We start from the raw sequence: 72,089 nt of genomic DNA, 5'->3' as shown, positions 1-72,089 counted from the left end.
ATCTTCAAGGTGCATTGAGTGCGAATTATTCGAAATCATGGCTGTTAACAAGTTTGCCCGTGTAAAGTTTTTATATTATACCCCATTATTAAATTATTATATTTGCAATTGTTTTTTACGTTTTGATATCCAGGTTGCATATTGAGGAGTCATTTGATGCCTAATTGCCTTATATCAGTACATTGTCACAGCTTTCAACTATAAAAGCATCATGACAATAATTAACACAGTTAATGAGGTGAGTAGTCGAGTAATTACTAATTTAGTTTAAGTAATACTCCATGTGGGATTCTCTTTAGATAAAGTTTTGAATTTGAATGTTGTCAATAAAAAAAACGTCCATTTAAAGAATTTTATCATTTCGATAAATGTTCATAATGATAGAATAGTCTTTTATAAAAAAATGTTTGTGGTTCTAGATTTAAAAAAAAAAATTAAACCTTCTTACATGATAAGGAGATGGTAGTTAAAAGTTTATAGTTTTTTAACACGTCCTCATCAGCAGTTTATGTTGCAACTTTTTCAATTTTATTTAACAGATAAAAAGACGATAAAGAGTTATAGATGTGACAACTGTTGCAGTGTTTTTATTTTATAAATCATATACATTTTTTATATAAAGATATAATGATGGAAAACAAGGGTTGTGATTCTTTATTCTTTAAGGTAAATTAGAAGGGAAAGTGCTCTCATGATTGTGGGGCAATTATTGTTCCAAAATTACGCAGTATGGTAACAGATTTTTGCTCCAAAATCATTTTATTGCCAGTCTTAATATACTATTAATTATAGTTGTTAATGTTGTTGTTTGTTGTTGATTCAAAGAATATCTAAAACTTTAGACCCAGGACAGTCGTCTGGATGGTGTTTAAAGGATTTCACATGTCCTTGACAATAATAATCGAGGTCACAAAATTAATGCACAGGGTACAAAACGAAAGATTTGCTCTAAAGGTAACAAAATGGGTTGTCTAATCGAGCCGGTTTGGATCGTTAAAGTATAGAGTTTATTTTAAGCTTTAATTAATTTTGAGTTCAAGTAAAATGTGAGTTGACTGAGAAGTGTAGGAAACTAACAATATAGTTACCAATATATTTCAATCTTTAATTTTTTTTAAATCAATAAAAAAGAAGAAAATGGTAGACCATTCAGAATAGCTCACAAAACGCACAAGTTAAAGTTTGAACATCAAATTAGAAGATCAAATAAAATAAAATCAAGTCTTTTTGGCCTTGCTCGAGGCCCGAATCGAGTAGCTGATTTTATCACCTTTAATTTGTACTACGGTAAATCTGTTTGATATGATATCATGCCCATGAACCCATGCCTGAACCTGCTTGTTTAAAACTCTAAACATTATTAACACTGATACTCTAGTAGTAGAGATACATTCTCTGATCCATAGTTTCTATTTTAACCCAAAATTTATTTGATCTGTCATGTAAAGTAGATATTGACATTATTAAATGATGTGCTTCTCAAAGTCAACATCAAAGCATACCGACTTTTTTTTTTTTATCTTTCGCCTTGCATCATTCACAACCTCATTGCCTTAAGTATCCCATCTTTTACAACAAATGTCCTGTAAGAATTGTCCATCCTTTATGAATACATTCTAGTTTTTAGAGATTATTGCAAATATGACCTTTTGTAACTTATTTGTCAATATTTTTCAAATCACCTTATACATACACCCCTATCAAGGATATGAGGTGATTATTTAATTTGATCCTAACAAGCTTGTTGTTTAAGTTAAATTCATCCAAGAAATGAATAAAATCATTTTTGTTTATTGTATCCCATAAATCTTTGAAAAAGGTAAAATTAATAATCCCTTTAATCTATTTTATAAGAAACAATCCAGAAGTTTAGAGCTCTTGTAGTCCCAAATTACTCATTTTACCTCTGCATTAGAAAATGTTGTCAAACTCATGATTTTCAACTATACTAATATTAGGAATTTGCATATAAGCAAGTAGCTTGTTTCATTCCCTTTACAAAAAATAATGATGGAAATGCTGCTTAATTTTCGTTTTCAATAGATCCACTCCTCTTCCACTTTAATTTGTATCATCAAAATTTAAATATAATATCTCATTTCTTCTCCTCGATCATCAGATAGCTATAAAAGTACAATTATATCAAATATCAAATAATTAATTAATTCAAAACTAGGAAAGTATATTGGTTCTAAAGTATCAAAACAGATTTATTTTATTTTTTAAAAAGAAGTGTGTATAGCTTGCAATTTTAATTGGAAAATGTGGTCCACCATGTATTGTACGCTAACGCACTCCCATAACAATAGTTTTAGTTTATATCACCTTCCAGAAAAAGAATAGAGTGCATCGTGTTCTAGATTATGCGGAAAATCTGATCCTTACATAGTGTGTGTGACTTGCAGTAACACATGAACGTGCATTGCCGGAATTGATTGTTTGTGATTTGTGAAGTTGATTGTAGAAGACGAATGATATGAGGACCCACGGCTATTGCAAGCCAAACGTGTCCTTTTTGTCATGTATGCATGACTACTGGTACTTAGTATTTCTTTCGTCCCAAGATGACTTCAATTTTAGATTTTTTTTACAAAAAATTGACTAATATTTTTTGTTTTCAATGAGATATTCAAATATTTATTTTAATTTTATCCCATGATAAATATTATTGTCGTCGAAGACTTAATAATACATTTACAAAAGTAAGAAGGAGAATAAAAATATTTTAGTTATATTGTCCTCTAATCTGAAAAAATCTTAACCACATAAGTTATTTTGAGATTGAGTCTGCATTATTCATAGGTCTTGCACATAGCCCTTTCATATTTATTGACTATAGGTTATGGTCCTTCCCAACACTGGTCTGCATTTGGATAGCACAAGTAGCAATTTGCAAGTAAGGACCATGGCTTATAAGAGATTTTTGGCCCTTATATGGCTTTGGATTGGATTTCCCTCACCAAACATCAAAAGCTAGCTAGGTGAATATCTGTTTTGTTTGCATCTCCTAACACTAAAAAATAAATAAAATATTTGTACTCAAAAAATGAAATAAAATATTCTCATGCATTGTGTTTGTCTTTGATATGACTCATAATTTGTCTCTTTACTTCTCATCGAGTCGTGATTCGTAGACTAGGAAACTGTACACATAAATACAACTCTTGTATTATAGCAAGGAAAAATTAATACATAATTAAAGTTGCCGGCCGGAATTCATAGGCATGATTAAAAGTAGGAAAATTCTAGTTCAAGATTTTGCAAGAAACTTAAACGGAGATAAATAATTTGAATTTCTTTTTATCAATTATTCAAACATAATTCATTAAATTTGATTGAGTTCATTTATATTACTAAATAAAAAATATTTAATTTAATTTTAAACGTATTCATAATAGCTAGTGTAATAATTTTTTATTTAAAAAATTCACATAAATTATATCTCGAGAACTCACTATAGAATAAGTCTCATGGTTCAAAAAATATATATAAATATACTTATAAATTATCTACCAATAAATATTTTATATTAACAAAGAAATTTGAACTCACATTTTTGTGTGATGAGTCATATCCTTACTAATTAGATAACCTTTGAGGCTTAAACTAATTTACATATTTGACATAAAAAAATTATGAAGAATTTTTTTAAGTATGTAGTATATGACAAGAAAAATATAGATAAAAAATAGTATAAATTGTAATTTTATTTATACAATTATAACCATTAATCCAACTCAGGTCTAAAAATTCTTCTTCTGGTTGCAGTAAAACCAATTAGTCCTTCAGTCATCAGGGTTAAAATATCTCATGCGTTAGTGTGACAGCCAAAGATCTGTTTCTCGAAAGTTGATAGCCATGTTACAAGGGAACTCCAAACCTATCATCGTGATCGGTGCAAGAAAAAAGCAAGTAAAGCTTGAGGTTTTGAGCTATTTACATTTGTTATTAGTTTCTAAGTAAAAAATGTCACATATTAACTAAAAGGTTTTATATATCATTCTTTTTCTTAAAATAAAAAATATATCTCTCAATTTTTATTTTAGGTCTCACTTTGTGTTAGAGGGATCATGCCTATGTCTTTTTTCTTAATAAGTTAACGAAAAAAATAATCAAAATTTTAAATATGGTGCATGTATTAACGAAACATAACTGGTCCAAACTGAATGATACCCAAAAACCAGATTAAAATCTGCTGAAGAAGACTGGCATACAACCCATTAGACCAGATACATGAAATGCAAAGGCATGCTTTTTTATTTTTTGGGTCCATACAGTGACAGGCATATTTTTTATTTTTTTTTCATTCTCCAAATATGGGTGTGCTTAAAAATGATTTTTTTTCTGCTTTCTGGAGTCCAACTTGCCAAATCCAAATAGCTCTTTATTGTCGTTTTTCTTGTTATTGTCAAATATACCATGCGATCCAAAATTTAGAATCAGAAAGGGGCCCCGTATGTGTGACATGAAAGTAATAAAACGAGATTATTTAAGTGATTAATTAGTTTGTCATAGAATAAGTCATAAAACATTAACTTAAATTTCTATAGGAAGGATTTTACGAATAGAAGTAGGCTTCCTTGTTACCCGTTAGAATTTTTTGGGAGATGTTTGGATAAATTTCTCCAAAGTATCATAAGAGAAGAAAATAAAAAAATAATAATCAAACAATCTTCTCTAAAAATTAAAATTAACTTATGTATAAATTAATTAATAGAAGCTTTCTCACATTAATTTATCTAAAACTAATTTTAAATTATGCATAAGTTAATTTTGATTTTTAGAGAAAATTATTTGTTTTTTTCTTTTATAAGTGTTTATAGAGAAGTTTATTTAAATATATCTTTTAATAATTTAAATATGAAATTAACCTTAATACTAAATTTCGAAACTGTTCCAAATTGATAAAACGCTCAATGTGTTAGAATGAGTTACTTCGATCCAAAGAGTTGTACCAACCTAAATTGTATTGATTAACTGAAGTTAATACTTAGATACAAGATTTTTCTAAAATGTATTAGTTAATAGAAGATAAAAAAAAATCAGCCTAAAGTTATTTTTTCACTACATGCACTAAGACAAGATAATATTGCTTGTGTGAGACATTAGGTCGTGTGTCACATAATTCAGCTCAACTTGTACTCTTATAAAATCACTATTAAAAGTAAATATTTAATATATCCTGTCATCGGTGAAATATTTATTAACTTAAGCATTTCTTTTGCAAATACTCACCTCTTACGAAAAGTGAGTTATGTTGAAGAGTTCCATTATGGTAAGAAAATCTCAAACTTGGGTCCACGTGAAATTACATTTCGCTCACTAATAATCAGAATTTGGTCAAAGTCAGCAGTCTCATCTTTGATACATCATTGACATTGTCATGGAAATAATTCTGAATACATTTCGGTCACTATATTTCTTCACAGTTGAGATCCATCCAACATTCAGACCCGATAGTCATACTGAATAGTGAATACTATTAAGAATATTCTAAGAATAATGCACCAAATCTATATTTTGAATCAGATCATGAGTCTGATAACAGTTAGTTATGATTCAGAGTCTCTTTCATCAAATTCCGAAACAGTGATGGAAAACAAAGAAAGTCAAGGAGAAAAATGATGTAGTTTGTGTCATTAGCCAATGGGGGCGTGCATCGATCATGCCTCCACAAAGTAGTGGTTCAGTATATATTATTTGCACCATAATTTATATACATTTCAATCAATTAACCTTCTTGCCCGAGAGATAAAACGTGGGGAGAGCAAATTAAGTGATGGAGTGTTTCGGTGGTTCAATTCCTGTTCTATATGCTCTCTCTCTTTGGATTTGCTTGATTCTGTCCATAACATAATTTATCTTATTATTCCTCCCTCGTTTTAAGAAGGATATTTATTTTGCTTTACATCTCTTGGGCCATTGCTGCTCTGTATAAATAGTTGATAATAAGCTTAATTTATTGTTAGACTAAAGTTGTGTTTAGGAAGGTATTTTAGTTAATTTTAATTTTTTTATTAATTGAAAAATTTGTTTGATTATTCAATAAATAATTTTTTTAATAACTTCTAATATTTTTTGAAATGTTACTTGAAGTAATATTTTTTTAAAATGTTAACTTCTAACTTATATTTTTTATTTTTACTCTCAATCAATTTATTCAATTTTATAACTACTCTTTTTAAATAAATAATAATTTTATTATTTTTATGTCATTTTACACATTTCAATTATTTCAACAATATACTAATAACTTAATAAACTAGTTTTTTTAACTTTCATTCTTTTTCAACTATCAGCTAACTTCTTATTTTTTAACTAATTTTTCAGTTAGTTTTATCGGACATCATTTAAGTGCTTTATGATTACAAAATTGAAATTATTAGACTAAGCTTTCATCATAGTAATAATTTGAATTTGATCGAATTAATAGCATTCAAATTTGTGATAGACTAACCCTTTTGGCAATGTGAGTTCTTGTGGATCACATTGGGAATGTCTGATCAGCGTGCAATCATCTATTGTTAGAGAGTGGCTCAAATTTGCTGACCATATATGATGGAGTGGATATATATGGTTCCAATTATTGTACTATATTCTAATACTGAATTCACGGTTAAATTGGACAATCCAATACGATCCAATTTCAACATCCTGCGTGCAACTTTATGAAAATATCATTAGGACACGGTTTTTTTTCTTCTCAAATTATAAGATTTTTTAAAAAAAATTATTTGTCTTATTTTATAAGATCATTTTTTAATTTCTAGATGCATCAATTTTTTTTTACATATTTTTACTTCATTATTTTCTTTCTAAATATTAATGAGAAACAATTAAATAGATAAAAAAATAAAAATGATACTTTTGAAATGACACTTCAATTAATTAACAGATTTAATGTAATAAACTAAATTAACTATTTTTTTCTAAAAATATGAATGAGTTAGAATGATGTTACCATTAAGCACTGAAGCACCAACTCACAGGCTAAATTTTTAAATGTATTTGTGAATGCTGAATGAAGTTGCGCACATTTCATCCTTTTTTAGCTAGCATAGTTCATATCTACAACATGGGCATGATGTCTTGGACTCATTAATACGAAAATGATGACGATGTAGATAATGACTTTTGTGGTGCAGCAGGAATTGGATAGCTTTTACGATCACCATACCTGGTTTCTGTAATATAATCTCCTAATAAGTGGATTGCGTATTTATCGTAGGTGTTAGTCTGTGTCTGTCGGTAATCTCCCTAATAAATGGATTGTGTAATATCTCAACTGTCTGTATATTTTTTCAACTACATAGTTAGAGAATAATATAAATTATACTTAACTATTATTTTTTCCTATGTATGACAAATTTCCGAACTTAATCCTTTTATAATTTGTTATTCAAATTCAAATTCTCAAAATTATTATAATAGAATCTTTTCATACCAAAAGTTATTGGTACAAGTAGTTCAATCCTTAACTAATGTTTGGATTTTATTCTTGACTTAAACATGAAGTAATAACTCAAGATATTACTTTATTTCAAAAGATAATGGATCTAATAAGAAAAAAATTACAACTCCTCGTTATCATATATATATATATATATATATATATATATATATATATATTCATCATTTTTCATTTCCATCATTATTTAACTGTTCTGCTCAGGCCATGAGCTAAAGCAATGCAACAATTGTATACAGACAAAAGGTTGAGTAATTAGAACTAGGACTCTCAAAGTAACTAGAACTAGGAAATGACAAAGTTTGTATTGGTTATGGTGCGGTGTAGTATCAGGAAAATTTGCTAAAATGATAGATAATGTGATGTTAATTAATTAATGATGTAGGGTGTTTGCTCACAAACTATCAACAATTTTTGGCTCAGTACTAACCCACTTGCATATCAATGTCACGATATTAATTATGTGAAAGCAATACAAAGAGTCCTACCCGTGATTTATTTTTGTTCTCTAATTTCAAGGATATTGGTTTGGGATAAGGCTTCTACGTAGTTGTACCCCATTGCTTCCATCAAACACCTGGCTGAAGCCAAGGCTCCTAAGCCTCTGATCTCATTTTTCGTAACAAGGAATCGTGTCCCTTTGAAATTGAAAAAGTGAGTCTCTAAATGTGATGCAATCCCCAAATGAGTAAGCAATTTGTTTTGCTTATGGCTTAGTATGTAAGAAAGAATATGACTGCATCATTTCTCACTACAGTGTTTCCGTTCAAGCAACGAACTACATGTGTTGTGTAGTGTTGTGACATGCAATTGTTATCCATCGTTTTCTTACATGAGTCCACATGTCCACTTTTAACAGTGTTTGTGTTTCACAGTTTCCTTGCTTGTCACATGATGTGTACTACATTAAACTTTACTAACCGATTCTATTTAATAAAACGTAGTAAAAAATATATTTGCATTTTAAGGACTGACTCTCAAGTTCATGCCATATTAAGCTAAATGAACATATTATTGCTAATTTGCATATAATGATTATAATTGAACCATATTCGGAGGTCTTTCTTAAAACTTGAATTTGATGGTTGTGGGGTCTGTTCTGCCAAAAGAAACCATAGTGATAGTGCTGCACGGATCAATCATGTGCCAACTTTATTAATAATTGAAATTCAGACTGATTAGTAATTATTACAAAATAATCACTATACTTATACCAAAGCAATCGATCACTGTATCAGTTACTAAAATCAGTCACTAACATCAGTTGTTAAACTGGCCACTAAAATTATTCGCTAAATCGGTCTAAAATTAATTGTTGAATTGATAGCTGAAAAATCGACCACATTGTCCACATATCATATGCTAAATATTAGCAAACTATTTTAAATCAGTCTCCAATTTAGTTACTAATTGATTTAATAACCAACTTTCTTACTTTATTAATCAAATTTTATATTTCTGAAGAATTTTTTTTAATAGTGACAAAAGGACCAACCATTTAGCTTAAGACAAGAAATTGCACAATTAAACGTCTGCCTTTGGTAGTATGAAAGGATTAAAAGGAAGTTAATTTATGGAGGTAATTCCTTATTTAGCTTCACGCAAAAGGTATGTCCTTGTACGTTAGGTCTGAGTCAAGCATTCCATCAGTTTTCCAGTATCTTTGCAAGAAACCAAAGTCTAAGTCATATTCCCTTAGTTTCATCATTTTCTTGGGAATTAATTTACGAACAAGAAAAGGTTGCTTTCCACCAAGTACTCCATTATTTACGAACAATAATGAGTTGTAGAGTACATTATTTCGGAGTTCTTGCTTAGGAGTACGCATTACTTAATAAGAAATACCTACCCCAGAAGGCCTAAGTAATGAACCATAATTGAAATTTAACCTCATTTGCTGTACATCCCCCAAATTAGCCAAAATAACTTCGATCCATATCTGAAACCAAAAAAAAACAAAATCTTCTACGAATTAACATAAACATGGTTCATTGTGCCACATCTATTTTACTTGAGAAATTCCACATATCAAATGATCAAGTTGAGAAATAAATTTATAATTTGAGCTCTTTGAATTACGACCCTTACTAATGATTTACTACATGTTTAGTTTGCGGATGAAAATGATACAATGTGCATTACAATATAAATCCAACAAATAAAAATAAAATGAATACAAAAATAATTTTACAACGGGATAACCAAACATACATTCAATATCCTGACATGATTGAGGGGCAGGGGAACACAAACGCGATTCCAACTTTTTGAAGGACAAAAAATTTATGTGGGAAAGCTCTTTTCCTTTTTTCTTTTGTGTGGACCTCACTCAATTCGCCACTCTGGCCAAAATTTTCTAATTTATTCTCCACATGACAAATGCTCCTACATAGGCCACATAGGGGACACGGTTCAATTAAGCTTGTGGTTGGTGATGTAACTTTAGAACCAAACAGGTATTAAGTACGTTCTTTAGTTTCCGGTCGAGTCATCTGAAGTCGTATTAAATATTAGCCAAGATGATTTTATGTAAACGCTTGCATGTTTGGTCTCACCTTAAAAAAATTATTTTAGTTCTAGAATTGATTTTAACAGTGTGTTTGCTTGTGTGTTTGACGATTTTGATTTAAGAAAACCATTGAGATGTGCGTTCTTAAATGGAAAGCAGATACGCACTCCTCATACAGACTAAGTTGAAATCATTTTTAGAAGATGAAAGAGATAATAATAAATTTTATGACTAACTTACTTTCAAAATAAAAACACCGACATGTAAATCGTATTACTTCATAATCAAATTAAAATTAATTTTTTAAAATCAATTTTTAATATTTTAGTAATGTGACAGGAATAAATATTCATGTCTTTTTATCTTAATTTATTATGTGATCTTTTTTAATTTTAAGAAAGACTTTTACAACGATAATAATAATAATATTTATGTCCGTGGTAATAACAACAATAATTATAATGATGCTGACAATAACAATTATCATGGGAATTAGTCAATGACAACTCTAGAGAAAAGTGACCATGAAATTTTATTATTAATAGTCACAATTAAAACATGTAAGTCATAAATTAAAAATACCAAAGTTATATTTATTTTTATTATAAAATTTAAGAAGATAAATTCTGCCTATTTTAAATTAAATATTGATCAAGTTTTATATGAAATAAATTTTTCGTTAAAAATAATCAAAGAGTCCTTTTAAGAGTTGTTGGTGTAAAATCTAATTAACCATAATGTCAATTAACACCAATTGATTCTCACTTAAGCTATAGACTCAAGGAATAAATTACGTTTCTTGGTTAAACTCGTGACACACTTTAAAGAACTTTCCTACCATGGTGATTATGATGTTTCTACAATAAATTAGTCCTAAATGAATTTGTGGTAAAGGAATGTGACAAAAACAGTTAATTACAAAAAAAAAAGATCAAAAAAAGGTATTTTGAATTAATCAAGGTTGTGGACATATTTTACCTCATCATAGCTCTTATTCAGTGACACATCCAAGACCCTAGGTTAGTTGGGGCAAAAAAAGCTTACTTGAAGCTAGTGTTATTGGAGAGTAGAATATAAGAGAGTAGTGAATTCAAATATAATAAACTATAAGGAGAAAACACAAAAATTAAAGACATTTAGATGTAACTTATCAAATTCAAGGAATGCATTTGCACATCCTAAATTATATATAGGTCCCACAATGCTAATATTTATAGGGATAAAAACAACCACATAAGAGAATATAAATAAATCAATTTCATTTTTGTATATTTGATAACAACTTGTTAAACGATTTAGTTAATATTAAAAACAAAAAATATGGAGACGAGAATGGGTGTTAGTGACACTATCTTTTTATTACTCTTTTAAGAGATTAAAATTTATTAAAAGTCACCTATTTTGATTGGTTTCACTTCTAAATCAAAGGGGAAAAATCATTAAATAAGAAGTGAAACATTTAAATTGATAATTTTTAATGAATTTTTTATATTTGTCTTTGTATATAACATAGAAACAATTTAATTAAAGAATCATAATTTTTTAACTAAAAAGTAAAAAAAATTAGAATATAATTCATTTAAAGAATTATTTCTTTAACTTTCATGGACTATATTTAATTACAAAAGTCAATTTAAAAATGCTTGCAAAAAGTATAATTTATAATTTAAATAATTATTATAATCTACGTTTAACATAAAAAATTTCATTCGTATATATGTAAATATAGTAACAAAATAAATATATATCATGCACTAAAATATTAATTTATACAATATATATATATATATATATATATATATATTAGCATACTATCTTTTATATATAATAATAATAATTTTGACACATAAATTTAAATTAAATTATTTTTTAAAATATTAAAAATTAAATAATTATTATTCAAATGTTTTTCAAAGTAAAATATTTGACTATTTTAAAAACCTTATATAATTTGTTTATAATTATAAAAAAATTAACTGCATAAATAAAATATCATTTTGTATAGTTTAGTTAAAAAATTATAATTTTCATAGCTTATAAAAAAATAACTTTGTAATAAAAAATAAAAAAATTATTTTTAGAAAGTTATAGGTAATTTTAATGAAACAGTGTTTTTTAAATGTAAGCATATCTTATATTTTGTGCACATCAAATATCAAATATTGAGTAAGATTAAAACTTATCTTATTCTTATTCTTATCCTATCATATCCTTATGTTGCTCATATATCCAATTTTATCTTGACCACCAAACAAGTCCTAATATTACTCAACAAATCAAATGGGCAAGATTCACAAGTTATCAATTTAAAAATTAAAAATCTTTGATCCAATCCATACATAAACAATTAGAACGAGTTAGGTTGAATTTGACCAAACACTTAGAAAATCTAACCAAAAGTATTTAGGTTGATTTGAGTAAATCAGATTTATGAGTCACTTGTACTTACAAACACCCCTATTGTCTACATTAGAAAAATAATTATGTCGTCATAATAGTAAGATAATACTATAATAAATATTTAAAATATCATAAACATATTTAAATATTGTTAAAAATGTTGATTAATAGTTATTGTATAAAAGCTATATATTTAAACATCAGTTGATTGAATAATGTATACAAGTGATTATAAATCTCTCAATCTCTTTGTTTTCAATTGATAAATCTTTTTTATAAGAAGATATATTATATGTATATTGAGAACATATTTTAATATTCAACAAAAAAAAACATTTTAATTTTAAAGAATATATATATATATATATATATATATATAATAATTTTACATTACCATTTAAATATAAAGTTTGTTGACTTTTCCCTCTCAAAAAATAGTTCCTTAACTTTTTTAAAAAAATTATACTAACCAATACTTTTTTTCGTCACTTTTCATTGATTTTAGGATTTAAAATTATTCCAAAACATCGTATCAGTTCCATTTTAATTTTTGATCTCTTTCATGGGCATGTGATGATGAATGCAGGGTCGACCTTTTCTGTCACTGTTTACTCATGGTACTGGCGGGGATTTGTGATGGAAATGAAAGCTAATAGGTTGAAGGAAGGATCATACTATAAATTCAGATAAACTCATCGGTTTATATTGTTCACGGGATGCAATGTAAAATCTCCACTAAACAACAGTGTGTGTGTGTATATATATAAGATAACTGCACTGCACACAAGGTATAATATAAGGAACAACACCAAATCGTGACTTATCAACTAACTCCACCTTCAACCTTTTGAGGACAACATTCATTCCCATACTTCGATGACCATTTTTGCAACTTCAATGCCCGTGTTGTCCATTGTTCATCCGTGAGTCACTCATTGTTTATAATGTGTTGTGTGTGGGGTGTGTTCTGTTCTCTCTTTCTCTCTCTTTTATGTTTGTCCCTATTTGCTGGCTATGACAAACATGTTTTTGTAGTACTAGTGCTTATTATTCATTCTAGCCTTTCTCTCTCTCTCCCCTGCTTGAATTCCGGATAGTGTTTACGGATTGAGATTACTTTCACTGTTTCCATATCCAAACCTTACCTTTCACGAGATGAGTTTCAGCGTGACTTTGTTGGCTGCACCTGCACTGCACTCCAACCTGCTTTGTTTTCTACTGCCTATATATACACACACACACACACATATTCTCACTCACATGTCTATGCTGTCTTAACTATTTCCCTTCTTTGTCTTCCTCTGACTCTCTCTCTCTCTCTCTATATTTATGTTCCCCCACTCTTCACTTTACTGAATTTCTAGTCTTCACTCTTCAGTAGTTCAGTTTCAGTCTCTCTTCATTTAAGAAATCCAATGTAACTTCCCTTTTTATTTGTTTTTTTTAATTCAATTTGTTCAACTCATTAATTATTAACTTCTGGGGTGTTTATTTCACCAAAAAAAAAAAAAAAAACTTCTGGGGTGTTTCCAAGTCCTATTGGTTTTAGACTCATAGCATGAATTGAGGTTGTCTGCTGGTAATGTTTAATGCTATTTGGCACCTGCTTTGCTTGGTCTATTGTTGTTTAATTTTGTTGGTTTGACTTTGAATTTCTCAGGAGAATGGAGGCGTTAGTGTTTGCGCTTGTGGCCATTCTGTTGTGTGGTTGTGATGCTGCTAAAGAATGCACAAACATTCCTACACAATCTCATACATTCAGGTATGAGCTATTGATGTCCACTAATGCAACGTGGAAAGCAGAGGTGATGGATCACTACCATTTGACGCCAACGGATGAAACGGCTTGGGCGGATTTGCTGCCGAGGAAGTTATTGTCAGAACAGAACCAACATGACTGGGGGGTGATGTATAGGAAGATTAAGAACATGGGTGTGTTCAAGTCAGGTGAAGGATTTCTCAAAGAAGTGCCTCTTCAGGATGTGAGGTTGCATAAGGATTCCATCCATGGTAGAGCACAGCAAACAAATTTGGAGTATCTGTTGATGTTGGATGTGGACAGCTTGATTTGGAGCTTCAGGAAGACAGCTGCTCTATCCACACCTGGGACTCCTTATGGAGGGTGGGAAGGTCCAGAAGTTGAGCTCAGAGGTCATTTTGTTGGTTAGTTTATTTTATTAATCATCTTACCTTCTTTTTTTGCCATATCTAAATTGTGTCCATAGTTTAATGGTATTTGTTTATACTCACCTCTTACTTGCTAATGAAATCTTATGAGGAGGAGGATCCGGATTCTCCGTATTCTCTTTTCTATGCATTCGAACATTCAACAACTCAACCATTGGATGAGGATCTTATGACTCATGTTTTATATTGGTAAATCAGGCTTAAAACACACATTAAAAATTTGAGCCATCTGATTTTCACCCAAAAGTTACGAATGCACTGATTGTGTGAAGTGCGTGAAAAAATTGACTACTGAATCAAATTCATAAGGATGAAGGGCCTAAAATGCAATTAAAGAGTAATAACTTTGTAATTGGTTGTTTTTTCTCAAAGATTCAAAAGGGTATAATTCTAGTCTCTTTTTCTTGTAAAGCTTTTCCACTTTATGCTTACTATTTTTATACTCAGCCGAGAGAAGATTGAACGATTTGTTTTAATAAAAATTGCAATGATATTTAGACAATATTTACTAGTTAACGTTTTGCTATCTACAAACAGCAACAAACATTTTCAAGCTTTATAAAGGTTGCCTTTCTATATGTAATGTTTACTCTAAAGGTTTGAGGTTTATTCCTAACTTTAAGAAATACCCCTCACACACTGATATGTTGGCACTTGACTCACAAATGCATGTTTGGTGGTCTTGTATCTTACCAAGCACACTACCCTTACCTGCAAATTTGAGACCCTGCAATTCACTTTTCAAAGTTAATTTATGATTGTTTGTTTTTGACACTGTGAAGGGCATTACTTGAGCGCATCAGCTCTAATGTGGGCCAGCACACAGAATGATACCCTGAAGCAGAAAATGTCATCTCTTGTTGCTGGTCTGTCTGCCTGTCAGGAGAAAATTGGAACCGGATATCTATCTGCATTTCCATCTGAGTTTTTTGATCGATTTGAAGCTGTTCAACCTGTTTGGGCTCCCTATTATACCATTCACAAGGTACAATCAAAAAGTGGATTTTTATTACGCAAGTGCTTTTGACCTTATGTTGTGGAATTTCAACTATTCACAGATCTTGGCTGGCCTCTTGGATCAACATACTTTTGCTGGAAACCCTCAAGCTCTAAAAATGGTAACATGGATGGTTGATTACTTCTACAACAGAGTGCAGAATGTAATAACAAAGTACACTGTAAATAGACACTATCAATCAATGAATGAAGAAACTGGAGGAATGAATGATGTCCTTTATAGATTATACAGCATAACGGTAAGTTAACTGGTTTGTTTTTCTGTATGATATTCTTGAATTGTAGACTTTTTTTTTATTTAAGCATAAGGGTTAACAGAAATGGATTACAATCCATAGGTGAGATATTTTACAAGAATTGGCTTACCAGTAATAGTTTTCATTATTATAGCACACTTCACTTTGGAATTAAAGTTGTCATGTTTTTCTATTCAGGGAGATTCTAAGCACCTAGTGTTGGCTCACCTTTTTGACAAGCCATGCTTTTTAGGGTTGCTTGCAGTGCAGGTAACGATAATAGTATTCTATATGATGATTGTTATTTTGTCCACATAGTACTATACAGTCTTGGCTGTAAGATTCTCTAGATGTTTCAGTTGTCTTTCAAATTAGTTTTAAAATCAGTTGTGTTGCAGTTGTAACTAATGTTTGTTGGCTTTCAGATAAGTACATCTGTAAAAGTGCATACAATATATACCCCGAAAGTTTCCATGTAAAATTTAATTCTTTCCTTCTTTCAATTTTAATTTTTTTGAGGGCAAGCCATAGTGAAACAGTAAGGTTGCTCCCTTGTAAATCATCAAGTTTTTTTTAATGAAAAACAGATCATCTAATGAGGAAAATATATCAATTTTCCTCTTTTTATGCACCAAAAAAAGAGTTTATTCTGCTTGAATGTTATTTATAATGTTGTGCTGACCTCCAAATGAAACAATCGGATATTTGAATGTCGAACTTTGGCCTTCTATTCTATTCTAGAAATCGTATCTAATTTTAAGTCAAGGCCCATGAGTTAATTTTAAAATTCTCTTTTCTCATGTAGGCTAATGACATAGCTGATTTACATGCTAATACACATATCCCAATTGTTGTTGGATCTCAAATGCGGTATGAAATCACAGGCGATCCACTTTATAAGGTGAATTGCTTCGCTCACATTGTAGATTACTGATATATATTTCATTAAGTTTGAATGGAATCGTATCTATATCTGTCATTCAAACTTCAAATTACATGTCCATTCATAATATTTGTTTGTTTGATCCCCTTTATTGGGTATGTTTTGTAGATTTGTGTTGGAAGTAATCATTAAGCCCAGCACAACTTAATATTTGTCATGCCTTTCAACTTTCTGAGACTTTTTCTTGTTTATTGGTCTTTTAGCAAATTGGCACATTCTTTATGGACCTCGTAAACTCTTCTCACAGCTACGCAACTGGAGGGACATCAGTCAGAGAGTTCTGGTATTAACATGTTGCATTTTTAGTTTTAGTCTTTTCACTTGCATTTGAAATTATCCGTTGAATAATTGTTTGCTACAAGGGCATCAAATAAAAATGTTCTGCCCCTTTATTAGTTGATAACCAATTCTAGATTTCTTTCTTAACTCTTTTACTTCAATTTTTTATTAGGAGTGATCCAAAGAGAATAGCAGACAACTTAAGAACGACAGAGAATGAAGAATCATGCACAACTTATAATATGTTGAAGGTACAACCAATCATTCATCATTTTATTAGCTCTTTAGGTAATAATGCTTAGGAAGTTAAAAATGTGTACATGAATTTTTTTTAATAGTTAGAAGAGAGAAAACTGATTATCACATGGTAATTCATCGCTCCATGTTCTTCATTTGTCTTAGCACACAAAAATAAAATGATTTCAGGTTTCGCGTCACCTGTTTAGATGGACCAAAGAAGTCTCTTATGCAGACTATTATGAGCGTGCCTTAACCAATGGTGTGCTCAGCATTCAAAGAGGAACAGATCCTGGAGTGATGATTTATATGCTTCCACTAGGTTTTGCGGTTTCAAAGGCTAGAACTGGACATAGTTGGGGAACACAGTTTGACTCTTTCTGGTGCTGCTATGGAACAGGTATACAATTGTTTTGTTTATATACTTCCGAAACTGCATTCTTTTTCAACTCCACCATACTTTTATCAATCATTTAATCTCAATTTCTTTTTCTGTTTATTAGGAATTGAATCATTCTCAAAGCTGGGGGATTCTATCTATTTTGAAGAGGAAGGCAAAGATCCTACACTTTACATCATTCAGTACATTTCAAGCTCATTTAATTGGAAATCAGGCAAAATTTTGCTCAATCAGACAGTTGTTCCAGCTTCTTCATCGGATCCTTACCTACGAGTCACATTTACATTTTCTCCTGTTGAGGTAACTGTGACATTGTTTTATGGGCAATGGCATTTCATTTAGCTAAATATTCATCTTAAATACCTTTTAGAGTAAGAATCATCATAATCTGGGAAAGATTTGGTCTATTTTTGTTCTAAACCCTTCTGCACTAATGACTTGGATTTGTTTTAAATTTTTAATTGCGAAACGAATCAGCTAAAGGATAATGGATAGGGTACAATATTTACTAATGAACCGTGATGAATCTGCGTGACTTACAATGCCAATTTTTAAACCTTATTTGAGAAGAAACCAACAGGATATGAAATATAAGATACTCTGCATTTTTCTTCTACATCCTAAGTTGTCAAATCTTTACTTCTGCAGAATACTTTGTCTACATTGAACTTTCGACTACCAAGTTGGACTCTTCTGGATGGTGCCAAGGGGATATTAAATGGTCAAACTTTATCTCTGCCAAATCCAGGTGGCAATCCAACTTTACTTTTTATTATCCAAGAGCTCTTCCATTTATCTGATTTTTTACACACATACTCACTAGTTGCTAGAATGCTTAACCACCAAAAAATGAATACACTCTTTTGCGGCAAATAATATATGTGTAATTTTTAACAAAAAACATTAACACTTTCAACATTGAAGTAATGTTTTATGTTGTGGCCTCTAGGAAATTATTTGTCAATCACAAGACAATGGAGTGCTAATGACAAGCTGACCCTTCAGCTGCCCCTTACCGTAAGGACAGAGGCCATAAAAGGTAGCTTCACAAGATAATCCTCAAGTGTTGATTACTATTTACTAGTATTCTTCGATCATTTCTAACAAAAAAATTGGTTACGTTACTGATACTTTTTTTGAACTAAATTCAGATGACAGGCCTGAATATGCATCTGTTCAAGCAATTCTTTATGGTCCTTACCTTCTTGCTGGTCATACAACCGGTGGTGATTGGAACCTTAAAGCTGGGGCTAACAATGCAGACTGGATTACTCCTATTCCTGCCAGTTACAATAGTCAGCTAGTTTCTTTTTTCCGAGACTTTGAAGGATCAACTTTTGTCTTGGCAAATTCAAACCAATCAGTTTCAATGCAAAAATTGCCTGAATTTGGCACTGATTTGGCTCTTCAGGCAACCTTTAGGATTGTCCTAGAAGAATCTTCCTCAAAGTTTTCAAAATTAGCAGATGCTAATGATAGATCAGTGATGTTAGAACCATTTGATCTTCCTGGAATGAATGTGATTCACCAAGGAGCAGGCAAACCTCTTCTCACTGTAGATTCTTCCCAAGGGGGGCCGTCTGCTGTTTTTCTTTTGGTACCAGGATTGGATGGACGAAATGAAACCGTATCTTTAGAATCCCAGAGCAACAAGGGATGTTATGTGTACAGTGGTATGAGCCCTAGTGCAGGAGTCAAGCTCAGTTGCAAATCTGATTCTGATGCTACTTTTAACCAAGCAGCAAGCTTTGTTGCTCTGCAAGGATTGAGCCAATACAATCCTATCAGTTTTGTGGCTAAAGGGGCAAACAGGAATTTTCTTTTGCAGCCATTACTCTCATTCAGAGACGAGCATTACACAGTTTATTTCAATATTCAAGATTGATATATATTTTCCCCTTTAAAATAAACAGTATAATATGCTTCGTCTTACAAAGAAGGTTCAAGTAATCGATATTCAAATGTAAAAGAATAGTTGATGAATATCTTCAAGTCTTTGGTGCTGTGTTATTATATGATACTCAGTGATAACCACAATTAGAAAATTGGAAGTCAGCTGCAGTAAGGTGACCTTTCTATTCATTTTATAGAAAAGAAAAGAACAGAGTGGGGAGAGAAGTGATGATATATGTCACTACTCAGTGTAGCTGTTTTCGTTAATTATATCAGCATTCAGTTGCTATGTAATAATAGTATGGTATGATCTGTGTTTTTTTTTTTTTTTTCTAAAACGAATATGAATGAGTTCTACTTCACACTTCCATTGATGGATCACTTCATTGAGATGGAAATCAAATAACAAAAATGGGGCAACTGGAGGAGCACAATCCACCAAATGCCTCAAATTATTGGCCTACCAACAAAAAATGAGGGGAGAAAAAATAACTTTACAATTATGTCAAACACAGAGTGCCATATCTTGCAATATATATAGGAACCAACATATAGCAATTGGCCATTATCCCAAACAGCCATAAACCTAAAGCATAAACGTGCAAGCATTTGGCTAAGCTCTGCTCTGGTGTATATATAGGCCAACTCCTAGAGAAGAATGCTGGCACAAATTATAAGGACAATCTGAAATTTGCACTCACATAATGATGCAATTAAACTTTGATTCAAGCTTATTTGGAAGGGGCTTCATGATGTATACTTTGTTAGGAAGCCCAACATTGCGTGTCAAAGACTCGTCAACATTTTCATCATTCTCAGTCTTGCTGCTGCCTTCTGGGGTTTCATAGCATGCTTGCCAGCAGTTCGGCTGCCAGAGTCCTTTGTATCGGAATTGTGTTTCGCCAGTATAGTCACCGTACCTTCCAATGGTTCTGAGTGTTTGTTTTCCATTGCTATTGTTGCAGCCTTTTGGAATCTTTAGAATGTGAATTTAATTCCAACTCAACCCCAAAAATTAATTCAATGGGTGAAAATTCCTCACTTATCTACTTTAACTTGCTTTATCTTTAGCATACTTAGAATTTTAGGTGCTTTTTTTTCATTACACCCTTCACATCCGGTACATTGAGTCTTATATAACTCAGAGCCTGATATGCAAGATCATGAGTGATACAGCTCAACGTTAGTGTTAAAATTTGGAACAGAAGCTCGAAAACAAAAGCTGCAAGACAATCACCGGAAGAATTTGGAATAGAATGTTCTGAAAGTCATCAATTGTAGAAGTGTTGATAGTTACCAAAGCATCCAGTCCATCAACATTAGTGTTAAAATAAGACAGCAAAAGAACATAGACAGCAATGAAACATAAACCATAAACACCATAAACAGAGGAGAAGACAATAAATTAAATTCTGAATTTTATATAAACAAAACAATAAATTAAAAAGTGACTTATAGCGTAAGATTATATTTCTTTTTATAATTTTTAATATAATTTTATCCAAATATGATATTTAAAATTTACTTGATACTTTTTTTTACCGTTTAAACATCTTTAGATGACTTTTAAAGCTTAAAAAGGTCAATTAAATAAAAAAATATTCTATTATAATTAAACAAATTTATTCAATTTTTGTTATCTCAAATCAAGCCTCAATTACTCAATTTTTTTTATTATTTCAAATATTTTTTTTAAAGTTTAATAACTTTAATTTAAGTATTCTAATTAATATATTATTATTTAAGAATCCATTGACAAATTATTAGTTATATTATTAATACTTAAATCAAATAAAAATATATTAAATTACATCATACTTATAATATATCTAAATTATTCTTTTAATTTTTATTTCTAATAAAATTGATCTTGGTGTTTATAGTATTTTCGTATATATATATATATATAATAACTTTAACATATTTAATTAATTAATTAAAATTAAGAATTTGCTATAAATATTTTGTTACATAGATGTTACTTTTTATAAAAATTAATAATCGACAAAATCATTATAGTTACTAGAAAAAGAACAATGAAATAAATAAATTTTTATTTCAAAAAAATAAAAAAAAGTACAAGACTTCATCAAAGTAGGGAGGATCCTACAATGATTCAAATAATAATTTTTTAAAACATGTGTATATAAAAATATATTTAAATATTTATTGACATGTCTACTAATATATATCTATTAAAATTTAAAATAAATAATTAATAATATATTAAAATTTCAAAATAATATAAAAAATTACTCTATCAAATTATAAAATGTTAATTTAATACATATGAAAACACACCAGAAACTAAGCTAGTTTATTAAATAATCTAGTTTTCATAACTGTCCGTAACAACTGAAAAGTATTTGTTGCATGAAATGGTAAATGTTATCATGAGATGTTTTTAATTATGTGCTTCTCATTAATTCCTTGATTAAACTTTTAAAATATGTATATATATATATATATAGAAAAAGTTTCTTTTATTTTAGTTTAAAAGTTTTTTATTTATGTTTTTTAAAATTTTAAATTTTAAATATAATTAATTAATTAAATACAAAGTTTGAAGTGTAATAAAGTTTTTTTAATAATTTCCTAGTCCTTATATTTTAAGAGAAAAATAATTATATACTTAAAAAAAATTTAAAAATTATTCAATCACAATTCATCATTTATCATATATAATAAATTTATTAATTTTTAAAATAATTTAAACCATGATAAATAACGACATAAATGGACGTCATTAAACTTTTTGAAGAGTTTAATAGTTTATAATTGTATTTTTCCATAAAAGTCTGAACTCTCGTCTTTCCTTCCCACCACTATTCATGCCGAGAGCAAAAATTGCAGATGAATATGGCTGCACTCCAATCTCTTTTGTTTTCTAGAGTCTATATATATCCCCCTCACATGAATGTGCTGTGTTAACTATTCCCCTCGTTTCGCAAATCCAAGGTAACTTCCAATTATGTTTTGTTTTTTTGGATTAAATTTGTTCAACTTGTTGATTATGAAGTTCCGGAGTTGGGTTCCAATTCTAGCTGGTTGTAGACTTTTAACGCTACTCGAACTGAGATTGTCTGTTAGTAATGTTTGACTTTGATGCTTCCTTGTTTGTACCTGCACTGCTTTGGTTTAAGGTTCATTAATATTGTTGGTTTGATGATCATGAATTTCTCAGGAGGAGAATGGAGGTTTTTTTGTGTTTGTGACCCTTGTGTTGTGCGGTTGTGCTGCTGGTAAGGAGTGCACAAACATTCCTACACGATCACACATGCTAAGGTACCAGCTTTTGACATCCAAGAATAAAAGGTTGGAGGAAGAGGCCATGTCTCACCTTCATTTGACGCCAACCGATTAATCTGTATGGGCAGATTTGCAGCCGAGGAAGTTCTTGACGGAACAACACCAACACGATTGGGCAGTTATGTATAAGAATATTAAGAACATGGGTGTGTTCAAGTCACCTGAAGGATTTCTCAAAGAAGTGCCTCTTCAAGGATGTGAGGTTGCATAAGGATTCCATCCTTGGTGGAGCACAGCAGACAAATTTGGAGTATATGTTGATTTGGAGCTTTAGGAAGACGGTTGGTCTATCCACTCCTGGGACTCCTTATGGAGGGTGGGAAGGTGTTGGAGTACAAGTGTGAGGTGAAATTTCACATCGAAGTGAAAAAGTTGAGCACCATATAAGGTGAGGAGAAGACCCATAAATTTTTCCCGTATATATTTCTCGTGGTCCCAGGTATAAATTTCTCCGGTATGAGGTTATTCTGTTGGTTAGTTTATTTCATTAATTGCACTTTTGGTTTACTTATTATCAATCTATTGTTATTTTGGGAATTTGATCCCACTATTTTAATTGTGCACAATTTAAATATTGGGGGATCAAATTACACTGCACAAGTATCTTTTCCATGCAATGGTTTTTCCTCTTTTTTGCTTGGAATTTTTATACTTGTAGCTGAGAGAAGATTGAACAATTTTTTTGAATAAAAATTGCAGTCATTTTTAGACAATATTTCGTAGTTGATGTTTTGCTATTTACAAATCAACAAAGGTTTTCAACCTTTGTAAAGCTTGTCTTTCTATACGTAAGGTTTTCTCTAAAGGACCCCTTGGACTCCATGTATTTACTTGGTTTGAGGTTTGTTCGTAACTTCTGAAATATCCCTCACACACTGATGATATGTTGACACCCTAATGCACGTTTGGTTCTCCCTGGGATTTTGGTGATCTTGCATCTAACAAACACACTACCCCTGCCTGCAACTTTTAGCCTCTGCTATTCACTTTTCAAAGTTCATTTATGATTGTTTGTTTTTGATGCTGTGAAGGGCATTACTTGAGCGCATCAGCTCTAATGTGGGCCATCACACAGAATGATACCCTACAACAGAAAATGTCTTCCCTTGTTGCTGCTTGAATGTTATTTGTGTTGTGTGCTGACCTCCAAATAAAACAATTAGATATTGTTAAAAATAGTCCCACATCGGGTAATTCATGAACAAGATAAGTGTTTATATAGCTGGGTAGACCACTTTCTTATCAACTGGTTTATAAGGGGACCTTTTGAATGCCTTTACCTGGTGGGTGCATTTATTGGCTTAATATTAGTGTAAGTAGTCAGTGGCATGCAAAATCAACCTATTCACTTGGTAATATAACTTTATGACGCATTCAGTCTTTCATAGTTTGGAGAGTATATTTGCACTATGAATGATAGAAACAAAATACATAAATTGGTATTGTCCTCCATCTCACATTTTTAATTTAGTAACTATATGGTTCATACTTAAATTTTATATCTCTATTTGCAATGTTTGTCCTAATAGTTTTTACTTTCGGTTTACATTTTAAATTTTTTCCTGTATTGCTTTATTGCATACTTTTGTATATATGCAGTATATCTCTCATTCAAACTTCAAATTTCGCGTCTATTCATAGCATTTGTTGGTTTGTTCCCCTTTATTGGGTATGGTTTGTATCATTGTATAGCCCAGTACAACATAACATTTATCATGCCTTTCAACTTTCTGAGACCTGTGCTTGTTTATTGGTTTTATGAAATTGAGACATTTTTTATGGACATTGTTAAGACTTGGCAAGTGCACCAAATCGTGACAAGTAGTAAAGCTCGGAAGTCCGAGTGTCGTGTCCGCAGGGATTTTATTGCACTTATTCAATACCTCTCAATTTGTAAGTGGGAGTAAAGTAGTAAAGTAGGAATGAAAGTAGGAATAGAAAAGAGTGCTATTACTAAAACAAATAAGTAAAAGGGAAAACAATTGATAGAAATGTCAAGACCAGACAAACCCAATTGGCCTACGATGCATGTAAGTATGATATTCATTATCAATGAAATGGTGTTAGTTCTACCCACATCTGTTGACTACTTGCCCCTGATGCCTCACGTTGGCAAGCCTATTTTAACTACCTATCTTCCAAATGCCTTTGTGAAGATTCAATGAAGATTCAATAATTAAAATGCATTAAGATTAAGTTCTAGATGTTGCTAAATGCATGGGCAGTGAGTTATCATTCTATGCCTAGCAATGCTAACCCAATGATTCTTTTCTTTAGATGTTCTATTAGGTGTTACCCTTTCCCAAGCGTATAACTCCTAAAACTGATGCATGCATTGAATCTTAAATATTATTGAGAATTACCCTCTCCCGAGCGAATAAAACCCAAAAAGAGATCTAAGAATGAATGCAAGAATAAAAGAAAAGAAATAGAACAGAAAAATCTGAAATAAATTCCTTTGCATGGATAACTCTTGAAGCTCATTGTACATCGTTGGCTTTTTAGGCCTGCCAGACCCTAGCTAGGGGTTTAGCCACTCATGGCCATTGAGGGCTTACAACTGGGGATGAAAGAAAGAATAAGCTAATAAAACAAAGAATACAGAGAGAAAAGAACTCAGGCTTGAGGAACTGAGAGTGATGCTCTGAGATGGGATGATATTTCCTTGGGACTGCCTCTCTATTTATAGTTGCTGAAGTGGGCTTATGGGCTTCGTAGTCGCGCTCAGCGCCACACCTCGCGCTTAGCGCGTTCAGATCGTGCGCTAGGCGCGCCATGCACGCTGGGCCTGTGCTTCTGTTGGATCGGGCGCTGGGCGCCTAGCTGGGCTTAGCGCGCGTAACGGTTTCCACCTTCGTGTTTAACGCCACGCCCAGCGCCTGCAGTTAGTTGCTCGCTTAGCGCCTGATGCGCGCTTAGCGCCTGATGCGTGCTTAGCGCCCCTATTGGATTGGGCCTGCTTCAGAATTTATTCTTCTTTTCTTCCTTTCTGTGCCACTTTTGCTAAATGCAACCTTATTTTTCGTATCTGCAACCAGAAATTCAATTAAATTAATTTTCTCACTTTTAATTACAAATAACTGCTAAATAATTAATTTTAAGCCAAAATTTGACTATTTAACTCCTATAAATTCACAATTATTTAGCAGTTATCAGACATCGTAAACTCTTCTCACAGCTATGCAACAGGAGGGACATCAGTGGGCGAGTTCTGGTATTAAAATGTCACATTTTTAGTTTAAATTTTTTCATATGCATTTGAAATCATCCATGGAATAAGTGTTTGCTACAAGGACATCAAGTAGAAATCTTCTATTCTTTTATTAGTTGATAACCAATATAGTCTTGCTTAACTCTTTTTCTTCAATTTTTGCATAGGAGTGATCTAAAGAGAATGGAAGATAACTTGAAAACGACAGAGAACGAAGAATCATCATTTTATTAGTTCATCATGTAATGCTAGGGAGTTAAAAATGTGTATATGAAAATTTTTCATAGTTATTTGAATTGTCAAAAGAGAGAACTTTTTTTCACATGGTAACTCATCACTGCATGTTCATGATTTATATCTGTATATGTGTTTGCGAGTATTTCCATTTTCTTAGCACACAAAAATAAAATGATTTCAGGTTTCGCGCCACCTGTTTAAATGGACCAAAGAAGTCTCTTATGCAGACTATTACTAGCATGCCTTGACCAATGGTGTGCTCGGCATTCAAAGAGGGACCGATCCTGGAGTGATGATTTATATGCTTCCACTAGGTCTTGGGGTTTCCAAGGCTAAAACTTACCATAGTTGGGGAACACCATTTAACTCTTTCTGGTGCTGCTATGGAACGGGTGTGCATTTGTTTTGTTTATATACTTTCCAAACTGCAACAAACTGCTCAATTTTCATTGTCAACTCAACTATACTATCATCATTCATTCATTCTCAATTTCTTTTTCTGTTTATAGGAATTGAATCTTTCTCAAAACTGGGAGATTCTGTCTATTTTGAAGACAAAGGCAAAGATCCTACACTTTATATCATTCAGTACATATCAAGCTCGTTTAATTGGAAATCTGGCAAAGTTTTGCACAATCAGACAGTTGATCCAGTTGTTTCATGGGATCCTTACCTACGAGTGACATTTATGTTTTCTCCAGTTTAGGTACCCCTGACATTGTTTTATGGGATTTGGCATCGCATTTAGCAAAATATTCATCTTATATATAACTTTTAGAGTAAGCATTCTCATAATCTGGGCAAGATTTAGTCTGCTTTTGTTCTAAATCCTCCTGCACTGATGATTATTTTTCAAAACATTAGGTCCTTTTCATAATTCTTTTAGCTTGTTGTTGAAATTAGTTTGGATTAATATATCATGGTCCTCTGAGATGTGGATAAGAAACTGTAGGTTCTAGGAATAGTCTAGTAATAGTACTTTCACACCTCACCTCCCTAAGCTTATGACAATTTAGTGACTTGGATTTATTTTAATTTTTAATTGCTAAACAAATCAGCTAAAGGATAATGGACAAGGTACAATAATTTCTAAGGAACTGTGATGAATTTGTGATTTCCAATGCCATTTTTAAAACCTTATTTGAGAAGAAACACCAACAGCATATGAAATGTAAGATCCTTTGCTTTTTTCTTCCACAATCTAAGTTTTGAAATCTTACTTCTGCAGAGCACTTTATCACTGACAACTCCAGATGTGAATCTCTCTTAACATGCATAAACTAGTTGCTATAATGCTACCACCAAAAAATAAATAAGATCTTTTGCAGCAAATATTTGTGTATGTTTTAACAGAAAAAAAAAAAAATAACACTTGAAACATTGAAGTAATACTTTATTTTGTGGACCTCTAGGAAATGTTTTTGCCAATCACACGACAATGGAGTGCTAGTGACAAGCTAACCCTTCAGCTGCCAATGCCAACTACTACCATGATAATCCATGTACCTGAAATGTGGAATGGTTGAAGAACAGTGGCCATGAAAGGTAGCTTCACAAGATAATCCATGTGTTGAGTACACAAGTATTCTTCTTCTAAAGCATATATTTCTAGCAAAGGAATTTGGTTATATTACTGATATGTTTTTGGACTAAATCCAGATGACAGGCCTGAATATGCATCTGTTCAAGCAATTCTTTATCTTCTTGTTGGTCATACTATTGGTGATGATTGAGACCATAAAGCTGGGGCTAGACATGCAGATTGGATTACTCCTATCCTTGCCAGTTACAATAGCAACTAGTTTCTTTTTTCCCAACAGTTTGAAAAATCAACTTTTGTTTTGGCAAATTTAAACCAATCACTAGCAATGCTAAAATTGCCTAAATCCGATTTGGCTCTTCAGGGAACCTTTAGGCTTGTGAGCTTGTCCTAAAAGAATCTTCCTCAAAATTTTCAACATTGGCAGATGCTAATGGTAGATCAGTGATGTTAGAACAATTTGATCTTTCTGGAGTGGATGTGATTCACCAAGAAGCAGACAAACCTCTTCACTTGTAGATTCTTCCCATGGTGAGCCATCTGTTTTTCTTGCGGAACGATATCTTTAGAATCTCAAAGCAAAAAGAGCTGTTATGTGTATGGTGGCATGAGCTTTAATGCAGGAGTCAAGCTCAGTTGCAAATCTGATTCTGATTTACTAGCTTATACATTTAACTTAAATAAACCCTTTAGAAAAATTTTGGAGGAACCCTCATCTTAAATTTCTAGAGCCTTCATTCAAATTCTAAGAAATTTTAATACCAGATCTTCCTACTTTCTAGTGAAGGACTCAGAGCAATTAGCCAGAAGAATTTCATTTTAAGCAACTGCAGTATCAGCCTCCATTTCCATTTCAAAATGCAAGACAAGTTCAGAGTCACTTTCCTCTTCACAAATCTCATCATCATCAGCTTCTGGCACATAGCCAGCCCACTTCATCTGTTCTGTGAGAAATTTCAGAACTAAATGGATGTCCTTCTTAAGAGGGTGCCTTTTATCTTTCACCATGAAAACATGCACACGACTTTGAATTTCAATCCAGCTGCAACCAGGTTGCTTAATTACTCCCCTTTGCCTCATCTGTTTCCGGACTCTCACCACATCTTTCCATCTACCAAGCTCAGCATACATATTTGAAAGAAGAACATAAGGACCAGAGTTCAAGGGATCAATCTCCATGAGCTTTTCTGCCACATACTTCCCTAATTCAATGTTTCCATGAACCTTACAAGCAGCAAGTAAAGATCCCCAGACAACATTATCCGGCTGCATTGGCATTGTCTGTATCAAATCATTTGCTTCATCAAGGCAACCAGCCCGACCCAGTAAATCAACCATGCATGTAAAATGGTCCTTCATTGGTGCTAAACCAAGCTCGGTCCTCATTGAGTGGAAGTAACGACGTCCTTCTTCAACAAGCCCCGCATGACTACATGCAGATAAAACTCCTATCATAGTAACATGATCTGGCTTTTGTCCTGATACCAACATTTTCCTGAAAATTTCAAGGGCATTTGTACCATAACCATTCTGTGCATACCCCACTATCATGGCATTCCATGAAACGACATCCCTTTCTACCATGTGCTCAAAAACCAGGCATCCATCTTCAACCATTCCACATTTCATGTACATGTCAATGAGAGAATTCCCCACAAAAATATCAGATTCTTCTCCAGACTGGAACCAAAATCCATGCTTCAAAATTTGAGTGTGAGCCTGTCTACCAAGCTTCAGATCAGCGAGATTTGCACATGCATTAAGTAGATTCCCAAAGGTGTAATGGGTTGGCCAGATAGATTCCCTCTTTAGGAGGAGGAAAAGTCTAACTGCCTCTTCATTCTCTCCATTCTGTGTGTAACCTGCAATAAGTGCATTCCAGGACACCACATTCTTCTCCATCATATTTGAAAACATCAACCTCGCTGCTTTCACACTGGCTGCCCTGGCATATCCACAAACCATGGAGGTTTCAGACACCACATTCCTAAGTGGCATCCTATCAAAAACCAATCGAGCTTCATTAACTCTTCTGCATTTTGCATACATATCAACCAATGCATTGCCTAACACAAGGTCATTCCGGTACTTATCCCGTTTCACAACACGAGCATGAATTTGCAAACCTTCCCTAATAGCAGACCAGCTTGCACAAGCACTGACCACACTGGCCAGAGTAATTTCATCAGGCTCAACCCCATTATCCATCATCATAACAAAAACCTCCAGAGCTTTTCCCGCAGGACCATTTTGCTCATAGCACGTAATCAAACTGTTCCAGGAAACTATATTCCTCACAGCCATGCCATCAAAAGCCCTTTGAGCACAAGCTACCACGCCACACTTGGAGTACATATCAACAAGAGCAGAACCCATGTAAACATCTAACAAGTAACGAGACTTCGATATCAAAGCATGGATTTGTATCCCCATATTCAAATCTGTCAACCCTGCACAAGCACTAAGAGCACTCCCAAACGAATACTCATTAAGCACAAAATCCTCACTATGCATGTCAACAAAGAACCTCAAAGCCTCCTCAAAGCGATCATGTTGCGCAAAACCCGACACTATAGCATTCCACGAGCATTGGTCGGGCTCAGGCATCGACTTAAAAACGTTGAAAGCCTCATCAAGCTTACCAAACTTTGTCAAAACGCTCAAAACAGCGTTATAACTGAAAGTGTTCCTCTGCGGCATACGATCAAACACCTTGCGTGCGTCCTCAAAATAACCGCATTTCCCATAAGCATCTACGAGCCTGTTCTGAATAAAGATTTCAGATGAAAACTGTGTCTTAATGATCCGAGCATGAATACGTCGCGCGTCAATTCCAGACTTCGACCGAACGCAAGAGTCCAATAACTTGGCGAAGGGTGAAGAATCGAGGAAACAAAGCTCGCCCACCAGTTTTTGAACGAACCCATGTCTACCCATTCCATAACCTTACACTAAGGCATATAGATTGGAGGCTTGTAGAGTATTTAAGGATATGCCGGTTAAGAACACTGTTTCTTGGACTGCTTTGAATATAACGTTTTTTTCTTGTGAGAAATGGGCGTTAATTGGGAGTTAAAATTTATTCAACATTATGAAATCACGAAATCCACTAAATTAAAAGCAAATTTGCTATCTTTTACCCTAAGAACAATGGTTAAGAAAATAATAAATAAATCAAAATTATTGGAAAGCATACTAAATATGTAATTGTAATATTGAACGTTACACTTCAATAAAATCTTCACTTTAAATTTTTAAACAATTGTCCTACTGATAATAGTTAACAACATTGAATTATGAGTGTGACCCACTCTTAGTATAGTTTAGTAAAAGGTTTTCAAGTGTAGTAGAATAGATTGAGAATAAATGAAGAGTTCATAGTTTTTAAGTGTGTACAAGGATGAACTATTTTATTTTTTATCATGAGTCAAAAATATATATTATAAGATTTAAGACAACTCGCTCAATTAATTGATCAAAGTGAAAAGTTGAATGATCATATAACTGATTCTACTTTAAATAACTTTAACTACGTACATAAATCAACATAATTTATCTCAGAATTTTACTTGCACTTTAAATAACTTGATTAACAAAATTAAAAGAGTACCTCGTGAGCTATAAGTAACTTTCAATCAACAATGTATAAATCTTTGTTTTCATACTTTACACATTTGGTGATTCTAGAATAATTAAAATTTATTTATGACATTATTTTTCTTTTTTTTTATCTATCACATCAATCTTTTTATATTACAATTTTCAAAGAAAGAGAAAGAGAGAATTATAGTTATATGTCAAACTAAATAAAACAATATCTCCAGTAGTTATTACACATTTTGTTAACTCAATTGTTAAATAATATGATATTATCATGATCATCATCATGTACATCATATGAGCATCTGATATGTTTATTTATTTATATATATTTTAAATAACATATCATACATCAAAATAAAATGAAGTAATATATCATTTTGATACACATATATATATTTAAAAAAAAAAAAAACAATTCAAAATCAAACATTGTCCCAAAAGCTAATGTTTAGAAGAAGAAGAAGAAAATGAATTGCTATTTTGAAGTACACATTTAGTTAATTTGACGACAAACAAAGTTGAATGACATGCAAAGCTAGCTGCTGAACGATGAAACCCAAGCCTCTGATATTGAACACACAAAGACACAACAACAAAGATAGTATTTCATATTTGACTCACGCATGCATGCGACCAGAGGCACGAGAGCATGGTTTTAGCGGTTGAAGGTGGTTGAAGGCCACGCCACGTGGCATGCGCCCACAGAGACAGTTATTATGACTCAAATCCAAGTAGCCAATGTAATTGACCAACGCCATAGACTTAGGAACCGAACCCCTCAAATTGTTATACGACAAATCAAGGCTTATGAAATACGAGTCCTCTCCGAACGAGTTCGGTATGCGCCCACTCAACGCGTTTCGACTCAGATCCACGTGGCTCATTCTCGACCCCAACACCGTCCACGGAATATTCCCCGTTAAGTTGTTGTACTTCAGGTTCAGCGAGTCCAGAACCGCCATTCGGCCCAACCAAGCCGGAATCGAACCGGACAACCGGTTCAGCGAGAGGTCCAGATCGGCCAGCCCGTAGATTTCTGAAATTGACCTTGGAATTCGGCCCGTTATGAGATTATGACTTAATAAGGCCCGGTTGAGTTTTTTGAGCCGCCCCAAGTCCATTGGAATTGGGCCTTGGATGGCGTTGTTGCGAAGGTCCAATTGCATGAGGTTGGAGAGGTGCACGAGGGAGTTCGGGATTTTTCCCGAGATGTGATTGTCTGCGAGGTTGAGCATGGTGAGTTGCGTGAGGCGCCCTATGTCGGAGGGGATTTGGCCGTGGATGAGGTTGCCGGAGAGGTCAAGGATTTGGAGGAGAGGGAGTTTTGTGATGCAGGGAGGGATGTTTCCCGAAATGCCCTTCCAGTCGGAGATTGTGATGCTGGAGAGCTGCGTGAGGTTGCATATGGAGGGGGAGATGTGGCCGGTCATCATGTCACCGCCACGGAGGGTGATATCCGCTACGCGGCGCGTGGTGGGGTCGCACGTGATGCCGTGCCAGCGGTAGCAGCAATTGGTGCCTCTCCATGAATGGAAAAACCCACGGTAGGGCTCTTTTAGGGCTTCTTTGAAGGACATTAGTGCTGCCCATTCGGAGGAAGGGCATGAGGTAACTGATAAGGGTGTTAGACCAACTAGGGTCATTACTACTAGTGCCATTGAGAAATTTACACTAGCACCACCCATTTTGTTGTTTGGTATACTAAGGTTATAATATTTGTTTGATTATTATAGTGAGTGTGCAAGTGTAACTATGCATGCATGTCACTTACTATATATAGGAACTAGCATTTGGTCGGTGTTGTATGTGTAGGGGAATTAAATAATTAATGCTTGTGATATAAGAGATGATTTTGGTGTTTTTCTTGGGGAAGCTAAGCTAGCTAGCGTTGCATGGTGCTATTAACAAGAAAGGTATTTTGGAAGTGTGGATTTTGAAAGTGATCGTGGTGGGGAAGGCTAACGTGTTTTCTCTGTGTGGTGAATGGACAAAGCTGTTAGTTAGAGTTAGATTAGGATAAGAAGTAATGAGATTGATCAAAAGGAAGGGAAATAGTACGGAAGTGTGTTGCTTATTACACTAAAAAGAAAGGAGAATTGCACTTTGACACTTTGAGTGTAGTATGTGTTCAGTATTTCTCGCAAAGTGTTTATCTTTTTAAAGTGATGGTATTTATATTGAGTTAACACTTAACGGATCGCCTAAAGAGTTAAGCTCAAAGTTTCTTGTGGGAGCTGTGCTTCTACTTCACATCAGGGATTGGAGAGATGACGGCATTCTAGAATACTAAGAGTTTTATTTATCTTTACAAATTAATTATGCAATTAATAAACAACCTTCACGTATAAAAGAAACTTGCAAATAATAAGACTTAGAGGTTTGACTAAGATTGTTAAAAAAAATTGAGTAAATAATCTACATATACTCTGAGAGCTTAATTTATATATTTTTGTAAAGTCAAATCCACGTCAGATTTTGTGATGATTTGGGAGGTTGGCCCGTCAAAATAGGTTGGAAAGAAAAAATGTGAGAGAGAAAAGTGTATAACAACATCATCCTTTACTCGTATTCAAAGTTCCTACCTAAGTGAAGATTAAAATTCAAAGTGGCCCGGTAGCCAAATAAGCAAGATGAGTAGCGTGTCTGGATGAGGGAATTTCAAATTATGAGGAATTTTAAATTTTAGGAATTGTAATTACTTCAATTAAATTTTTTTTTATTTTAAAATTTTGTATTTGAATAAAAAAAAATTATGAGAGTAAAAGAAAATGAGTCGTGAAGAGAATTTAGGTGAAAGAAAGGATAAAAGTTATAAAGGAAACGCAAGAATGTTTTGAAAAGTTCTTTTATAAAGAAGAGAATTTTAATTTTTCACCTTTTACAAAGAAATTAAAATTACACATTATTTAAAATTATGTTTTAAAATTTCAAAAATTTAAATTCTTCATAAAAAAATATCCAAATAATAAATTTTAGATTAAAGAAAATTAAATTCTCTGATAAATTACTTTACTCAATTAAAATTGTCTGTCTAAACGCATTCTAAAGGAAATTAGTAAAACTTTCCTATGACTTGCTTATAATGCTTTTCTTTTTTGGTGAGGGACTCTTTTTTTTTAAATCAGCAAAATATATATACATATTACTGTGGGACACAAAGGGTGCCCCAAACCCATATACATGTAAATCTATCATCACTGGTTATAGAATATTCACCCCTCATTGCAAACTTGAAGCACAAAAAGCCATGGAAACGCGAAGGAGCTTACCCACGTGAGAAGATCCCTCCATCAAACATTGTAACTCGAAACCCTCGTAAAATTCATCTCAAAACAAAATACTAGTTCTCTTGAGTTTTATAGCTAGTGCCTAACCAAATAGTTCTTGCAATTTTTCAGGGATCGATCTAACACGCCCCCTAATTAAACAAGTTGGGGGTTACTATGGGGACTTAGTATCAGTGGCAAACCTACATTGTAGCGAGATAGTGCAAACACACCCTCTCTCATTTAAAAAAAGAAAAACAAAAAATATAATTATTTTTTATAAAAAATTATAAGAACAATTTTATTTTTTTAATTTTATTTTATTCCGTACAATTCTATATATTTGAACCCATTGATTTTAATTGTTATAATTTGTTCCCCACTGACGACATAGGTTCCTAGGTTGGTAAAATTTCAGCTTTAGCTAAGGGTGCAGGATGGTTTGTTACCATTATTTTTCATGTGGAGACACATACTAGCTTCAATATTTCTTTCATCTGCCTTTTAATATTTTTATGTAGAAATTAACAAATGCAATAAAAATTTATTGATTCGAAAAAGGAGAGAGAGTACTCCGAAATTTCAAATTAAGTGAAATCTGCACGAGACAGGATCAACCTATCATTTTCCATAATTTCAATAGTCTAACAAAAAATTCAGAGGCTTTCACCTTGATCATGGTTAGTGGTTACGGGTTATATATGTTAGAAGATTTTATGCAAAAAGCTCATACTAGATCAGCAAATCGTGTATTATTGACTTCTTTCTAGACCTACGGATTTTGTTGGTTACATATTTTTATTTTATTTACATAAATAGAAGATAATAAGAGAAATTAATCTTTTTATTATTATTTAACATATCGATGAAATGTTTATTAAATGGAATTAATTATGCCATGTTTTTATTAGAATGAATCAAATTAAAGCCAATAAATGAAAAATATTTTTTCTTTATATTTTATCACTTATTAAATTTTTTTATCAGTTTCTCCTATTTAAATTACTATTCCGGTTTTATCGGACCCTTCATCTTAATTGAATGCAGCAGTGCAGCAACAGCAATTTCAGTCATCATGTTCTCACCGCTGCTTCACGTGTACCGTCAGTGTCTCCTATTCCTTTTCTCCACATATTCATTTCACCAACACGCATTCAAATTCAAAACCGGACATCCATAGTTGACAATTAATAACTCTACTATCCAAATCAAAATACTAATAATCGGTCATTTTTAAAAAAAAATTGTTGTTCCAGTAGTTGTAGTAATAATGGAAGAGGTAGGGTGTCAGACATCCTGATTTCAATTTCGAAGCAAGAGCTAGCTTGGTCAACCTTGAAGCAAACGCGTTTCGTGCATGCACACAGGATAAGAAAATAGTACTATATAAAATCTTGATCCACGTTACAGTCAGAAATCCATAGAGAAAAAAAAACGCAACTGAACCGGAAATGAAATCTGAAATCTTCTGTGTTAATAATTGAGGCTTGGTTGAATTCAAATTCAGGCACATCTTAACATGGCATGCACGTGCATGGATATGACAGGAAATTAATCCTTCTACTAGTATTATATTTTACAAATTAAACGAAATAAAGCAGACAAAAATATGAATTAATATGACCACACAAACACATTAATCGATGATTAGAAAAGAGTATCAGTTGTTGATATAGATCGAATATAGCACTAATTAGCAAGCTTTGAGTGGCTTCCCACAGAGGCAATCATTGTAATCAAACGACGACGCATCGGCATCACTGTAGCTGCTTGGAATTGGACCGCAGAGGTGGTTGTGGCTAAAGTCCAAAAACCCAACGTAGGAAGAGGAAGACATGGATTTGGGTATTGGGCCCCTGAGGTTATTATAGGATAAGTCCAGTAACGTGAAATAAGAGGTACCTCCAAACGAGTCAGGTATATTACCCTCCAAATAATTGTGGCTCAAGTTCAACTCGCTAATACCCGAGCCCAAAAGGCTCGCTGGTATACTTCCCGAAAGCCTGTTATTATCCAACTTCAACGTTGACAGAACCTTCATTCGGCCCAAGGCTTCAGGGATGGGCCCGAGCAAACGGTTATTAGAGAGGTCAAGATCCACGAGACGATATATATCACAGAATGAGCGCGGAATGGGCCCACTAATTTGGTTCCCGCTTAAAAGGACACGGCTCAGCATTTGAAGCCGGCCCAGGCTTTGTGGGATGGGCCCGGAGATCTGGTTGTTACGGAGGTCAAGATACATCAAACCGGTCACACTCGTCAGCGACGGCGGGATTTCGCCGGCGATGACGTTGTCGGCGGCGCTGAGCAGAGTCAGGTACCGGAGCCTTCCGATGTCGGCGGGGAGAGTGCCGGAGATTCGGTTTCCGGTGAGGTCGATGATGCGGAGGAAGGAGAGGGAGGTGATGCAGCGCGGGATCTCGCCGGAGATTCCCTGCCAGTCGGTGATGATGATGCTGGAGAGGTACGTGAGCTTGCAAATCTCCGGCGAGATGGAACCGGACATGTAGCCCGGACGGAAGGGCTTCTCGAAGGTGGTGTAGACGGGACCGGCGCGGAGGCTGATCTCGGCGACGCGGCGAGAGTTGCGGTCGCAGGAGACGCCGTACCAGTTGCGGCAGCAGTCGGTGCCGGTCCACGAGTTGAATATTCCGCCGTTGGACTCCCGGACAGCGGATTTGAAGGCCAGCAGCGCCGCCAGGTCCGACGGCGGACACGAACTAACGGCGGAGGAGAATGCGAACAGTAACAGCGCCGTTAGCGGCGCCGTGAGCCAAACTCTTGCCATTGTATTGTAGTTTGGAGGTTTTGAGAAGACGGAAAGAGAAAATTTGGAGATGCCGATTTGTGCATGCATGAGCATGAGAGTTAGGGACCTGACATGGGAATTTATAACTCAACTTGTTAAGTGTTTATTCAAAATTTCTGACCATTTTGCCCCTTAGGTATCAACGTTTGGTTGTAATTAAAAAAATATACTCGTAGAATGCTCATTAGCTAAATTTAATAATTGAGTCCTGCACTATTTGGCTTAGTCAACTTAATTTGTTTGCTTGGAAAAATAAAATATATGTTATGCATGACAGACGGGATGTGTTTCATAGAAAATGTATTTTTAAGTTTTCTACTTATCTTAAGATATGATTTATTTTACGTAAGTACTACCATGTTATAATTTATTTTTAAAATATAAATTTAGATATGATTGAACATTTTTATTTGTCTGCGGTATTACTAGTACTCTTTTACGTCAAATTAATGGTCACTTCTCAAGTTTTAGTTTGTTTTATATTATTATTCCTTTAAAAGACTAGAGAAAAATAATTTATGTTTTAATGTTGTTGTCATTATTTGTTGTATTTTTATTGAATGAATTAAGAGGAATCAAATAATTCAATAAATTTATTTTTTAGATATAATAATATTTAATAAAAAAATTAATCTATTTATAAAAATTTAAGCCATAACTATTTTAATACAGAGAATAATATATGTTTTTCATAAATTTTAGGGCTAATTCCCTTTAAAAAATTTAAGGGTTGATTAAGGAGTTAATTAGGAGCAAATTATATTCTTGCACGGGGTGATTCCACATGTATTTTAATAATTCACTCTCACTAGCTCTCTTTGTTTTAGAAAGTTTCTCTGTACATTTTGAGTAAGAAAATTTGGAAGAGTAATAAGAGGTTGTTCTTTTCACATTAGAAATCAGCAGACATTGGTACGAAACGAAAGAAAACACGATTCACGAACATATTAGTAATATTTTCTACGACTGTTTACGGTGAAAAACAGTTTTAAGTATAAAATCAATTGTTACTACAAACAGTTGCAGATTTTTAAGCTATAGTAATCTGGTAGAATATTGTTTTTGTTAACAAAACTAATGACGACTAGTAATTTCTCACATGAATCAACCAAAAAAATCGAAGGATAAAAGTTGGAGATAACCAAAAAATTAAGTTGATAAGATGGAATGAAATCAGTAAACAGAAAAAAAAAGAAAAAAATCAGTAAACTGCGCAAGATTGGCATTACAGTAATCAGTAGATAACAGAATTAGCAGTAACTGACAGTCAGTGACTATCTAACACCAACTAAATGAAAGACCAAAACTTTGAATTTGACTTACAAAAGTACACTAGCAAAATATTTTTTTTTTAATTTGTCAACTCACATAATAAATTCAAGATTCTACTAAGTTTATTAAAAAAAATTTACACATAAATTAATTCATAAAAAAATTAATGAATTCATAAATGTATAAGAATTAATGAATTAACTTAAGTGTTTTTTATAACAATTAAAAAAGTAGATTAAGATTTACAGGAGAGCTTCTCAAGTTTGAACTTAGCTTGATTAGATGGATTAAGGAATCCAGGATCATGCCGTTTCTTAATTAATGGTCAAAATGGAATAATACCTGACTTTTTAGGAATGGCACATAAAATTTAGTAAACACAGATCATACTATTTAAACCAATCTTTTGGTCAACATATTTGATTACCGAAAGACGTAGGAAACTTCCTAAATGCTTGCTAGCTAGCTTTGCGTTTTTGGGTATGGATCCGTCTTTAAAGGAAAATTAGTTTGTCTCCATGTTCCTGATAACAGTAATTTTTAAAGTCGGGTTGGGATAATTGGATCTTAAATATTAATATTTAATTTTTTGTTTTTAAAAAATCAATTTTTTTAGAATATTAATTTATTTTTCCTAAAGTTTATATAATGATTAAATACACTTAAAAAAGATTAATTTGTAAAATGACATTTTTATTTTAGATAAAAAAAAGATAATATAATATTAGTATATGAAAATATAAATAAAATTAAGATAGAGATAAAAATAACTTAAAAAAAATATGAGTGATTTAATTTAATAATTTAATAGTAAACTAAAAATTACTAATGTGTTTATATTTAATAAACATATAATAAATTAAACTATAAGTTATGAATTGGATTAGATTCAACAAAAAAGCCTATCTTGTCCATAATTAAATCTTAATTGAGTTATGTCAAATTCAATCCAATATAATTAGATCACCGATACATCTAAACTATGAACATCCCTAATCCAACCCCATATCAAAGGAACAATTAAGGGCTCTATGTTTCACATAAATTATAAAGCCGCATTTCATGGGGTATTACCACTCCGTTACGAAGAACTACCAATATTCTTTTAAAAATAATTGAACCATTTTGAAAATAAGAGACTTAATTAAATTTTATAAAAATAAAAAGATTAAATTAAGTCTAATAAATAAATTGCCGGACAAAAATCATTTAACATAAAATAAAGAGAATATTATTAATTGTTCTCATAATACTTCCTTTGGTTTCAAATATAAAAAGGGAAAATAAATTTTGCTCAGATTTTTTTTAATTAAGATTAGTATAATTAAATTTGATTAATTAACTTTATTAACTAGTGTGAAATATATTTTTCTTATATTTGGAATCGGAGGAAGTACAAATTAAGAAAATAAAAAAATAAAGAGATTATTTATCATAGTAAAAAAAATTTTAAAAAAATAGAAATATATAGTATTATTTTTTAAAATAATTAAGAATTTTAATAAATTATTTTGAATATTTTTATAAAACTCATCAGCAAAGTCGATAAAATTAAGTAAAACTAAATTGTAAATAACATCGTTTTCAAATAAATTCTTAATGGGCTCGACCCAACAATAAATGGCACCCACAAGCCCAATAAAACCGTTGTTGAAGGGCATGAATAGAAAGGTAGCCATCAACACTCTCAACTACACACTCTCACATGACTCCATGATATATATACAGACTCCCTCGTTGATGGTTTAACCAACCTAAGATTGTGAGCAAGTGGAAGAAAATTGATGAATATAATAGTTTAACGATTCATTTGATTCGCTATAAAAATATGATAGTACTGGATAATATTTCCACATTTGATTTTAAAAAAATATTAATAAACAACACAAATCAAACAAATAAAAATGACATATTTTTTAATTTCTGTTACTCAAAAAATCACGAAACAACTTTTTGTTTCATATATAAAGTATTAACAACACACATAATTTTTTTTTATTTTTATCTATTTAATAACAAAAAAATATAATAATTCATCAATACAATCATTTTAAAAAGAAAACACCGATTTTTAATTATAATTTCTCTCTTTTTTATTTCGATAAACACATCAAATTTAATATAAATTAAATTAAGATAATTAATATTAAATATTTTAATAAATTTTATATTATTTTATTTATGTTATTTATTATTCGTCAAATAATATACAGGTTAAAAAATTTTGATGTAACTTTATCTTTGTTATTTGTTGTTTTTTTTTTCTTCCTGTGGCAGGATTTATAATTAATATCATTGTGCTTGGCGTGGTAGAGATTCCATTGCTTTGGGAACATTCACATAATCGGATTAATTAAAATGAGATTATTGTAACGAAAATGGGACGAGAGACTTATTCAAGGCGATCATAAAGGTTGCAGTTAGGTAGGTTTGGCTTCATGAATGTAAATGCTGTGGGGTCGAGGGATATAGATGCAGAAATCTGACACCACAACGTGATAGCCAAATTAATTCTTACTAGTATTTTTTTTTTTGGTACACCAATTAATTATTTCTTATATACTATGATTCTTATACTAGTATTAAATGTATTGAATAATACTAATAATAATAATTTATATTGTATAACAAATATAATGTTTTTAGTTAAATTTGTATCTTTCTTAATTTAAAAATATTCATACTATTCACATAAAAATTATTAATTAATACTCTATTAGTTTTCTTATTTGTCATTTTGAATAACTTTTTTTAAAAAAGGATTAGTTATTCCTTTTAATTATCTCGTCATTTGTACATTGAAAAAAAAAACAGAAGAAAAATAGTATCATTAATATTAGAATAAAAAATAAGTAAGAAATATTGTTTTCCATAAACATTGGAATGAAAATATTATAATAAGAGGAGGCATTCTAATTATGTTGGCACCCAACCATCTATTGATCCTACCCCAAACCAATAAGTATTATTAAACTCAAAACAAAACAAAAATATAAGAAATATATAAAATATATTATGAATATAAATACTAATTATATTTGTATTTACATGTAATAAGTTTGTGTAATTGATGATAAATATATGTATATTAGCAAATATCTGTAGAATTTATTAATGTATACATACCATTTTTTAATATGAATACATTACAAAATATAATTAGATATTACATCAATTGTATAATTTGTTAACATATGAAAAATAGTGTGCGTACTTTAACAAATATTATATATATATATATATATATATATATATATATATATATATATATATATATATATATATATATATATATATATATATATATAAAAGAGTTGTTAACGTTAAAAAAATATTTTATTTATCAGAATTAATTAAAACTATAAGAGTTAGAGTTTATTCTAAAAACCTATATTAAAATTGTACAAATTTATTATTAAAATAAAAATTTTATTTTTAGTTTCCGTAAGTTTTTATTTTTTAAATTTTGATTTCCGTGAAATATTTTATTTATTTTACTTCCTATTTATATTTTTTATTTTTGTTCTTATAAACACAAATTTATAAGACTATAAATAAAAAAAATTAAAATTTTAAAGAGACTAAAATTAAAACAACATAAATTTGCAACAACTATAAAAGAACAAAAAAACTTAACCAAAATTTTAAAAATGTCATTTTATATAGATTAAAATTAGGGAAATGAACTTACCCAAACTAAAAATAAAAAAACACTAACTTTCCTGGAGAAAAAAAAAACATATTTTAGCGAAATTTTTTATTAAAGTTGTTAAATCTTATGACGCATGTTAGGGTGTACTCTACGGATCAGGATCTCCCGTTCTCCATCGATCAATAAATAAAGGACCCAATCATTATAATTACGGGATTTTTTTGTTTGGCATATAAATAAATGAATGTTCGGCATATAATTAATTAAGCTTACCTCCAAAATATACGACTAGATCCATAAAGAAAAAAAAGGGGTTATTACATATTTTTGGATAATAAATGCTACAATTTTTTTTTAAAAAAAAGTTTAATTTTCATATAAAAAATCCATATTCTCAATTAATTATACATTATTATAAATATAATTTTAAAACAATTATTATAAAACACAATAATCTTATCTTATATGATAATTTAAAATTAAATGTTAGTATAAAAAATTATTATAACTTCAATATATTTAAGTTAGATTCTAAACAAACCAGCATATAACATAATTAATAAGTAATTTTATCTCTTAAATATGTAGTCGTGAGTATAAGTTTAATCTTTGAATTGTATGTATGAAAAATTATCTCTAGAAAAAATTCAAACTCTTAAATGGATCTTAGATTATAATTAACTTTTAGTTAAAAAGAAATACCCTAATCAAAATTATTGGTTAAAGATTAATTTTTAACTCCCGGTCAAAACTAGTTAATCTAACATTTTCTTAAAAACTATAAGTTTTTTGAATAATTTTGAATTAATAATAAAACATTTTATTTAATAGTCAATATTTTTTATAACATGATATTATCTTTATAATAAAATTGTTAGTTTTAAAATGTATATTATAAAATATATCTTAATTCAAGTTCTTTACTTCTTTTATTTTATAATGTAACTATACACAATTTTAAAATTAACATTATATTAAAAACTTGGATCAGTTCCGTCTTGTCCCATATATTTCGGGTTGAATTTGGATTTAAAAAATTATTCAACTATAATTTCAGATTAGGTAAAGATATAAGATTGGTTGGTTGATTAAAAAAGAAAAAAAATCACAGACTTAATTTCCTTGTTAACAAAAACTAACAAAATTAATAATTAATATTTGTAAAAAAAAGAAAAAAGAGGTTAGGTATGGGCAAGGATAGAACTAACCCATGCTCACCCTTGGGTGAAATAAACCAAATATTCTAAATTTGTAATACGATCAAGCAATAATACTTGCGTACGACAAGTTAATCGACTCACTCCCTACGTCAATCAAGTACTTAACTTACCCAGTTGACAATCTCCAAAGATAATGGTCGCTTAATTATCAATTCCAGAAACCACATAACCCCCACTATCAATCATGTAGCTTCTACAAACATACTTTAATGTGAAAGACATTTTTGTACCATGCAACGGATTTTCTTCTTAATACAAAAGTGATAAGCTCATAATAAAAATCACCTAAAAACATCTTTATTGCAAGATCTTAATTTAAATTTTTTACTCTATTTTAGTTTGTCCCTTATATATTTTTGCATAGAAATTAAGAACACTTATTAATTTTCGCTCAAAAACAACTTGAGTTCTTAACTTATTTTTAGTAACCTCGTTTTATCTCTCTACCCACACAAAAACTCTTATTTTAACTTGAATATATATATTTTTTTAATGGATAAGCAACCTTGATTGTATTGCTCATAAACAATTACAAGAATTTAATAAAAAAAATCATTTACTCCCAAGATGTTTTCAAACTATTTAACTTTTACGAATCAACTTAGCAACTTTAATAGAGTTGCTCTACCATACTGTTTGCATCCTATAATCTATATAAATTAATACTCCATCAATTAAGCAGCTACATGTACATACTCCATGTTTCAATTCTGTTACTGTATTGAATGACTTGGACACTAATATCTCTGCAAGTACACCCTAACTCCGACGCACAAAGGAGATTGACGCAACAGAACTACCTGTAGCAGTTCGCTGTAACAGTTCTGTATAAAAGTCCGTTTAAATAGATCTAAAATTACAAACAGTTAACAAACAATAATTTTGACACTGAATACTTACCTTATACACTCAGAGACCTAAATTGCAATTCCAATTGCTACTCTGATAAAAACAAGTTCCATAAAGTATCCACCAACTATTAGAAACTACCCATTATTGTGACTAAAGCTTCTATCTAATATGGAAAAAAAGGAGAGGCATATTCCGAATAATTCCAGAAAGATAATTCCCAACCAAAGTCACCTTGACTTAAGTTGGACCGTTGGAAATTACAAGGATCGCTCTAAATTTTTAATTATATACAGCACCATAAGAAGTAAGTGATGAAAATAAAAGAAAAGGAAACAAAGAAGGCACTGCTAACAATTTTATTTTTTTTGAAGTTAACATAAATTATTTTTATTACATCTTTAAAGTTGCTTTTTAAATTTGTAAATCATCTCTTACAACTTCCTATTCTCATTGTGTTCTCTTTACTACTTTTATTTTAATCATAATTAAATATAATCAACCCTTTAAATAATTTGGATGACACAATAATGATACAACGACGTTGACACATGCATGTAACCAAGTACTCTTCCTTTAACCTTTACCCTAGCACACGATTAATAATTAAACATAACCGATATTAAAAGAAAAAAGTTAAGGAAACCCCTTTATGTTTTCCTTTTACCTGATGACGGTGGCACATGGATGTAGAGAGGAAATTAAACAATAGTTCACGTGGGCAAGACAATGGCACTTTGTTTAATTAAACAATGTCGAAACGATATATTTTATGTAATTGCCCTACACAAGTCTTTCAGTCTCACTCAAAAGAGATTTTGTCTTTTAGTTTAGCAACAGTGCAGTGCAACGTGCAAAAAGATATGGGGCATCATGCTGTGTTTAACTTACAGTACAAAAGGCACATTATGCACTGTAATAACCAATAAGCCGTTAGCAGTGTGTTAGTATAATATTTACGCGCGGTTTCCCCCAACTCCGGCACAATTTTATGGGATAGCACGTGCCTTGTCACCTTGTTTGTACGGGTGTTTATGGGTCAAATTGGATCCGATTTGGTGAAATTTATTATCCAATCTTGGCATAATTTTATAAAGTAGTATTTTTTGTGGACACAACTCAACCCAAATATAAATGGGTTGGATTGAATTCAATTAACTAGATCTAAATATTTTTCAAAAAAAAATTAAAATTAAAATTTTTTAAGATAATAATTTGTTTTTATCTAAAATTTTGTAAGTATATAAGAATTAAATACACTCAAAAGATCTCAAAATGATAAAAATATTTTTACTGATAAAATTAATGATTTTAATGGTAATACAATATTTTATTTTAGATGAAAATAAAATATGATATTAATATGTGAAAATATAAGCAAAATCAAAACAAAAATAAAAAACAATCATAAATAATTTAATTTAATAAATTATATGAGCTAAAAATTATTAATGTATTTATATTTAATAATTAATTTATATATAATAAAATAAATTATATGAAATGAGTTAGGTTGGATTTAACAAATTAGATCTCATTACTCAATTTATTCATGATCAAATTTTAATTAAGTTGAGTCGAATTTAATCTAAATAACAATTTAAAAATTCAATATGATATAATGAGGTCAAGTTGGGTCATAGATAATTGTGTCAAATTTTAAAATGATAAATTATTTCCTTAGTCTCTTATATTTAATTTTATCTTACAACTAAGATATTAAAATAAAAAATGATTAATGAAAGATGTAATATTTAGTACGTATATTGAACATTTAAATAATTTTATGGTACTTTTTATTTTTAATAAATATTTAAGACTCGCATTAGTATTTTTTTTTATATGCATGTATGTTTTATTCTTTAAATTGTTCTCTCGTTTTTACCATTAAGTATATAGAGAGTTTTTTCAGATGTACCCAAAAAGAGGGTTTTTTTTTTGTGTGTGTAACTTAAATAAGCATATATCAAACCATAATAGGATTGCTTTATTTCTTAAACCATATATGTTGTTCAAGAAAATTTAAATACAAAATTTATTATATAGAAACTTGTTATAATTAATTGTGAGGTTTATTAATTGTATTTAAAGCTATATTCTCAAGTCTCGTTACATGACTATTTAAAGGAAAAGCATGACAGGTGGGTTTGGATACTTAATAATATAAAAGTGGGTCTCACTCGAATGGAGCATTTATATTATTGAAGATGAAAACAGCACATATATTAATCATAATAATGGAGCTAACTGTATTTAAGTACAAATTATGTTTTTAACTTTTAACTTAGTTTTAAAGTTTGTTTTAATCAAGTCTTTTTATCATTTTTTGTTTATATAAATACTAAAATTCTTATTTTCTACTAAGAAATTTGGTGTTTTATGAGGGATATAGTGAATAATTCGTAAAGTATAACAGTTGTAAAAAGAATTATAGGATGTTTTGAGCTTATAATTTTGAAGAAGAAAAAATGAAGCCTTTTTTTCTATCTTTTATAGAAATAATTCAAAAAGTTATTTTTGTTTTTTTAAAAAATTTAGTATGATTTCCAGTTGACAGATTTTGGGTGATAGCAAGTTTATAATAATTTAATAAATTCATTTCGTAGGAATTTTAAAAAGAAAATAAGAGTTTGAATTCATTTTTTTAAATAAAAACTGATACAAACACTTGATTATGATAAAGAAATGCTATTAAAGATCAAAATTATATTTCAATCATGATAAAGAAATTAAACATCTAACTAAATTTAAATTATGTAATCGACTAAAAAATTTCTAAGAACATATCTAATGTTTGACTGACAGAGTGACAGGTGTATTGGAATAAGACTTAATTAGTATAAAATGAAATATAATTTTGTCAAAAAATAAAAATAAAATGAAATATAATATATGTGATCTATTCTATTTAATTTAAAGAAGGCTGTAAAAAAATTAAAGAATATAAAGCGAGCGTTTTAAGAAATGTTATTATATTTTTAGGAAAAAAAATTATATCGATTAGGGATATATTAATTTATATAGATTTAATAATATGTTTATTTACAATTTACCATTTTACAGTATTTTTAAAATTTATGAAAAATGAAAATAAAAAAATTTAACAATTAAATTACAAAAATAAATTTTCCTACATATTTATGGAATTTAGGGCCATACATTTAAAAGCTATTAGAGTGATTTTGTTAAAAATATATTTCTACTAATTTATAGTTATTGAATAATTTTTTTCAATAAAAGTATAAATCCTAAAAAGTAGTTTCGATATTCTTGTTAAAAATGGATATAGTGTTTTTTTAAATTAAATAAAAAATACATTAACTTTATCCGAACTCAATATTTGTACACACAAAAAAAATCTCATAGTGTGACGGGATTGTTAGTTGGGTCAACTTTCTCTATCTCCTAAAACTTTTTTTTAATTTAAAAAAAAATTATCATGTTAAAAAAAATGAAAAATACCACTTATTAGGGGTCCATGGAAATCATTTTTGAACGCATCTCCGCGCACGAAAGTCCGCGTGGAACCAATGGCTCCCCATGCACAACATAGAAATATTTCCCCTTTTTCTTCCACTTCCACCAACGCCAATATTCGAAGTACATGTAGTGGTTTTCTTCTTCTTTTTTATTTTTTTATTTTATTTTTAATGATTGACATTTTGTGTCAGTTTATGGACTTGAATCGGTTCTGGTGTGGTTAGTGACGAGAGGGAACAAAAAAAATAAATTAATACGTGGACTTCACATGGGAGATTTTCTTAATTAGTGTGTTAAAGAGGTAAACTATCAAATATCTATCAACTATCAGTTTTATTTTATTGGCAGAAATATTAATCAATTTTTTAAAGGTTTAAATATATTTTTAATCTTTTAAATTTGGGTAAAATAAATTTAGTCCTTTAAATTTAAAATTATTATTTTTTAATTCTTCAAACATAAAAAATACTTTTTTTAAATTCTTTTCCAGAACGCTAATAGCATGTGTCAAATAAGGAATAATTTTGGGCATTTTCTAACGATTCTAAACCTTCGTAATCATTTAAAACAAAAATGAAAAATAAAAGCATGAAAATTTGTGTCTTGGTATATTATTTTCTTATACTATACAAATGAAGGACCAATTTGATAATCTCACAGAACAAAAAAGGCTTTGGTTGGCAGTATGATATGCATCAAAGGAAGTGCACTTTATGTTGTTGTTTGTTGACAAACATGGTGATAGCAGCACCGACGGAGGTGGCGTCAGGGCACACCAGCAGAACTGCAAACGCATGGCGGCGCAGGTGAGGATGATAGGAAACCTATATTGGAGACGCTGAAATCGACAAAGGTGGTGTGGTTGTCGGAGACAAAGGAACACTCCACCGACCAATAGATCTACCACAAAGGTTTCAGGAAACACCATGGGATGCTACACCGCCAAGATTCATGACCCAAAGAAGAAATCCCCATTTTGCTCGACACCTTCGACATCATCATTGGACCTTCCTCCCTGTGCGTGGATTGGGAGCAGGGGTCAGAGATTCTAAATAGAAGATGAAGAGGTTTTTCAGGTTACAGTTACGGATTGATTTAAAGTTTTGAGATTTCTCACACTAACCAGAAAAATTCATCTTTTTATTTTTTTAATTTTGATTTAAATGATTCTGACAATTTTGAATTGTCAGAAATCACATTTCTAAATTTTAACTAAAAATATTTAAGATCCTGTTTGACATGTGTTAATAACATTTGGAAAAAGGATTATAAAGAATATTTTTTTAAAAAAAATTAAAGGATAGAAAAAATATTTTTAAATTTAAAAGACTAAAAAAATATGATTTAATTTTAAAAGAATTAAAATTATATTTAACTCATTTTTGAATTAGGTTTTTTTTTTCATTCAGCAAAACTTGAATCCAACACTTTGTGTAAGATAAACAAATCTAGTTCTATATTGACCAATCTATTAGTTTTTTTTTTACACGTAAAAAAACTCTATTTTCTATTTTCTTTTTAGTTGCATCTGTCTCAGAAGTGTAAATGACTCAACTGAAATCTTGCATTTTATACATTTCAGTGTCATTTCAAATGTTGGGAGAGCAATTTTTGGATTGCATTCTACTGGAAATTTCTCCCTTGGATTTTTTTCCCCTGTCCTCTGAAAGGTTGGGCATTGAACTGGTACTAGTATTAACGAAAACATAAAAGGGAAAAATACTCAAACATGTGACTTCATTTTCTTTCAGTTATATATATACAGTGCGGTATTAATTAATTAGCGTTAATGGCTATAGATATTATTTTCTTTTTAGGAGAAAATAATCAACTTTATTTAGTAGGCATATCCAAAGATAATAAGACCCTGTCAATGGGACTTAATTCAATTGATTGATAAAAATACACAAAATATTATAAATTTCTTAATAGTATCATCCATTGTTATAGATAAAAAAAAAATAGTAATACAGAATAGAAGAATCACACGACTCCACCCAATTACGTAAGTCGTGACGTCTAACATGTGTTACTTGTGAGTATACTTGTGGTTGGGTTAATGTTTGTAAAATTAATTATAAATTACATTAATTTGTAAAATTAATTTTAAATTCATGGAATTTATGTTTAGATATTTTTATTTTAAAAATATATCTAGTGTTATTTTAACCTAAAATCGAGTTTGAACTCATAATGGATATATCTACATGAAATATAAATATCAACATTTATTTAAAATCATATTAGTTAGTATTACAACATAATTTTGGATGTTTTAATCCAAACAGTCTGCAATGCATCTTCTGCCTATATAGCAAAATTGTAGGGGTGTTTATGAGGGTCTGAAACTTGCCAAAGAAAGAGGACTCTACCTCTGCTAAGCATCAAATTAAAGCTCAATCTCAAGGAAATGCCGTGGCTTGGAGCCTTATACAGGCTATTAGATGTCTTATTGCTGAGACTTGGGAAGTATAGCTTAACTTATGAAACAAATTAACATGTGTGCTGATGCTCTTGCTTGCTTAACTTATGAAGCTCAATTTTCTCATAAAAATTTATCATGTGCATGAAATGAAACAATTCATATTCACTCTTTTACTAGCACGTGGGGTATTTTTCATAGTTAATCTATTAATGATATTTTTTTTAGAATCCACAATAAACCAGAGCATTTTTTCTAACATAGAACAAAGAGTGAAAATGCCTCCTTATCACTACCATCCTAGTATTTCCTAAAGTTAAAATAAATAGTTTATAACGATCTGTCAAAAAATGAATTTGTTATAAATTTTGTAGTTTCTTTTAAAAAAATAAAAAAAAAAATATTCACATAACAATTCTATTTTGACGAATGTGATTAATAAAAACTTGTGCCCACAAATAATACTTAAAGGTGGTGGGAAGGCGTTGACAAAAAAAGCAAGACACATAATTAGAAAAAGATATGTTTTCTATAAATAGAAAAAGATGAAAAGTTGTATCAAAATTAACTTTGCCAGTTTATCAACAAAAGTAGATTTGAGTGATAATTTATGGTCCTTAATCAACTAATTTAACGTTCAAATTCTAAAACATCAAATAAATTATGTTAGCAGATGATGTATGCTTGCAGCTCCTAATGAAAATTAATCATGTTTTTTATGTAGATTATTTGATACCAATATTATAAATAAAAAACTTTACCAATTAATAATTTAATTTTTTAAAAGTAATATTGGAAAATATATATTTACAATTTATTAAATCCCTTAATTATTTAAATTAATGTGCTTCAGAGTGTTGGATCATAAACATAAACATGACCTTAAACTAAATATATAATTTAAGTTTTATCCTTAAAAATAATATATTTAGCCACATCTAACTTGTGCAAATTCTAGAGCAAAACTGCTGCACCTGACCCGAGTGTATGATACTGCTATCCAAACTCAAAAAAAAAATGTTGATTTCAACCTGAGGGATAAGGAAGAAATTATTATAATGTTTGAAGAATAAGTGATATTCATTAAAATTAAAATTATTTATATAAAGGTCAAAAGACGGAATTAAGAATTGAATTAGCATAATTTGTTTATTTATTACTAAAAAAAGGCAAAATAAACACCCATCCTTTTAGCACTGGAAAATGAAATGATAGTTTAATGATTTCATTTTTGTAGGGCAATTGAATTTGATGATGATGATGTGAATGAGAGAGAGAGAGAGAGAGGTGTTGTGCAGTGGTGGAAGAGTGAGGCAGGCAATGAAGTCATTTCACCTCGTATACTTGCCATTTTATCAGAACCTACCTTTACTTCTAAAAATATAGGATTAACTTGTGTTCTTTCTCCCTTCGGAAGCCCCCCTCTGCCACGTTCATCTCCCATTTGGTGGTTCCTTCCAAAAATTGAGGGCATTCTAGTAAAACTCTAACGCAACACACACACCAAATCTGAGAGCTGGATTTATGTCTCTGTTTACTTCTCATTGGCTGCACCTCTTCACAAACTAGATGGAATGTTATTTTATAATCCTTCTCCATCTTTTCTCTTGAGCCTTCCTTCCCTCACCAATCTTCTCCACCACTTCACACAACCTTAAATCCAACCCAAAACCAAAAGAAACACACACACTCAGAAACACCAAGAGAAGGTACTTGTTTTTTTTTCTTTTCTTTTCTTTTCTCTGTTCTGTTCTGTCACAACTTAGTACTTCACATCCTTTGCTTTGTTATCTTCTTCACATGTTGCTTTTGTTGCTTGTCTTGTCCTTTGAGCTGAGTGATGATTGATTCCCTTTCAGTAGCAGAAAGATGGGTTGCCGTTAGTTTCTATGACTTTCGATGTTATGTATGTGTGAGTGTGATAGAAAGTTAGAAACTACAACAACTCATGTTTTTCTTTTAAACCTTTTTATTTGGTATGTTTTTTTTCTTCTTCCTAGCTTGTTAATTTGATCTCTTCCTGATTCTGAGGCAACCCAATTCACAGTTGCAAGTTAAATTATTAATCATCTAGATTTGGGGTGTGCTTGTTTAGTCTTAGATCTCTGGAATTGATATGCTGAAGGCTTGGACAAAGAATTTTCTTTTTTTCAGGATTCCGAGAAGTTGGTGTGATCTGATGCTAGTGTTTCGAAGATAATCTGAGAAGAACAAAAAGAGAAAAAAGTTTGATTGTTTTCTTTTTCCAATGGAGTCAGATCTTCGGCAGCACCCTCCCATGTTTTTGGATCACCACCACCAGCAGCAGCAGATGAATTCTGGGTTGACACGGTACCGATCGGCGCCAAGTTCGTATTTTTCGAGCATCATTGACCGTGAGTTCTACGAACACGTTTTCAATCGACCCTCTAGCCCCGAAACAGAGCGAATGTTGACACGCTTTGTGGATAGTCTTGGTGGAGGTGATGCTGCTGATGCTGATGCAGAGGACTCACTTGCTAATACTCAGAATCCCCCAACAACTGTTGTTGCGGTTAAGGAAGAGGTTAATCATCAACCTCAGGATGTGACATCCATGAATAATGAACCACTTGTTCTCCAACAACAACAGCAGCAACAAAGTAATAATATGAATAATTATGGCTCTTCTGGTACTCAGAATTTTTACCAAAGCACTGGACGACCACCTTTGCCAAACCAGATGAAAACTGGTCGTGGAAGTAGTTCCAGTCTTATCAGACATGGTAGCTCACCTGCTGGATTGTTTTCAAACATGAACATTGATACTGGTATGTCTAATTTCTTTTCTTTTCCTTTTTTGGTATTTTTTTTTTTAATTTCACTTTTTCCCTCTTTCCATTAAAAAAATGTCACCTTTTTCATTTTCAGGGAGATTTTATTGTTTCCATCCCGATTTTCTTGTATTTTCTTCTTTTTAAACCCCTACGCGCACACGCAAAGGAAAAAAAAATCTTCTCGGAAAAATAACAACATTAATTCTTGCCTGTTCAGGTAGCATAAACATAAAATATCTTCAAATTTGTTAGTATTCTAGAGAAATTTTGCTGTTAGAGGAGCAACTGGTGGATAAAAAAGGACAAGAAAAAAAATATCAGGATTTGATTTTTCTAAATTGATGGATTTTCGTTATAGAGCACTCTAAGGAATTATAGCTATTAAAGAATCCATCGTTAAAAATGTAAAAAAAAAGTGCATGCAAGTGTATAATAAACTGTCATTTTTTTTGTATGTAAGAACATAATGAATCTCCATATTTCTCTAACTCATTTTATCTACTGGTTTTCTATTAATAATTATAACTTCTTATTTTATTCTCTAGAGTGAATTTCTTAAAAGGAGTTAAATCTTACTACAACAATATGACTATGGTCTTTGTAGAATTTGGTGGGAATCCTATCATATGAAGAGGTTGGTTGGTTGAACTAAACATGGGAACAGTTTTTTTTTTTTTTTAATCAGACAAATGTTAATTGTTAGCGAGGATCAAATTCGCGATAGAACCCGTAATCTTTTCCCTTCCATTCTTTCTTTATCACCCAACCAACCTTATATCTATCCACTAAACAACACGGGAACAGTGATCGATATTTCCTGGTTTAGACTTCATATTTATGCGAATCTTCATTTTTCTTACTGCATGAATAGGTTGTCATAATGACGCTATGCAAGCTTGATTGGCAGGCTATGCTGCTGTTAGAGGCATGGGAACTATGGGAGCTGCTGCTGCTAATAACACCACCGAGGAAGCAAACTTTTCACCCGCAACAAGGATGAAGAATGCAACAAACTTCTCTTCAGGACTAATGTCATCAAGGCCTGGAATTGGAAACAAGAGCAACACACAGAACAATGCAGAAAATGAAGGGTTTGCTGAAAGCCAGGGCAATGAATTTATCCCTGCAGGTTTCCCCGTTGGTCCGTGGGATGATTCTGCAATCATGTCTGACAATATGACAGGTCTGAAGAGATTTAGAGATGAAGATGTGAAACCATTTTCTGGTTTAAATGCACCTGAAAGTCAGGTAGAGTACCACTGGACCAAGGTGATATATTTGGTGTGTAATTTTGAACTGCAATGTCAGTGACATGCTTGCTTTTGTTGCATTGTTCAGAATGAAACTGGAGGCCAACAACCTTCTTCTTCTGCTTTGGCTCATCAATTGAGTTTGCCAAACACTTCTGCAGAAATGGCAGCCATTGAGAAGTTTCTTCAGCTCTCGGATTCTGTTCCTTGCAAAATTCGTGCCAAGCGGGGCTGTGCCACTCACCCTAGAAGCATTGCAGAGAGGGTATGGTTTGTTCTCTCATGTTATGCGTGTTTGATTGGGATTGTTTTTGGAGATAGTATTGCTTATTTAAAAAAAAAAACTATTATTTCTCTAAAATAAGTTGAATTCAAATACACACACCTAATTTTTGTCATGTTATAAGAAAGAAAGATACAAAGACGTTATAATAGGACCCACCGTAATTTGTCTAGGCTCCATCAATACTTTCTCTCTCTCATGTAACAAGACATTGTCCTGTTACTGAAATTATTTCCTTTTATTTTTCACTTGTACTTGGTTTCTTGATTCTAAAATAGGCAGCCGAATTTTTCTTGATAATTTTTTCATGACTTGGAAAGGACCAAATATTTTACATTGTTGAGTATTTAATCCACGCCTTGGCATAATTGGGCAAATTGCAAATTATTGGCATCTAATAAGGTGAAACTGGGTTGTTTAATAGTTATCTTTGTGTCAACTTCCCTTCAGGTTAGAAGAACTAAAATTAGTGAGCGAATGAGGAAGCTACAAGATCTGGTCCCCAACATGGATAAGGTAATTACGTTTTTGACTTGTTGCACACTAGCACACACATACGTCACCTTTTATGTGAGAAAAATTGTGGAGGAGGCCTTGACACACCAACGTTGTTTTCCTCTCTTTGCAGCAAACAAACACAGCAGACATGTTGGACTTGGCTGTTGAGTACATTAAAGACCTTCAAAACCAAGTTGAGGTATGTTACAAACTGACCTCTCTCACTCACTCCTCTGTCTTACACCAGGTGCACAAGTTCCAAAAAAAAAGATTTTGTTAGAAAACAAAACAGAAAAATCATTTATTACTTTTATTTTAGCACCTCCTGCATAATATTGGGAGATGGAAGTTAATAACGCAGACAAAACCTAGATACAGTTCCTTAAATACTTAGTTCTCTAATTAAAATTGATGTTTCACATTAGTAATTAATTATTATATATAAAGAAAATAAGATATTTTGGTATGTATATTTTTATATTTATTTAATTCTTATAACTACATTCATGACTTAGTATTTTATTCCTATAATTATCTTCACAAACCATTTAATAATTTTTATTATCTTTCTTTTTATTTAAAAAATATGAAAAAACAGTTAGGCGCTTCACTTATTTATATAATAAAGATTGCATTAAACATGAGATCATAGATTAATAAGGTGAAACACTAATTTTGATAGGAGAATTATAAAAAAAAAAAAGAATCTTATAAATGAATCTAAGTTCTGTCCTAATAGTATATGCCATGATGCCATAATGAATTATAGACTCATTTTCTTACTACATATGTTTGTATATAATTGGTTACAGGCACTTTCGGACAATCGGGCAAAGTGTACGTGTTTACACAAGAAGCAGCAATAACGGAAAAGGAGGAGGGTACCCGCGTCATTCCCTGTACAGCTTAGTAATAATTTGGTCTAGAAACTAGCGCACCTTTCCGATAATTATCTAGCTACATCACTTCTTCTGCGCTTGTTTGGGAGTGTGGTGGCAAAAGTTGAGTTTATATATGATCGATCAATATTTGATGCCCACATATTCAAGGCATGGTGTACAAAATTTTCTGATATGTAAGTCTATTTGCCTTTACTCTTAGGGGCCCCCATTTACGGGGATGATGGAGGATGGGGTGAGTTGGAAAATGGAAATTTTCATTTTTGCATCTTCAAGGTTCAGCAATAACGTTTAAAAAAAAAAGAGAGAGAGAGAGAGAATGTTATGTATGGGTTTGGTTTCACATTCAAGGACATGGGAAACATGGGGGGACCGAAGCCGACATAGTTTTGTTGGTTATATATATACTTGGATGCCTATTGAGTAGTGTGTGTTTGTACTTTTATTTTTTTTCCTTTTTTTATGATTTTAATACGAAGTAGTTGTCATTAAAAGTATGACACATTTGAATACATATGAATATTTTTTATAAAATTTATTTTATATTCAAGAGTCAATTAAATTTAAATCTTAAATTACTTGATTAAAAGATATAAAAATCATTAGTTGTGTTAAGCATATGAATGATATGAATCTTAAAAGAGTGTCTCATAGAGCCAATTTGGTGGTGGTTATCTTACTCCCTACCCTTGTCTAAATGGTGGCTTTGCTTTGTGTTCCTCTTTCCAGGGACGCTAGCTATCAATGTATCACCAATTTGGATTCGACTATTTTGGTTTTGCAATTCAATATGACGAGGATTCTTTGTCTGTTTAATCTCTAAAAGACTAATAAAACTAATTTGTTTTTCCATTCATCTTCTTTGTCTTTAATCATTTACTCCTTCAGCTACCTCGTCCTCTCTCTCCCTTCATCGCCATCACAATAATAATAATAATGAACATTTTGAAGAAAATAATTTGGTTTCGGCCTTTGGGAGTTGATCTGCTTTTGAGAGAGAAAGAGCACATGTATGACACAGCTGTATAGGCAATGGATGAGTCACTATCCCTATAATGGGCCAATTGTGTGGATCCAAATCCATTTTAGTGAAGCCCATGTCATAAATGATGTCACAAAGCAAATGTTGCCCTAAACGCTAAGGATATGTGTGGATTGTTTTGGATGGTACACGCTGCAATATGGTTAGTTGTCAACAATGACCAGAAGAACAAAGAGTACTCACACTATTCACAGGACCACTAGACACAAACTATCATTTAGACAATCACTACCCTAGAAATTACGATCCCCAAGATTGGCATGTCTTGAAAATAATAAGCCTGTGCTTTATAAGATTGGGTTATATTTCATGATTAAGTTAAGTAATTAGCCTGCTTTATAAGATCTTTTGATTTAAATTAAAACGTGTTATTTTAATGATTTAATTTATTTTAAAAATATGACATAAATATTTGTGTATTTTGTTTAAATAAGGATTGGTCCGGTTGTGGCTCATTTATTAGTTGGGTGGGTTAAGTGTGATAAAATATTGAATGAATTATAATATCAGCTAGGTTTGAGTTAGGTTAAAATCGTGAACTGCCAAATAAACAGTGTTGCTACTTGCTAGAAATAGAAAGGAGAAAAACAAATGGCATTGGCAGCAAGCGAGGCTCACGGAGCGAGGAAGGGACAACACAATACAATTACAATCTGCTGCTGGAGGGATTTGCATCAACTTTTCGTCTCTGTGGGGACCTGTTACTAGCAGCTATAGCTACGTGCATTGTTGTTCGTCTCTTTCAACTTTTTGTTTTGTAGTGAAAATAAATAGAGGAGAAATAATTAGAAGAAAGAAAAATAAACGTAGATTTTAAATTATCTAAATTGAAAAAAATAAAAAGGAGAATGAAGATAAAGAAAAGTCAAGTTATTCCTCTACTTATTTAATTGGATGAACGGGAGAATAAAAAATATAATTGTATTAAATGTTTTTTTTATCTTTATGATATAGTAACATAAAATTAAAATAAATAATACTTGATAAGGCAAATCGTTTCTTTTCTCATCATTTTTTCCTTAGATTGGAGAGATCAACGGGGTTGATGCTCCCTTCCCTTCAGGAAAACAACAAACAAGAGTACGGGTATTTTTTGATACAGGACAACGAATATGAATTGACTTAAATCGATCTAAACAGTTTGAGTTAGGTTATGTATTTGGTGATCAAAATTGAATCAAACCAATCAAAATCATTCATATATAGATTGGATCATGAGTTTAAATTTATAGATCTAATCAAAACAGAACTGAGTCGATCAAAACCAATCAATTTTTTTTAGAATTATTTGTTTTAACTTTAAATATGGCTAATACTCGGATTCTGAGTATTGATACTATTAGTATTGAAATTTCTCAAGATATTACTTTTAGGTATATTTTTTTTTGTTTAACCTTTTTTCATATTTATTTGTTCTGACATGTTTATAATATTAATGAATCATATTTTGTTCATTTGTTTCAGCAAATCTGGTTGTAACAAAATTGATTGTAGGAAATTTGATTGCAGCAAAGCTTGTTGTTAGGAATTAGTTTGTAGGAAATAATTGTGATTTATACTATCATAATAAATCTCGTTGAAGAATATTTTGTTTTAATTCGTATTTATCTATTTTAGAATATTACATTAATGATATTGAATGAATCAATTTTATTACTTTCAGACATGTGATAATATTGTGTTAATTGTATTATATATTTGGATGAATCTTGATATAAAATAATAGTTTTAAGGAAAAAACCAAATTTAAATGAATAATCCGTTGATCTGAATCAAATCAAATCATTTATCAATGGATGAGATTGTATTGGGTTTCAAAAATAAAATTATGAAACCCGAATGGAACCAATCAAATTTGATTGAATTGAATCCTGAATATGATCAAAATCGACCAAATCAGTCCGCGTGTGTTTTGCACGTGTGTTGTTATGTAAAATGCATTCTTATGTTAGACAAGATATTTTTTTAATGTATTAAATACTATATTTTTATCAAATTATTTTTTTTAATTTGTGACTTACAGAACAACGCATTTTATGTGAATCTGGATAATGGGATTTCCGCATTATATATATATATATATATATATATATATATATATATAATTTTCTTAAATATCAAGAAAACACGTGAAATTTACACTTTTTCTTTTCTTAAAAGAGTGTCTCAAAGAGCCAATTTGCATCTGCCCAGTGCACAGTGATTTCTCATGTATTCTTGAAGCTTTTTGTGTGTGCAAGGTCCAATTATTGGACCAACACATGGCTTATTTTCCTATGTCTGGGCCTAACTTTCTAAAAAGGGGTCTAAACTTAACAAAGTAGTATTTGTCAATATCTTTTTGCACACTGAATTATATAACCAATAAAGTATCCTAGCTTTCCCCTGCAGATGAAGATTATATTAAATATTGACATAGAAATATGAAGAAAAGTAACAAACAAAATGATGTAATTAACAATAAATAACTAGAAGTCGGCTCAAGCGGCCTTTAACAGTTTCAATTTAATCATTATTATAAGTTAAATTGATCAATCTACTTTTGGAGAAATTTTAAAAATAATTTTATTATTTAAAGACTATAAATGATCAATCAAAGCTTTGAAGAAATTGGATAGATATACCAATGTCTATTAGTCTAAATATTATGGAATTTGTTTTTTCTTAAATAAAATTTTAAATTTGAATTTTGTATAAGAAAGAAATGGGTGCTAGCCGCTAGGAGGATTTTATAGCGAGTCCACCCAGTGGATCTTAGATGAGTCAAGGTCCAAGCTCCAAAGTGACTTCTAGATACTGAATGTGCAACACAGAAAAAAGGCACTAGATAGACTATATATATATGCGATAAAAAAAATATCAGAATTATTATTGGGTAAAAAGATGACCTCAGAAACAAATTGGAACTAGAAAGTTGCTCAGATTCCCCCTATAAGCTTATCTCAGAGTCATAGACTACTTACATGTTTGTTGACATATCAAATGTCATGCTAAAGTCCCTTAGGATGAAGGTTTTTCATAAATAGGAATTGAAAATAATATCAACAAAATTTATAATGTTAGAGGCCCACGTTATGTGCACGTTGCACATTCCTTTATATTTTATTATTTTGGAAAAATTTGTTACTTCTGAATCTGGTCCATTTTCCATCCACATTCATCCCATATCTTTGCAAAATATATTTGCAACTACCTTCAGTAACAAATCACGTACCCATCATCTCACGTACTGATAACTTCTTATCTCACGTCTGATAACTTCCTATCTCACGTTCTGATAACAAGTTGAGAGAGCTCTGTGATGGACAGACTCTATAAATAGGATGGGGTGCTCTCAGTTTTGTATCACCAAACCTACTTCTCTATTCAGGAAAAAATACACCATCTATTCAGAGTGAGTAAGGGTCTGGAAGAACAAAACTGTCTTTCAGGTTTGTGTGTGAGCCGCTTCCCGTTCGATTTGCAATGGCTGGAGGTACGCTTGTAATTCCTTTTAATTTCCGCTGTTTGATCTAAATATGCTATTTAAATTTATTTGCATGTTTAGATCAGTGTATGTATATTTTTACATTTGGTATCAGAGCCTATTTGTACCTCTGTCTTGCTTATTGGGTCGTTCCTATGTGGAGTTTATTTTCTGAGTATATGGGTGTTATGTTTTAAGCCTCCTTAATTCAAAATAACATCAAAATTAGGAATGATGTGAGTTTTCTAATTTTTCTATGATTTAAAACATATTTTTGGGTGTCTAAAATGTATATAATGTGTGGGTTTTTCGAAATTGAGGTAATAATATTTTTTTTTTTTTACCACTGCTGGAGGTTGAAGACGAAGTCTTGTGGGTTTTGTTTACTGTGTTGGAATTGTTAATATACATTTTAAATTAACAATATTAAACAAAGCACGACTTGGTCTAGTGGTAGATGTGATGTGTATTACCTCATTGTTCTGGGTTCGAATCTCGTTGCTGTCTTTGTTGTTTGTTTTCGTTTTAATTAATTAAAAGGAAGTATAAATGAAACGAAAACGCCTTATGCTGGTTTCGAACCCTCACCCTACAAGCATGAAAGGACTCCCTTTGCCGCTAAGCTACTGCAACTTAATTGTTTATTAACTGCAGTTCATGTGTATTTATAACTTCTGAAGGATAAATCATTTATGCACAAACTATTTAAAAATTGTTTGTCTCTTAAGTTATGTTGAACATGCAATATTATGTTAAATACTGGTATGCATTGGATTTAATCCTTTAAAGTTTATTACATGTTGAATGAATATACGTGCAATGTTATTTTGAATTGGTATACATGTAATTTTTATGATTCAATATTGAGCACATTTGCATTATTAAGTATGTTTATGCAAGGTTTATTTTTAAATGTTAAGTGATTAATATAATTTTATTAAATTAGAGAATAGCCACAGCATCTTTAATTGAGTAAAATTATATACTAAATTTATAATCACATTGGAAATATTAATTGTGATTAATCATATGTAATGTGATGAAATCTACCCACAGGAATTTTGTTATATTTGTATGATTAATTAGGATAAAATATTAAATTATATTTCTTAATTTACCCACAGGAATTAAAGAAAAGAACATGATTTAATAGTTTTATCATAAAGTTGCATGATGAATCTAATTGAGTAGGACTTTAGCCCACAGGCAAGTTTTGTGTCACTAGATTCATATATTGAGACATGATTTGCATTGGCAAAACATGACATTTGTTTAGTCTCAAATTTTCTTAATGAGCATGTGTGTTTGTTTGCAGTTTCACAATCTATGAATATTTCTTGTGACCTTCCCATTTTGAAAGGTGATAATTATAAGGTTTGGAAGGAAAGAGTTCTCCTTCATTTGGGCTGGATGGATATTGACTATGCTATAAGGAAGGATGAGCCACCGGCTATTACTGAAACTAGCGAACCTGATGCTGTTGATCTTTATGAAAAGTGGGAGAGATCTAATCATCTCTCCGTTATGTTCATAAAAAACCAACATATCCGCTAGTATCCGGGGTTCAGTTGACCAGTATGATAAGGTCAGAGATCTGTTGAAAGCCATTGATGAACAGTTTACAACCTCTGAGAAGTCACTTGCTAGCACACTCATTATGCAATTCTCTTCCATTAAGCTTACTGGAACGAGAGGTGTGCGTGAACATATCATGCGCTTAAGGGACATAGTGGCTCAGTTGAAAACCTTGGAAGTTACCATGTCTGAATCCTTCCTGGTACATTTCATTTTGTGCACCCTACCTCAACAGTATACACCCTTCAAAATCTCCTACAACACACATAAGGATAAATGGTCTATTAATGAATTGATGACCATGTGTGTTCAAGAAGAGGAGAGATTGATAATGGAAGAAGGTGAGAAGGTAAATTTGACTACTTCTAATTCTGGAAAGGATAGGAAGAAGTCTGTAGGCACCAATAAAGAAAAGATTCCGACTCAACCAACAATTAAAAAGGAGTCAAAGTGTTTCTTCTGTAAAAAGAAAGGACACATGAAGAAGGACTGCCCCAAATTTAAAAGTTGGTTTGAGAAGAAAGGTACACCATTTGCCTTTGTTTGTTATGAATCTAATATGATTAATGTGAATCATAATACATGGTGGATTGACTCTGGTTCTACAATCCATGTTTCTAATACCTTGCAGGGTATGGAAAGCCTAAGGAAGCCAGTGGGAAGTGAGCAGTGCATCTACTCAGGGAGTAGGATGAGCTCACATGTAGAGGCCATTGGAACGTGCGTCTTAGTCTTAAGTAGTGGCTTTAAATTACATTTGGAGAAAGTTTTTTATGTTCCTAGTTTCTGTAAAAACTTAATTTCTGTTTCTAAACTTGCACCTTTGGGATTTTATTTTAATTTTACAGACTTTGGTTTTAATTTACTAAATAAATATGAAATTATTGGTTGTGGTCAATTGGTTGATGGTCTTTATTCGATTGAATTGCAAAATGACGCTACTTCTATGCACGTTTCTGTTGGGTTAAAACGATGTATTGTGAATGAAGAATCCTCTATGTTGTGGCACCGGAGATTAGGACATATCTCTATTGAAAGAATCAAGCGATTAGTAAATGAAGGAGTACTTAGTACTTTGGATTTCGCTGATTTTGAGACTTGTGTAGATTGCATTAAGGGTAAGCAAACTAACAAGTCTAAAAAGGGTGCAAAGAGGAGTTCTAATTTATTAGAAATCATACATACAGACATATGTTGTCCAGACATGGATGCAAATAGTCCGAAATACTTCATAACCTTTATAGATGATTATTCACGATATATGTATCTCTACTTACTTCATTCTAAGAATGAAGCTTTAGATGCCTTTAAAGTTTTTAAGGCTGAAGTTGAGAAACAATGTGGAAAACAAATTAAGATCGTGAGATCAGATAGAGGTGGGGAGTACTATGGTAGATACACAGAGGATGGACAAGCACCAGGTTCATTTGCGAAATTTCTTCAAGAACATGGGATTGTTGCCCAATACACTATGCCTGGTTCTCCGGATCAGAATGGTGTGGCAGAACGAAGAAATCGAACCTTATTAGACATGGTGAGAAGCATGAGGAGTAATGTAAAGCTTCCTCAATTTTTGTGGATTGATGCTCTTAAGACGGCTGCGTATATATTAAACCGAGTTCCAACCAAGGCTGTCTCAAAGACACCTTTTGAATTATTCAAGGGTTGGAAACCAAGTTTGCGACATATACGCGTTTGGGGATGCCCGTCTGAAGTAAGAATCTATAATCCACAAGAGAAGAAACTAGACCCTAAGACTATTACTGGGTATTTCATTGGATATGCTGAAAGGTCTAAAGGGTATAGGTTCTATTGTCCATCCCACAACACTAGGATTGTGGAATCAAGGAATGCAAAGTTTCTTGAAAATGACTTGATCAGTGGGAGTGATCAATTTCAGAACATTTCTTCTGAAAGGGATCACTGTGAAGCTGAACCTTCTGGGACAAGTAATAGGTTGGTAGTCATTCCCACCCCTCAAGTTAAAATGGGTGTTAGACAACCAGTGATTGAAGTTCCACAAGCTGTTGAAAGTGATCATGTAGATCGAGTTGTTTGTGAGGAACAACATGATAATATTGAACAAACTGATGAAGAACCAGTTGAACAAGTTCCTCAGCAAGATGACCAAACAACATTAAGAAGATCTACTAGAATAAAAAAGACAGCAATTCCTAGTGGTTATGTAGTGTACCTACAAGAATCAGACTACAACATTGGAGCCGAAAATGATCCTGAGACGTTTTCACAAGCCATGAGTTCTAAGGAATCAAATTTGTGGTATAATGCTATGAGGGATGAGATGGATTCTATGGCATCTAACCAAGTTTGGGATCTCGTTGAGTTGCCTGTTGGTGTAAAAGCCATCGGATGTAGATGGGTCTTCAAAACAAAGAAAGACTCAGAAGGCAACATTGAGAGACATAAGGCAAGACTTGTTGCTAAAGGATTCACTCAAAGAGAAGGAATCGATTACAGAGAGACCTTTTCCCCTGTATCTAAGAAAGACTCTCTTCGAGTAATTCTGGCATTAGTAGCTCATTTTGATCTTGAGCTGCATCAAATGGATGTGAAAACGGCGTTCCTGAATGGTGATCTAGAAGAAGAGGTTTACATGAAACAACCTGAGGGATTCTTATCTAGTGTTGGTGAGCACTTAGTCTGCAAGCTTAATAAGTCCATCTATGGATTGAAACAAGCCTCCCGCCAATGGTATTTAAAATTTCATGAGGTCATTTCTTCATTTAGCTTTGAAGAGAATGTCATGGATCACTGTATATACCAGAAGGTCAGTGGGAGTAAGATTTGTTTCCTTGTATTATACGTAGATGACATTCTGCTTGCGACTAATGATAAGGGTATGCTATATGAGGTGAAACAATTTCTCTCAAAGAACTTTGATATGAAGGATATGGGAGAGGCATCTTATGTCATAGGCATAAAGATCCATAGAGAAAGATCTCGAGGCATTTTAGGCTTGTCTCAAGAAACCTATATCAACAAAGTTTTAGAGAGATTTAATATGAAAGATTGTTCACCAAGTGTAGCTCCCATTGTGAAGGGTGACAAACTTGCTTTGAGTCAATGCCCCAAAAATGATTTTGAGCGGGAACACATGAAAAATATTCCATATGCTTCAGTAGTCGGAAGCCTTATGTATGCTCAGGTTTGCACTAGACCTGATATTGCATTCGCTGTTGGAGTTTTGGGAAGATATCAAAGTAATCCAGGTATTGACCACTGGAAAGCTGCAAAGAAAGTGATGAGATATCTTCAAGGAACAAAAGATTACATGCTCATGTACAGACAAACTGATTGTCTGGAAGTGATTGGCTACTCCGACTCAGACTTTGCTGGTTGCGTTGATTCACGAAGATCAACATCTGGTTATATTTTTATGTTAGCCAGTGGAGCTGTATCTTGGAGAAGTGCCAAACAAACCTTGACTGCTACTTCCACTATGGAGGCTGAGTTCGTTTCTTGTTTTGAGGCTACCTCGCATGGTGTATGGTTGAAGAGTTTCATATCTGGCCTTAGAGTTGTGGACTCTATTTCTAGGCCATTAAAGTTGTATTGTGACAACTTTGCTGCAGTGTTTATGGCTAAAAACAACAAAAGTGGAAGTCGAAGTAAGCACATCGACATCAAGTACTTAGCCATAAGAGAACGTGTTAAAGAAAAGAAAGTGGTCATTGAACACGTTAACACTGAGTTAATGATTGCTGATCCTTTAACTAAAGGCATGCCACCAAAGAATTTTAAGGATCATGTAGTACGAATGGGACTTGGTTCCATGATGTAATTTCATTGTACGTACATTTGTTATTTTCAATGAAACTCTTATTCAGTTAGATATTTTCTCATATCGTTTTGTGCACATATTTATTTATTTCGAGAAAAATCATTCGGTTTAGATATAGAATAAACATATGGTTTATTCATTAAGTTGAGAGCTAGTGTTGAGAGACTCGATATATTGTGGTACATGGAAGATACTACTCATCATCAGAGGACCTATCGCCATGACTCATATATTATGTTTCTTGTTATGGTTGATGTTGAGTTAAATGGACCAAGTGGGAGAATGTTAGAGGCCCACGTTATGTGCACGTTGCACATTCCTTTATATTTTATTATTTTGGAAAAATTTGTTACTTCTGAATCTGGTCCATTTTCCATCCACATTCATCCCATATCTTTGCAAAATATATTTGCAACTACCTTCAGTAACAAATCACGTACCCATCATCTCACGTACTGATAACTTCTTATCTCACGTCTGATAACTTCCTATCTCACGTTCTGATAACAAGTTGAGAGAGCTCTGTGATGGACAGACTCTATAAATAGGATGGGGTGCTCTCAGTTTTGTATCACCAAACCTACTTCTCTATTCAGGAAAAAATACACCATCTATTCAGAGTGAGTAAGGGTCTGGAAGAACAAAACTGTCTTTCAGGTTTGTGTGTGAGCCGCTTCCCGTTCGATTTGCAATGGCTGGAGGTACGCTTGTAATTCCTTTTAATTTCCGCTGTTTGATCTAAATATGCTATTTAAATTTATTTGCATGTTTAGACCAGTGTATGTATATTTTTACATATAACACATAGATATCTTTTTAATCAATTAAGAATAATCCTCAAAAGGTGGCTATAGCATAATCACGAGTTTGCACTAGAGCCATAGCACAGCAACAGGTTGCATTGCTGACTTAGATAAGTCTTTATTAGTTATTTTGGTTAATGTCAAGCTACAATTGTTGACTTTCCAACACCAAAAACATGAGTATTAAACATTACTTCAAATGAGAGTGACTCTATCTGTCTATCTTGTATCCGACACATTCTAACTAATGCCAATGAACCCAACTATGCCGATAGTAAAATAATTTTATTTTTAGTCTTAATGCGTGCTGATATCATTGAACCAATGCTCATGCTATTCCCAGAAAATTGTTGGAAGGTTTAGATAACCGCTTGAGTTGCTCTTCAGAAAGATGGTTTGACAAGGTAGGTAGTACTTTTACTTTATCACTTTAACGGGGAGATGAAGGCTTTCACACGAATTTTTCTATGATCAAGAGTTGTTTTATTTAAATTTATTTTGAATTCCAAAACACAATTCATTTTGGGGCTTGCTAATTTTCTTGACAAGCATATTTCATTGTTGACTTCGATAATTTAGTTAATAGTAAAAGATTTGATATTCGTCATAAAAAAGAAATTAATATTCATGCACCTATTTAATTAGTGTTTGATACGCTTAATCATATAGTATTTTTTATGAAATTATAATGAAATGAAACGTAGAAAAATAAGATGATCACATTTGACATTTAATTTGCAGTTTAGTAACTTTTTAATCTTGTGCATTATTAAATAAATGGCTAGTATACTCATGTATTATTCAATTGATCATTACTAAAATAATTTTTAATCAAATTTTATTTATCTTTCAGCCAAATGAACTGAAGGATTAAGATAAAAAAATCATGTATTGTTTAACACATGAAATATAATACTTAATGAAGTCAAATTTAATTTAAATCATCTATTTTTTTATTAACTTTTTCTAGAATTGGTATATATAACTAAAAACAAAACAAAATAAGTAAAATATTATAATCAAAATATATTTATATTAAAAAGTATTAAACTAAAGTGTACTTTTTATACAATAATATAGTTAGTCACATGCCTTTATATAGAATATTCAATAACTTTATAGTATTTTTTACTTTATCATTCAAATATTAATGAATACGTATATGGATATTAATATCCTTTTGTGTAAAATATTCATGCTTGTTTAGTATATTTTCACTCTAGCTTATATTTTATTCATACATATTGTCATGACCTAAATATTCACGTAAAAATTTTATTTTTATATTATGTAAGCATTTACCTCTAAATCTTAATATATGTTTTCATGTAAACATTTTAATTTATGTAAAGTACATTTAATCTTGTAATTAATCTATATTTTAATAAGCTTTCTTGTATAGTTTGTATTTTCATGAGATATATATAAATATTCACCAAATGAAATCACTTAAATATTAATACACTTTCATATAAACATTTGTCTCTATAGTATAATTATGTAATGTTTTATCCCCTTATAATCTACCAATAAGAAAAAACATGTATTAAGTAATTTTAAAAAGTCTAAAATTAAAATTAATGTTAAAAAATCATTTTTATTAACTATTTTTCTAAGTTTGTTATAACTAAACGAAGAAATGTGAGTAAACTACATACAATACAAATTTATATTAAGAAACTATACTACTAAAGTGTAATCTTTACCTTAACATGCATTGTGAAATTGTAGATTTATACTTTTCTTGAATACATTGTTACTATGGTTAGTAAGGAATCCCTTCCAATGAACAGTTTACTTTCTTGTTTTAATCCACAATTCATGCTAGAGATAGATTGTACGCGATATGCATGTGTGTGACACGCCTTACTGTTGGTGGAAGAAGGTAGGTTAAGGGTGTGGCATAATGACATCGTGTCAAACAGGAGCTCACAAGTAGATATTTTAAAATTCATCCTATGAAAAAAAGTTGTATGTATCCATGGTATTCTTGTTAAAATACTTTAATTTTATGATATGGATATGTACATTAAATTATTCAACCTGTTTTTTGTTTTTTATAACTTTGGAAATGCCGGGCAAGTTTGATGACACAATTGATGGGAGGTGATCAAGACACAAATTGTTTTTAATTAAAAGAAATGTTGAATAATGTAAAAAAAGAGAAGATCTCTCATTTGTTATGTCTAATCTTTGCTTATTAAAACACTTATTTATACATAATGTTCTGGAACAACACATGACTTGGAAGGACGCGTGTATAGCAAGTGGGCTTAACTGACCTGCGTTCACACAAAATAAAAAAAATTAAATTTTACAACTCTAAAAATTTAACCCATTTTCAAAATAATTGTGAATTGTCTAAAAAAAACATTGATTAGTGTCAAATCTATATTAGTGTCAATTATGAATTGTCTAAAATAAACATTATTAAACCATCTTACAAATAATTGTGAAATTTATAAATGCTCATAAACACAGAGTGTAATAAATCAATTTCTAGTTATATATTTTGTTTATAACTTTTTTTAAGTACTTAGTAAATGAAATTATCTATTTTATTCAAAGCAATATTTAAAGTACAAATAATATTTAAATCAATTTAATTTTTTTATGAAATATATATAGAGATTGTTGGTTTTTTTTAACGTATAGAAATTGTTGGTTTTATTCCAATGACAAAAAAAGCATAGCATTAGATTAATTAAGTAAAGAAATTCAAATTTACAACTGGAAATAAGAATTGGTCCAAGGTGGCAACTGAAGTAGGGCGCAACAACGATTAGTGTCAAATCTATATGTGTCAATTATGAATTGTCTAAAATAAACATTATTAAACCATCCTATAAACAATTATGAAATTTAAATGCTCATAAACACAGGTTCACTTCAGTGTAATAAATCAATTAACAGTTATATATTTTGATTATAACTTTTTTTAAGTACTTAGTAAATGAAATTATCTATTTTATTCAAAGCAATATTTAAAGTACAAATAATATTTAAATCAATTTAATTTTTTTATGAAATATACATAGAGATTGTTGGTTTTTTTTAACATATAGAAATTGTTGGTTTTATTCCAATGACAAAAAAAGCATAGCGTTAGATTAATTAAGTAAAGAAATTCAAATTTACAACTGGAAATAAGAATTGGTTCAAGGTGGCAACTGAAGTAGGGCGCAACAACTGCGAAAATAAAAAGTTGAATTTATAAGAATTGAAGTGCACATTGCAAAAGCATATTTAAAAGAGCTATTAATAGGGTTTGTATGTTGGTACCAAAAAAATAGAGATTGTATTTTGCATCACGAGGATAATATGTATTCAAATCATACGCATTGTGTAGCCGGTTCTGGTTTCTCAAGTACCTTTTGCAACTGAATATGCAACACATTATGTGTTATTGGGACAATTGTTTTTAATAAAGATTAATTTGCTTATAAAAAAAATCAAACATGCTTGCATAAAAAATATCTTGTCTATCTGTAAATAAAAAAAATGTTAAATCAAAAGACATTTATGTCTTAAGATGAATCAGGAATCTTACTTATTTTGATTATATATAAATAAAGTCAAAATTTAATGTGTTATCATATCATGGTTCGTTAAGATCATGTATGATGTTTCAGACAATAACAATATGGAATCATGATTTGACATGACATCAAAAATAACATTTACGACTTCATTCGATATTCTTTGTATGAGATTTATTTTGTAGAAGTATTCTTTTGAGATTTGTCGAATCCTATGAAGAATAAATGAGGTCATGTTCTAAAATTTCTCAATCACCATTAGAAGAGCTCTATTGTATAAACTTGTAACTCAAAAGGAAGTGATTTTTTGTTGTTGTGTTTAACATGCCAGCAACAAAAGGATGGTTCCTTAGCATGAAGAAGTACGTGCATGCATTTAAGGCTCCAACGATTACATTCTTCAAATGCAAGCTTAAGAGAGAGAATATGTTTGTTTATAGACAATTAATACTTGATTGAAGGAGACTTATAAATACCAAAAACTGTGAAGATATGACGTATAATTTGAAGCGCTCATTATTCAAATTATTTTAGTAGAAAGCTCTTTGTGTCAATCCTTGTAAAGTTAAAAATTCTCAAAACACTTTATTCATCTTGAGAGAAAAGATTAAGTATTGAATTTGTTTATCCTTCTGTAGGACGATAAAGTGTTATTCATTGTGCAATAAAACCAACAAATATTCTGATGTGTGTTAGAGGCAATAATTACTTGGTAGGAGAAAGAATATTGATTGTAACAAGCTTGGAATAAAGCTTGAGTTAATGAGACAGTACCAAATCCTTATAACTTGTTGAAGTTAGTAAAACTTGATTTGTCAAGAAATGAACATAGTCTCGATGGTTGAGACGAACTAATATAAATTTTCTGTGTGATATTCTTATTTATTGTTTCTTCTACCATTTGAAGTAACTTAGGATTTGAAATTAATATTTGCTTTTGAAAAACATTATTTGTTTTACAAAAATTTAAAACTATGGTCTAATCCATTTTGCAAAAGTCATATCTATTTTCTTAAGTCCTACTTTATCTTACGATAACTTTGCTGTTTATGAAAATGATTTAAATTTAGTAAAAATCACAATTCAATCTCATTCTTGTAATATTTATCTTTACAAAATATATTATATTTTAAAAATAACTCAAAATCTTAATAAATTAATAATAAATTGGAAAGAGATTATTCATCCATCATTTTACTCTTCTTTTTAAAGTGATTTTCACCAAACAACTTTTAAAAAACATACCTATTAAAAGAAAATTACAATCATTCATCCATTTTTTTTCCACCTCAATTCCAAGTATTCCACGTCATTTATCTTCTTGTTCCATTATTCTTATTTATCAAATTTACCACTTCCTTTAACATGCTTATCTTTTTTCTTTATATGTTTCTTGCATCCATCCCTAGCAACTCGAAATAAGACACAGGTTAATCAACACTACTATTGACTGTTTAGAATGAATTATAAGATTGTCTTACTGAACGAAGGAAGAAGAAAGAAAGAAGCCATCATATATATATATATATATATATATATATATATATTCTAATTTCTCTTATTAACATTTTAACAAAATTAACCATTTACATTTACCAAAAGCAAATATAAAATAATAATCCCAGAACTAGTGTTGACATTTAGTAACCCGGAGAGGTTCATTGACTTTTTGGCTCGTTAATCGCAAGCGCACCA

At 31.3% G+C, this 72,089-nt stretch overlaps 6 protein-coding genes across 10 annotated transcripts in view; 3 read left to right on the top strand and 3 right to left on the bottom strand.

Moving 5' to 3' along the window:
* The first annotated feature begins 13,100 nt into the window (after positions 1-13,100).
* On the top strand, positions 13,101-19,936 carry LOC114380264. 4 transcript variants are annotated; one of them, XM_028339267.1, is made up of 13 exons: positions 13,101-13,300; positions 14,038-14,540; positions 15,347-15,549; positions 15,623-15,820; positions 16,016-16,087; positions 16,623-16,718; positions 16,964-17,043; positions 17,212-17,290; positions 17,466-17,676; positions 17,780-17,976; positions 18,325-18,424; positions 18,626-18,715; positions 18,828-19,936. In XM_028339267.1, the coding sequence occupies exons 1-13, from the start codon at positions 13,254-13,256 to the stop codon at positions 19,559-19,561; spliced, it is 2,610 nt and encodes an 869-aa protein (XP_028195068.1). In that variant the 5' UTR covers positions 13,101-13,253; the 3' UTR covers positions 19,562-19,936. The 4 variants fall into 4 exon arrangements, with proteins under 4 accessions (XP_028195068.1, XP_028195069.1, XP_028195071.1 ...); XM_028339268.1 differs by lacking the exon at positions 13,101-13,300 and adding an exon at positions 13,455-13,794; XM_028339270.1 differs by lacking the exon at positions 13,101-13,300 and adding an exon at positions 13,810-13,945.
* A 7,696-nt stretch (positions 19,937-27,632) lies between these two features.
* On the bottom strand, positions 27,633-30,942 carry LOC114380265 (pentatricopeptide repeat-containing protein At2g13600-like). Its single transcript, XM_028339271.1, has one exon. The coding sequence runs from the start codon at positions 30,801-30,803 to the stop codon at positions 28,686-28,688; it is 2,118 nt and encodes a 705-aa protein (XP_028195072.1). The 5' UTR covers positions 30,804-30,942; the 3' UTR covers positions 27,633-28,685.
* Positions 30,943-31,916: 974 nt separating this feature from the next.
* On the bottom strand, positions 31,917-33,242 carry LOC114380266 (DNA damage-repair/toleration protein DRT100-like). The gene has a single exon (XM_028339272.1). The coding sequence runs from the start codon at positions 33,152-33,154 to the stop codon at positions 32,087-32,089; it is 1,068 nt and encodes a 355-aa protein (XP_028195073.1). The 5' UTR covers positions 33,155-33,242; the 3' UTR covers positions 31,917-32,086.
* Positions 33,243-36,178: 2,936 nt separating this feature from the next.
* Positions 36,179-37,593, bottom strand: LOC114379166 (DNA damage-repair/toleration protein DRT100-like). The gene has a single exon (XM_028337767.1). The coding sequence runs from the start codon at positions 37,524-37,526 to the stop codon at positions 36,429-36,431; it is 1,098 nt and encodes a 365-aa protein (XP_028193568.1). The 5' UTR covers positions 37,527-37,593; the 3' UTR covers positions 36,179-36,428.
* A 14,137-nt stretch (positions 37,594-51,730) lies between these two features.
* Positions 51,731-56,681, top strand: LOC114380062 (transcription factor bHLH122-like). Of its 2 annotated transcripts, none has more exons than XM_028338973.1 (7): positions 51,731-52,151; positions 52,580-53,231; positions 54,145-54,485; positions 54,576-54,752; positions 55,221-55,286; positions 55,399-55,467; positions 56,081-56,681. In XM_028338973.1, exons 2-7 carry the CDS (start codon positions 52,691-52,693, stop codon positions 56,132-56,134), a joined length of 1,248 nt encoding a protein of 415 aa, XP_028194774.1. In that variant the 5' UTR covers positions 51,731-52,151; positions 52,580-52,690; the 3' UTR covers positions 56,135-56,681. The 2 variants fall into 2 exon arrangements, with proteins under 2 accessions (XP_028194774.1, XP_028194773.1); XM_028338972.1 differs by having other exon boundaries at positions 51,732-52,151; positions 52,597-53,231.
* A 15,374-nt stretch (positions 56,682-72,055) lies between these two features.
* LOC114380388 overlaps positions 72,056-72,089 on the top strand; it is a 4,032-nt gene continuing 3,998 nt past the window's right edge. Inside the window, exon 1 of the mRNA XM_028339410.1 lies at positions 72,056-72,089. This exon is cut by the window's right edge and continues 719 nt beyond it. The gene's annotated coding sequence lies outside the window, so the exon portion shown is untranslated.

This window comes from Glycine soja, chromosome 12 (assembly GCF_004193775.1).
Source record: "Glycine soja cultivar W05 chromosome 12, ASM419377v2, whole genome shotgun sequence".
In the NCBI taxonomy this organism is placed as follows: domain Eukaryota; kingdom Viridiplantae; phylum Streptophyta; class Magnoliopsida; order Fabales; family Fabaceae; genus Glycine; species Glycine soja.
This window is presented reverse-complemented; position numbering and strand designations above follow the sequence as displayed.

What these genes read in the sequence shown, in the direction of transcription:
- LOC114380264 (XM_028339267.1), top strand. Translation starts at nt 13,254, where the DNA reads ATGACCATTTTTGCAACTTCAATGCCCGTGTTGTCCATTGTTCATCC. An exon ending in GTGTTGTCCATTGTTCATCC is followed by an intron (nt 13,301 to 14,037) that starts GTGAGTCACTCA and finishes TGAATTTCTCAG; the next exon opens with GAGAATGGAGGCGTTAGTGT. An exon ending in CCTATTATACCATTCACAAG is followed by an intron (nt 15,550 to 15,622) that starts GTACAATCAAAA and finishes AACTATTCACAG; the next exon opens with ATCTTGGCTGGCCTCTTGGA.
- LOC114380265 (XM_028339271.1), bottom strand. Translation starts at nt 30,803, where the DNA reads ATGGGTAGACATGGGTTCGTTCAAAAACTGGTGGGCGAGCTTTGTTTC.
- LOC114380266 (XM_028339272.1), bottom strand. Translation starts at nt 33,154, where the DNA reads ATGGGTGGTGCTAGTGTAAATTTCTCAATGGCACTAGTAGTAATGACC.
- LOC114379166 (XM_028337767.1), bottom strand. Translation starts at nt 37,526, where the DNA reads ATGGCAAGAGTTTGGCTCACGGCGCCGCTAACGGCGCTGTTACTGTTC.
- LOC114380062 (XM_028338973.1), top strand. Translation starts at nt 52,691, where the DNA reads ATGGAGTCAGATCTTCGGCAGCACCCTCCCATGTTTTTGGATCACCAC. An exon ending in AAACATGAACATTGATACTG is followed by an intron (nt 53,232 to 54,144) that starts GTATGTCTAATT and finishes CTTGATTGGCAG; the next exon opens with GCTATGCTGCTGTTAGAGGC. An exon ending in TAAATGCACCTGAAAGTCAG is followed by an intron (nt 54,486 to 54,575) that starts GTAGAGTACCAC and finishes TGCATTGTTCAG; the next exon opens with AATGAAACTGGAGGCCAACA.